This window comes from Salmo trutta, chromosome 21 (assembly GCF_901001165.1).
Source record: "Salmo trutta chromosome 21, fSalTru1.1, whole genome shotgun sequence".
NCBI classification, from domain to species: domain Eukaryota; kingdom Metazoa; phylum Chordata; class Actinopteri; order Salmoniformes; family Salmonidae; genus Salmo; species Salmo trutta.
In genome coordinates, this window is record NC_042977.1 from 22,366,388 (window position 1) to 22,438,476 (window position 72,089).

General features: G+C 40.9%; 3 gene segments (V, D, J or C); all 3 read left to right on the forward strand.

The window, feature by feature from the left end:
• The first annotated feature begins 20,160 nt into the window (after positions 1–20,160).
• On the forward strand, positions 20,161–21,354 carry LOC115156949 (T cell receptor alpha variable 21-like). The segment is given in 2 exon segments: positions 20,161–20,305; positions 20,515–21,354. Coding segments are annotated over 2 exon segments (444 nt in total).
• A 3,587-nt stretch (positions 21,355–24,941) lies between these two features.
• Positions 24,942–25,581, forward strand: LOC115157739 (T cell receptor alpha variable 12-3-like). The segment is given in 2 exon segments: positions 24,942–25,022; positions 25,202–25,581. Coding segments are annotated over 2 exon segments (420 nt in total).
• A 14,241-nt stretch (positions 25,582–39,822) lies between these two features.
• Positions 39,823–46,520, forward strand: LOC115157740 (T cell receptor alpha variable 3-like). The segment is given in 3 exon segments: positions 39,823–39,881; positions 41,140–41,284; positions 46,317–46,520. Coding segments are annotated over 3 exon segments (408 nt in total).
• The last annotated feature ends 25,569 nt before the right edge of the window (positions 46,521–72,089 follow it).

Genomic DNA, 72,089 nt, shown 5'->3' on the forward strand with positions numbered 1-72,089 from the left:
GTGACAAACTCCTTAAGGATATCTGATTGTGTTGCTTATTTATACTTTATATTCTAGATTTAAATAGAAATACCAAATAAACTGAATGAATGAATGCCTCATGTTGAATAAATGAATATCTTGCATCAAGCAACTCTGTTGTCCTAAAATCAAGAAAATACATAGAGATAAATAACAGAGTTTTATCTCATATCCAATAGAGGGAGACTAAGGTAATCATATTTCAATGCAGCCTGGCATTTTGAGGATGTGACAGTGGAATCAAGCAGCAGCAACAAGTCTGTTGTTACTTCTGCTCATCTGACAACTCTCTGTATTTTGGGGTGGGGCTTCAAAGGTTTGAGAAGAGATGGTCCATTCAGAACTAGAAGGAGGAGGATGTTTTTTTAGTATACACAAATCTTGTGCTGTGTATTATCATTTTAAATTCCATTTTCAGCCACAATGTCAATCCCCACATTTATTTAGCTTTAAGTGATTGCATGTAAGTCATCTACTTGTCACATCCTGACCAGTAAAGGGGTCTTTTATCATTGTAGTATGGTCAGGGCATGGCAGGGGGTGTTTGTTTTGTGTGTTTTGGGGTTTTTGGTCTAGGGGATTTTGGTTCTAGTTTTCATTTTCTGTGTTTGTTTTCCAGGTTTGGCCGAGTGTGGTTTCCAATCAGAGGGAGGTGTCTTTCGTTGTCTCTGATTGGAAGCCCTACTTAGGCAGCCTGTTTTCCTTTGGGTTTTGTGGGTGGTTGTTTTCCGTTTTGTGTAAGTATCTGACGGAACTGTCGGTTGTCGGTTTTGTTATTTTTTGTAAAAGTGTTATCTCATTCAAATTAAAAGAAGATGAGCACTATACCCGCTGCCCCTTGGTCTGTCCTTTACGACGCCCCATGACAGAACCACCCACCAAACAAGGACCAAGCAGCGGGGATTGGAGCCCCGAGGAGAAAGATGGATGTGGGAGGCAGAACGACGTTTCTGGGAGAGGAAATTAAGGGAGCTACATGAGGCCGAGAGGCATCCCCCTCCAAAAAATTGCGGGGGGGGGGGCACACGGGGAGTTGGGCAGAGTCAGAGTGGAGACCTGAGCCAACTCCCCGTGCTTATTATGGGGAGCGACGGATCAAGCGAGCACCTTGTTACGCAGAAATGCGCACGGTGTCGCCCATACGCACGCACAGTCCGGTGCAGCCAGTAAGGGCTCCGCAGCGTTGTCGGGCGAGAGTTGGCCGGCAGCCAGGAAGAAGTGCGCCGGCACAACGGATCTGGTCTCCAGTGCGTCTCCTCGGTCCAGTTTACCTTGCGTCTGCTCTACGCACGGCAGCCCTCATTCCCCAGCACAGCCCAGTTCGCCCTGTTCCAGCGCTCCGCCTGTGCCGGGCTACAGTGACCATCCAGCCAGGACGGGTTGTGCAGGCTGTGCTCTCCAGACCTCCAGTGCGTCTCCACGGCCCAATGTGCCCCGTGCCCGCTCTGCGCACCCAATCTCCTGTAAGTCTCCCCAGTCCAGGGAGACCGGTCCCAGCTCCCAGGAGGCATCCAGCGACGCTCCTCAGCCCTGAGCCTCCAGCGACGCTACTCAGCCCTGATCCTCCAGCGACGCCGCTCCTCAGCCTGGAGCCTCCAGAGACACTCCTCAGCCCGGAGTCTCCAGCGATGCCGCGCAGCCCAGCGTCTTCTGAACGGGAGCTACACCCAGAGCCAGAGCCACCTCCGTAGTGGGAAGATTGGGAAGGGGGGGGGGTGTAGCACAGGCCACCTTCCCTTTAAGTTTGGGGTTGTTTTTGTGGGGATTTTGTTTTTGAGGTGCATTCGGGGTCTGCACCTTTGGGGGGGGGGTACTATCACATCCTGACCAGTAAAAGGGGTTATTTGTCATTGTAGTTTCGTCAGGGCGTGGCAGGGGGTGTTTGTTTTGTGTGTTTCGGTGTTTTTGGTTTAGGTTCTATGTTTTCTATTTCTATGTTTATATCTAGTTTTCTATTTCTATGTTGGGTTTTTGGCAATGACCTCCAATTAGAGGCAGCTGGTTGTCGTTGTCTCTAATTGGAGGCCATATTTAGTTTTGTTTGTTTTACTTGTGTTTTGTGGGTGGTTATTTTCTGTATAGCCTGGGAGCCTTATGGAACTGTTTTCGTCGTTTGGTTATTTTGTTTAAGTGTTTTCTTTAAATAAATTAAGAAGATGAGCACTTTACCCGCTGCGCCTTGGTCCAATCCTTACGGCTCCTACGACAGAACCACCCACCTAAAGAAGACCAAGCAGCGGGGTAAGGAGCAGGAGAAGCGTGGAGACAGATGGACTTGGGAGGCGGAACGGCGAATCTGGGAGGAGCAGTGAAGGGAGCTACAGGACCCTAAGAGGGAGCCCCAAAACCTTTTTGGGGGGAGGCACACGGGGAGTTGGGCAGAGTCAGGGTGGAGTCCGTGCTTCCAGGGAGACCGGTCCCAGCTCCACGCAGGAGGCTTCCAGCGACGCTCCTTAGCCCGGAGCCTCCAGCGACACTCCTCAGCCCGGAGCCTACAGCGACGCTCCTCAGCCCGGAGCCTCCAGCGATGCTCCTCAGCCAGGAGCCTCCAGCGACGCTCCTCAGCCCGGGGCCTCCAGCGACGCTCCTCAGCCCGGGGCCTCCAGCAACGCTCCTCAGCCCGGGGCCTCCAGCGACGCTCCTCAGCCCGCTGCGCCTTGGTCTGTCCTTTACGACGCCCCTGACACTACTATAATCAGTACATTCTTGCAGCTGACAGTAATGGTCAGACCATTGAGCCAATCAGAGAGGGGGTGTATGCTCCAGCAGGTAGCAATATTACACTTTCATGCACCTACTCATCTGGAGTCTCTCTTCAATGGTATCTCCAGGACCCTCAATCACCTCCTCAGTATATCCTGCTTATCCTGCATGGTGCTGGATCGCTCCAGGTCTGGATCCTAGACTGTCAGTCAAACTGAATGATGAGAAGAACCGTGTGGATCTGGAGATCTCCTCTGCTAAAGAGAAAGACTCTGCTATGTACTACTGTGCACTGACGCCCAGAGAGAAAGGAAACCTACAAACGCTGTACAAAAACCTAACCTGACACATTCTATACGTACATGACATGACCTACAGGAGATGGTGCAGCTCAAGATTTTTATTTTTGACATGAAACCTGGTGGGTGTGTTTAAAAACCTACAATATGTGAAGAGGAGGAGCAACATTGTATATGCCTACTTATCATTTCAAAGTCATAGCAGTGTTTTGGATTTGCTGTTTTCTAAATAACCAGTTTATGTCTGATCTGTAACATAGACCATGATGCTACTCTGTTATATTATACTGATTTCAGCCATTGTAGGTGATACTTTAGAGGATGATATTACTCCAACCAGTCCTGAGGAGTATTATTTAGAGGGTGGCAGAGTTAAGATCTCCTGTAACTATACAGTAAAGGATAATAATCTCCAGTGGTACAGACAGTACCCTGGATCAGCACCCCAATTCCTCCTCTGCACTACAGTCACCTCAAAGTCCTCTGTAATAAGAGCTAACGCTGATGACCCTTGACTGTCTGTTAATCTGAATAAATAGAGAACCAGTGTGGATCTGGAGAACATCTGATTGAGTGGAGAAAGTTATCAACAGGCACATGAATGAATTTGTCCAAAACACTAAGGCCTAGATTCAATCAGATCAAGCACTTGCGGTGTCGGAGATGTAACTGCATTGGAGCTGTCAAATAGGTGAGCAGCTGCTGTTGATCATTGTCACAAAGCCTAACCTGGTCGGAGAGCATTTCATGCTATTCTGTATGTAAATTCAAGACACTCCATTTAGTCTGAAATGTTACGTTTCATATGGTATGTATTAATTTGTGGATGTCCATCATCCATTTTAAATTATAGGTTATGAATTACAATTCTAACCCTAACACTGTATTTGGCAGTAGGTGGAGCATCAACATTTTCTCCAATTGACAAGACTGAAACATTGCTTCAGAGAGAAATATTCAATTCTGCCTGTGTTGTTTGACTGCGCTAACGCAATTCTACCTCTGACACTGTCAAAACAACAGCTATGTGGATTTTGGCTAAAGTGGACCTGATTGAATAGAGTCCTAAACCCTTCTGTTCTAGCCAGAACCCTAGCCCTAATACTAACCTGAGCTTCATGTCCACAACCCAGATTAACCCTAACCTTAACCTTAACCCTAACCCTATCTTCATGTCCACAACCCGTAAAAACCTTAACCTTAACCCTAAAGCTAACCCTAAGCCTAGCTTCATGTCCACATCCCGGATCAACCCTAGCCATAGCCATAACTCAAGCTTCATGTTCATATTCCGGACCAACCCAAGCCATAACCCCAGCCATAGCCATAACCCGGACACCCTAACCCTAGTTTCATGTTCACAACCTGGATTAACTTCTTTGGCATACTGGTTATTGTTCGGAAGTTCGGATGACTGACGTGCCCAAAGTAAACTGCCTGTTACTCAGGCCCAGAAGCTAGGATATGCATATAATTGGTAGCATTTGATAGAAAACACCCTGAAGTTTCTGAAACTGTTAATATAATGTCTGTGAGTATAACAGAATTGATATGGCAGGCGAAAACCCGAGGAGAATCCATCCGGAATTTCTTTTTTTGAGGTCTGTGGTGGTTAATTTCCGTATTACCAAATGAGGAGAGAGAGAAACTTCACATACCAGTCAGAGTTATACTTAAACTACATCATTAATAATAAGAGCTTTGTAATAGCACTGACTTTCAATGATGCACCATTTCGAATGAACCATTGAAAGTGATAACACAAAGTACAAAGATCTGTTATAGCCAAGATACACCCCTCTCAACCTACATGACGAACAACAGATACATAGAATGCTCACAAGGTTAACCTCTCTAGGGTAGGTGGCACCAAATCGTCCCACCTACGTAACAGCCAGTGGAATCCTGTGGCGCGTTATTCAAATATCTTAGAAATGCTATTACTTCAATTTCTCAAACATATGACTATTTTACAGCATTTTAAAGACAAGACTCTCGTTAATCTAACCACACTGTCCGATTTCAAAAAGGCTTTACAACGAAAGCAAAACATTAGATTATGTCAGCAGAGTACACAGCCAGAAATAATCAGACACCCATTTTTCAAGCTAGCATATAATGTCACATAAACCCAGAAGACAGCTAAATGCAGCACTAACCTTTGATTATCTTCATCAGATGACAACCCTAGGACATTATGTTATACAATACATGCATGTTTTGTTCAATCAAGTTCATATTTATATCAAAAACCAGCTTTTTACATAGCATGTGATGTTCAGAACTAGCATACCCCCCGCAAACTTCCGGCGAATTTACTAACAATTTACTAAATTACTCACGATAAACGTTCACAAAAAGCATAACAATTATTTTAAGAATTATAGATACAGAACTCCTCTATGCACTCGCTATGTCCGATTTTAAAATAGCTTTTTGGTGAAAGCACATTTTGCAATATTCTAAGTAGATAGCCCGGCGTCACAAGGCTAGCTATTTAGACACCCAGCAAGTTTAGCCTTCACCAAACTCCGATTTACTATTAGAAAAGTTTGATTACCTTTGGTGTTCTTCGTCAGAATGCACTCCCAGGACTTCTACTTCAATAACAAATGTTGGTTTGGTCCCAAATAATCCATAGTTATGTTCCAACAGCGGCATTTTGTTCGTGCGTTCAAGACACTATCCGAATGGTAAATAAGGGTCACGCGCACGGCGCATTTCGTGACAAAAGATTTCTAAATATTTCATTACCGTACTTCGAAGCATGTCAACCGCTGTTTAAAATCAATTTTTATGCCATTTCTCTCGTAAAAAAGCGATAATATTCCGACCGGGAATCTGCAATTAGGTAAACAGACGAAAGAAAATAAAGCATGGGGTCGACTCGGGCACGCGCCTAAGCCCTTTGTCCTCTGATCGGCCACTTGTCAAAGGCGATAATGTGTTTCAGCCAGAGACTGCCTCGATATCGTTCAGCTTTTTCCCGGGCTCTGAGAGCCTATGGGAGCCGTAGGAAGTGTCACGTTATAGCAAAGATCCTCAGTCTTCAATAAACAGAGACAAGAAGAACAACACCTTGTCAGACAGGCCACTTCGTGCATGAAATCTTCTCAGGTTTTTGCCTGCCATATGAGTTCTGTTATACTCACAGACACCATTCAAACAGTTTTAGAAACTTTTGGGTGTTTTCTATCCAAAGCCAATAATTATATGCATATTCTAGTTACTGGGCAGGAGTAGTAACCAGATTAAATCGGGTACGTTTTTTATCCGGCCGTGTAAATACTGCCCCCTATCCCTAACAGGTTAAGATTTGTATGAAAGGTATCTATCATACATAACAGACAGTTACTGCTGTGTCAACAGTTTTCATTGTATAGTCCAGTGTCTGGTCCTCCTACTGCAAACTGGAACCGTCTCTCCCTGGTACGGTATAGAACAGAACCATTAGCTCATGTTCTCTGGAATGCTCTTTAGGCTTTATTACCCAAAGGCATCGTAAATCTCCTCTGTCAGTGTTATCTCATAGAGGCCCTCCTCAGTAGAACACACACAAAATAGTTAACAGAACACTATTCTGTCGAATAAAACAACCATTATAACATAATCTTGCAATTTCCATGACAGGTCACAGGCAATTTCAATGCTAGCCTATGGGATATACAAACAGAAAGGACACAGATTGCAGTTCCTATGGCTTCCACTAGATGTCAACAGTCTCTAGAAAGGGTTTCAGGCTTGTTTTTTGAAAAATGAGCAAGTAGTTGTAGTTTTTCCAAGGTGTCTCTCATTAGAAAAGTAGTCTTGTTGGCGAGTGAATGAGGTGCGCGCTCTTCGTTATTTATCTTCCCTATTGAACATACTATTCTCCGTCTTAAATATTATTGTTTATTTAGATATTAGAGTACCTGAGGATTAATTAGAAACATCGTTTGACTTGTTTGGATGAACTTTACCGGTAACTTTTTGGATTAGTTTGTATGCACGTTGAACGATTGGATTACTGAATCAAGCGCACCAACTAAACGGACATTTTTGGGATATAAAGGACTTTAATCGAACAAGACAACCATTTATTGTGTAGCTGGGACCCTTGGGATTGCAAACAGAGGAAGATCTTCAAAGGTAAGTGATTTATTTTATCGCTATTTGTGATTTTTGTGATTACAAACATCTGCTATTTTGTTAGACCACAGCGCCATCAAGTGGAGTCTCTAGTGCATAAATCATTTGTAAACTGCTATCACAATATCCGAAATCAGCACCACAGTTACTGGTTGTGGAGTATGTGGATATTACACCAGGGTTCACTCTAAATCATGACAAAAAATCCAAATGTATGGATCTGGAGATCACCTCTGCTGATGTGACAGACTCTGCTCTCTACTACTGTGCCATAGAGCCCACAGACAGTCTGACACAAAGATGTGGGATGAAGGCTTTTTGTTTGGAATGATCTTCATCCTAGTCAACAATGACACAATATTCTACTATTTTTATTGAAGGTTTATTTGCAGATGGTATATATAGTATAGCATGGTATTATCTATTGAAAAAACAAACAAACAACAACAACAGCAAAAACAATACATTTTCAGATATAAATGAAGTCTAAAATAATCTGAGGAGGAGGCCAATAGGAACTGAAAACCCTTAACCACCAACCACAGAAGAGGAGTTACATATCCAGTTATCAGAGGAGGGGCCTCATAGTCAAACACTGGTATAGGCTGGGTATACCTGCAACCATGAGGATGTCTCTGTAGAGGAACTACTCAGCTCTCTCACTGTATTATCTCTCAGTTGGTTTATCTAGTCTGTGTCAGGATGTCACTCATATTACTGTTTCTCCTCTCAGCATTTGTAGGTGAGTGCTGAATTCTCAGCTTAAACCAAATAACATTTTGAAAACAGTGACATTGCTTTTTTCAGTTAATGATTGCATTTGCATAAGTCACATTTTACTGGAAAGTTTCAATTCTTTCTCTTGTCATACTTTATGGACACCTAATCCATGTCTTTTGGATTCTCTTTAGGAATAAACATTAACACAATGACAATATTTATGTTGTTGCAGCTGATAGTATGGAGCAGGAAACAATAACTCCAGTGAAGCCTGAAGTCAATGCTCTCCAAGGAACAGACATCACTCTCTCCTGCAACTACAAGGGCAACGTTAATAATCTACAATGGTACCGTCAATACCCCGGATCCAGACCAGAATGTCTTCTTTGGATCCTACCAACCAACAAGTATGTACAGAATACATCCATTACGACTCCACGACACACTGGTAGACTGAATGAAGAGAAGACCCGTGTTGACTTGATGATCTCCTCTGTTGAATTGGAAGACTCTGCTCTGTACCACTGCGCCTTGCAGCCCACAGTGACAGGAAACCCAGACACACTGTACAAAAACTTGTCAAGACCCTTGGGGATGAACAGTGCATTGGTAGAGACATTGTGTTCTGCTCAATCAGTTATATTTAAAGTACATTAATAAATAAAAAATTATCCTACATCTCTACATCAATTGTAAATTAAGAAAGAAAACACATTTAATATAAATATTATTCAGGAAATAATCCTTTATATTGTCTGCATCTTCCTGGTGTGACACAAATAAATACAGAATCAAGAACATTTGTTGTTTTCTTTCCTTAGAGTAGTGGTTCCCAAACGTTTTCACTCGGTGTCCCCATTCTGACATTGTGGAGCCCCCACGCGTGCATCAATTTCTATGGGTACAAACACTGTTCATGACACAAACTGTTCACACCCCTTTTGTTGGGGTGCGAAGAACATTTTGCCATTTTAAATAATATTTTCTAATGTTTATTCTTGGGATATTTGAGTGACAAAAAAATTAACAATGTCTGTGGGATAAAAAAACGAAGGTATGCAATGAATAACATGACAAGAGAAAGTTTAAAGACGGACTGAGTTCCTTAAAACTCTGCGCCTCCCCTGCCGACCCCACAGTTTGGGAACCACTGCCTTAGAGGATTAAGGGCAGTAATAGTCTTATTATGCGCCATTGTTTTTGGTGAACAGCATACAGTTTGAGAGAATATCAATAGAGGGCAGTCATGAGCTGAAATGTCTCTATTCAGAACTACAGCAAACCCATGCAGACAACATTTTGCAACAATCCAACACAGAAAGAAAGCTGAACTGAAATACCCAACCACCTTTAGTGTAGAGCGGTGGAGTTACAAAGTCAATGAGTGCTTTGACATTACAGTATGTAGTCTACAATATGTTTTAGGAGAGGATAGTGATACACTCTTACCTGACAGCGCATAAAGCCAGTCATTCAGACCCCATGAAGATGTTTAATGCAATTCTTCTTTTTTCAAGGTTCATTGGTAAGTGCACAGGTTTTGCACCGCAGTTTTGGATTGCGGATATACGTCGATTTATTTATTTTTTAATGTAACTAGGCAAGTCAATAACAAATCAATTCTTATTTACAATGACAGCCTACCCGGGCCAAACCCTAACAACGCCAGGCCAATTATGCACCACCCTATGGGACTCCAAATCACAGCGAGTTGTGATACAGCCTGGAATCAAACCAGGGTCTGTAGTGACACCTCTAGCACTGAAATGCAGTGTCTTAGACCGCTGCGCCACTCGGGAGCCCCAGACAGACTCTGCTCTGTACTACTGTTCTCTGAGGCCCACAGTGACAGGAAACCCAGACACACTGTTGAAAAACTGATCCTGACAATATAAACACAGAGAACCTGAATCTGAGACCCCTAGAACCCCTAGAAACTGAGTCTGAATAGCTCTCATCTTCCATTCATTATGTTCCCTTCTTTTAATATGAAAGTTATTACCAGACTTTATATTTGGAAATAAAGTAAATATGTCATGAACATCAGAATATTTTCATATGACTAAACATTATCTCATTTAAATGTATCTGAATTGATTCCATCTTTACAGTGATTTAGTAAACCAAACCTTCATCACCTCCACCATACTTAATTAAGAGCCACCATTGAATGGGTTTTATGTTATAGGCAGGAGATACAAATGATCTTGTTCAAACTGTACATATGATTACAGGAGACATATTTTGTGAATTAGTTTGTACAGCATATACAGTAGAAGAATATTAATTGAATATGTGTACGTTTTCAAACATTTATTTTCAAATAAGTTAATCATAATCACTTCATAAATAATTTACGTCATTGTCAGTATTTACCATATTATTTGAGCTAGAGGTAGGTGTTTCACTTTGTCTCTAATGTACTGCAAAGAGTGCTAATATAATACTGACAAGGTAATATTGACCAATACATTTCCATTCAATCTTACCTCTTGCTGAACAGGCTCCTCCTTTATGTCTGTCAGTTGATGGTGATATACAGGCTGAGATGGACATGGAAGACAGAGAGAGGATCTCTACCTCTTACTGTAACTCACAGTCACTCTCAGTGTGTTCTGTATAACCATGGTACTCTGTCTGATCATTTGGCTGGTTCTTGTTGTATTCTGCTTCGGTATGATGGAACCTTTTCCCTCATTGGTTTATCTTATCTTTTACTAATTTTAACTATGGTTTTATGATTTCTAATATCTTTCAAATTATCACTCAGTCTTTCTTTTCCCCCCAGAGTGCACAGGAGACAATGTGAAACAGCAACCAGGAGGTGTGATTGTTACAGAAGGAGGACTGGTAACACTGAGTTGTCAATATAACACCAGTGCTAATAATGCATATCTATATTGGTACAAACAAGAAGCAAATGACTTCCCTAAACATATGCTGAGCCGTTATTCATTTGGATCTGGAGACAACGCTGCAGGGTTCAAGGAGAGATTTGATGCCCGTCTCGATGCAGACTCAAAATCAGTCCCCTTGACGATCCAGAGGTTGCAGGTGTCTGACTCTGCTGTGTACTACTGTGCCCTGCAGCCCACAGTGAGAGGAAACCTGTGCACACTGTACAAAAACCTGGAGAAAAAAACTGACATCCCCTAGACATCCCCTCATTTTTTATTTCATCATTACTTTGTGTAGACAAAAAACACACACTGAAAATGAACAATGAACGATTTTCAATGAACAATAAAAAACAAATGTTGAAAATGTTGAATGGAAGAGTGACAAAATGCAATCTATCTGAATGTGTTGCTTATTTATACTTTAGATTGTAGATTTAAATAGGACATCAAAAAACTGTGAATGAATGAATGCCTCATGTTGAATAAATGAAGATCTTGAAGATCTTGCCTAAAGCAACTCTCTTACCCTAAAATCAAGAAAATAAATGGAAATAAATAAGACAGTTTTATCCAATATCCAATAGAGGGCGACTAAGGTAATCATATTTCAGTTCAGCCCTGCATTTTGAGCATGTGACAGAGGTATCAAGCAGCAGCAAGAAGTCTGCTGTTACTTCTGCTCATCTGACAACTCTGTATTTTGGGGTTGACAACTCTGTATTTTGGGGTGGGGCTTCAAAGGTTTGAGAAGAGACGGTCCATTCAAAACTAGAAAAAAGAGGGGTTGGGGGGGAGGAGTGGCGGGACACAATGAAAATAGTCCAGGTAGCCATTTGATTACCTGTTAAGGGGTCTTATGGCTTGGGGGTAAAAGCTGTTGAGAAGCCTTTTGGTTCTAGACTTGGCGCTCTGGTACCGCTTGCCATGCGGTAGCAGAGAGAACAGGCAATGACTGGGGTGGCTGGGGTCTGACAATTTTTAAGGACCTCTTCTGACACCGTCTGGTGTAGAGGTCCTGGATGGCAGGCAGCTTAGCCCCAGTGATGGGCCATACGCACTACCCTCTGTAGTGCCTTGCGGTCGGAGGACAAGCAGTTGCCGTACCAGGCAGTGACGCAACCAGTCAGGATGCTCTCAATGTTGTCCAACAGGAACAAGGTAACCAGATACTAAACCCTGATTACTCCCTTAAGGGGAACTGACCTCACCCCTCATTTGCTGACCTCAACCCCTCCTTCACCTAATCCACAGATATCCATCTGTCTCCCCTATATCAACACGTCGCTCTCCTCTCCTCCAACAAACACATTCCAAAGCCTTCTGGCTTTCTACAGAGAACCTTTAATTTTCTCATTTGATTCTATGCTTCTTCTCTATCGTTTATTTAATATCTCCATGTTCAAAATGTTGAACCCAACAATAGTTTGTCGGGGATGTGGACACCAAGGAACTTGAAGCTCTCAACCTGATCCACTACAGCCCCGTTGATGAGAATGGGGTCGTGCTCGGTCCTCCTTTTCCTGTAGTCCACAATCATCTCTTTTGTCTTGATTACGTTGAGATAGGTTGTTGTTCTTGCACCACCGGACCAGATCTCTGACCTCCTCCCTATAGGCTGTCTCATCGTTGTTGGTGATCAGGCCTACCACTGTTGTGTCGTCTGCAAACTTGATGGTGTTGGAGTCTTGTCTGGCCATGCTGTCGTGGGTGAACAGGGAGTACAGGAGGGGACTGAGCACACACCCCTAAGGAGCCCCCGTGTTGAGGATCAGTGTGGCGGATGTGTTGTTACCTACCCTTACCACCTGGTGGCGGCCCGTCAGGAAGTCCAGGATCCAGTTGCAGAGGGAGGTGTTTAGTCCCAGAGTCCTTAGCTTAGTGATGAGCTTTGAGGGCACTATGGTGTTGAACGCTGAGCTTTAGTCAATGAATAACATTCTCACAAAGGTGTACCTTTTGTCCAGGTGTGAAAGGGCAGTGTGGAGTGCAATAGAGATTGCATGATCTGTGGATCTGTTGGTGCGGTATGCAAACTGGAGTGGGTCTAGGGGTTCTGGGATAATGGTGTTGATGTGAGCCATTACCAGCCTTTCAAAGCATTTCATGGCTACAGACATGAGTGCTAAGGGTCAGTAGTCATTTAGGCAGAAGGGAGCAATAGTGATTAGTTCAAGAAAAGGTTTGATTCCAGGCTGAATTTCACATCTAGCTCTGTCCACTTGATGATCCAGAGGTTGCAGCTGCCTGACTCTGCTTTTTGCTACTGTGCTCTGAATCCCACTGTATAATCCCACATACACAGAAAGAGACAAGGATTTCATAGTGTCATCATGGCCTTGTTACATCAGAGTGGCTGAGGAATTTACTGATTCTTGTTGCATGTTGTTATGGTATGATAATATTACATTCCTAATTTGTTTTCTGCCTATGCTCCAAGCACTTCATTTTTTCAAACATTTACATTACATTTTAGTCATTTAGCAGACGCTCTTATCAAGAGCAACTTACAGTAGTGAATGCATACATTTCATAATTATTTAAATTTTTTTCAATACTGGTCCCCCGTGGGAATCGAACCCACAACCCTGGCGTTGCAAACACCATGCTCTACCAACCGAGCCACACGGGACATATGTTTAAGTTTTCTACAACTACTACTAATTTTATACATTTTAATTCCCTATATCATGTTGCTTAACTCCCCTCTCCCCTAATACTAATGTATGTCCTTTTCCAGAATGCAGGCGAAGACACAGTCACTCAGCCACCAGGAGACCCAGTCACTCAGTCACTCAGCCAACAGGAGCTGTGACCATTACTGAGGGAGGACAGGTCACACTGGACTGTCAATTTCAGACTTCAGTTACTGCAAATGTGTCCTGTTCTGGCACAAGTATGAAGCAAATGACTTCCTAAAGTTTAAGTTGGGACATTTTTCTTTAGGAAGTATAAATGCCAGTGGATTTGAGGAGAGAATTGATGCCTATCTAGATAAAGACTCAACATCTGTCCGCTTGACGATACAACAGTTGCAACCATCTGACTCAGCTGTGTACTACTGTGCTCTTAGGCCCACTGTGACAACCGGATATACAGCCCCCTTACAAAAACTATTTGATAGTGTGATTAACAGTTAGACTCTTAGAGAGCCTGGTGTAAGCTCCTTCTCAATGATTCCTATGGTAGAGTTAAAGAAGTTGTTTCACGAACCTATGACACAAGTTTGCTCTCTCCTTGCCTACCTATCTCACAGTAGGCATGGACTCTTTGCTGAGAAATGTACTGAATCTTTCTGCATGTTGTCAAGGTACGACAATATTATTTTCCGTATTCATTTAATGCCTTTGCTCCAATCCTTTCTTTTATCAAACATATATTTATCAGTACAATACTACCAGTATGAATTTCATACTTTTTTATTTCCTCAATCATGTTGCTGGATTATTTTCTCCCTAATACAAATGTGTATTACATTATTTTCCAGAATGCAGAGGAGAAGCCTCAGTCACCAGGAGATGTGATCACTACTGAGGGAGAACAGGTCACACTGGACTGTCAATTTGAGACTCAGATGGATACGAATCTAAATCTGTTCTGGTACAAACAGGGAGCTAAAACCTTCCCAAAGTACATGCGACTTTTGGATCAAATAATGCCATTGAATTCCATGAGAGATTCGATTCCCATCTCAATTTGACTACATTTAAATCCGTCCCCTTGATGATCCAGAGGTTACAGCTGTCTGACTCTGCCGTGTACTACTGTGCTGTGACAACAGAATATACAGCCCCCTTACAAAAACTATTTGATAGTATGATATAACTCTCTTAGAGAGCCTAGTGGAAGCTCCTCCTCAATGCTTCCTAAGGCAGAGTTAAAGAAGTGGTGACACATACTTGTGTGTTTGGTCTCTCCTTACCTACCCATCTCACAGCAGACATGGAATCTTGGCTGAAGAATATTTTGATCCTTGCTGCATTTTGTTGTGGTATGATAAAAAAATATATATATATTTGCTTACTAGCCATTGGTTAAATGATACCTTTCTATTATCATGTAAAATAGAGAAAGTTGCTCACTCTATATGCTTCTAATGATTTAATGGGTATAAATCATCAAACAGCCTTTCTTTTTCAACGTATATAATTTCTCTCCAGAATGCAGAGGAGACAGAGTGTTACAGACAAAAGGAGTTGAGACGGCTACTGAAGGAGGACAAATAACACTTGCCTGTCATTACGAAACAGACGATCCAAGTCCATATCTATTCTGGTACAAACAGGGAGCAAACGACTACCCCAAGTATATGCTTATGCAGCAAAAATTTGGAACTGGGTACAATGCTGCTGACTTCAAGGAGAGATTTCACGCTGATCTAGATGCCAACTCCAAATCAGTCCCCTTGACGATCCAGAGGGTGCAGCTGTCTGACTCTGCTGTGTACTACTGTGCTCTGAAGCCCACTGTGACAACAGGAGATACAACCCCTTTACAAAAACATACTGAGCTACATAATTACAGTACACCTGTCTGTACAGTATACAGCACCACTTTAAAATGTACACTTTAACCTTCTCACTACCTCCCTGATACTACCAAGACTAGTGGTAGCAGATGATGATAATCATAGTGATGATGATGATGATGATTGTAGAGTAAGTAATTTTTTTAATAAAGCCAATAAAGCTACCTCTTCCAATTCAGCTCTAAATGTCAGCCTAGTCTCATAGACTAGACGTATAATAGTACATTTGAATCTGGGACACTGAAATTATCATGACATTTTGTGTTTGTTATGGTTACATAAGACAGAAAGTTACTTAAGGCATATCCTTAACCCTTTTAACTAACCCTTCCCCTAATCCTAACCTTAACCCTTTAACCTAACTCCTAATGCTAACGTTAATGTTAGCCACCTAGTCAAATAGTTAACTTCAGCCACAACAAATTGGAATTCATAACTTATCATACATTTCGCAAATTCGTAACGTATTGTACGTTCAGCAAATTCGTAGCATATTATACAAATTGTAATTCTTAACATATCTTCAAAATGGATGATAGACATCCACAAATTAGTACATAATATTAGTACACAATATATACGAAATGTAACAAATCATAGTAAATGGGGTGGTTGGATTTACTTACAGGATAATACGAAATGCTCTGAGACCAGGTTGTAAATGTAGATGTAAGAGACATTAAAATTCCATTACAATATCGTATAGATTAGAAAATAGACCATTGCTTTATTTTTACAGTTGGCCTACTTAGATGAATTTAGAAAAAGCAATATTCAGTATTGTGAATAGAGTAAGCATCAACCAGCATCAACCACAAGAGGGCCACATTATCAAGTAAGTGTTGCTTTCTACTCTAAAATGACTTGTTTACAGTATTTGGACATCCGCTCTATGCTGTGCTGCATGGTCTAGGTCTGTGCTGCTACAAAGACAGGAATCAAGAGAGCACATCAATTTCTATATTGTAACATCAGTGTGTCTTGCTCTGTGTATCCTATGATAATTATGGGACATTGGCTGTGGACCTCTGTTGTTCTTGCTGCACTTATCTTTGGTAGGATACGGCTCTCACTATCTTTTTCTCATACCCTGATGTCACTGGAATCCTGACATGTTGTGACCATGGGACTTTAAGACTCTATCTGCGCAAAGCAAAATAAATGAGCATCAAAGTTTTCACATTCGAGAACTCAGAACTGTTTTGCAATTAATTGTTCTTTCATAACCCATTAATATTATCACCTTAAATGTGCCTAAAGTGCAGAGTATCAAAATCCTGAGACATTTATAAGTCAGTTTGTCAATCTTGGTCTTCTGAATTAGACATGTTCAGTTTTTAAGAAAACTGTACCTATTTGAATACATAAATAATAGAATAACACAATTTTACCAAGATAGAGTAGTAACACCTCATCAAATACATTAGGAAAGACAAATGACTATCATTACTGAACACCGATGTGACAACATCATTTACTTTAAGACTTCTGACAGTGTTGTTATTTTTGCTTGCATGCCATTATTGCTGGCTAGATCAGCTTAGACCATACTTAGAGAGGGACGTGTTCTGATTGGTCTGTCTGTATTTGCTCAGGCTTGTGATTGGATTGCAGGTAGAATCTTATAGAACCAAGTTGAAATGTGTTTATGCAGATAGAACTTCCTAAAAAAAAAAAATCACTTAAAATTCACTTTTTCAAAGATCTGACTACACAGACCATGAAGAACCATCCAAAGATCAATTAGATATGATGTGACTAACACATTTTCCACAAAAATGTCATATAGAACCCATGCCATTCTTCTTTGTTTCCAGAGTGCAGCAGAGCAGACAGAGTTAGTTACGCAGTCGAAGAGAGAAGTGGCTTCTTATGAAGGAGAAGATGTGTCTCTAAGATATAAATATAACACCAGTTAATCAGCTCCATCTTCTGGTACATTAAATGCACAAATGATTACCCTGAATATGTTTTGCAGAAGGATGTAATTGGACCAGGGGGTATTGATGATAGATTCAAGTGGAGATTTAACCTCTACGGGATCGTTGAGCTAATGTGATTAGCAAGAGGTTGTATGTAACAAGAAAATTTCCCGCCCTGGACCTAGCTATCTTCCTCCTCCTATGGTGCCTTTCATTAAACACTTGCTGCGCTCTGCGCTTGAAACCAGCTCTCTGTCTCCCTTGTGTTCATTACAAAATTATTATTAGTCTAACTGCACTGTACAATTCACAGGAGCTATTACAGTGAAAAAATACAATGCTATTGGTTGAGGAGAGTGCACAGTTATGTACATCAAAATGTATATATTAACCAATTAGGCACATTTGGGCAGACTTCATACAACATTTTGAACATAAATACAATGGTTCATTGGATCAGTCTAAAACTTGCACATACACTGCTGACATCTAGTGCCAAAACCTAAATTGTGCCAAAATCTAAATTGCGCCTAAACTGGAATAATACACTGTGGCCTTTCTCTTGCATTTCAAAGATGATGGATATATACAGTTGAAGTCGTAAATTTACATACACCTTAGCCAAGTACTTTTCATTTCATTTTTTCACAATTCCTGATATTTAATCCTAGTAAAAATGCCCTGTCTTAGGTCAGTTAGGATCACCACTTTATTCTAAGAATGTGAAATGTTAGAATAATAGTAGAGAGAATTATTTATTTCAACTTTTACTTCTTTCATCACATTCCCAGTGGGTCAGAAGTTTACATACACTCAATTAGTATTTGGTAGCATTGCCTTTAAATTGTTTAACTTGGGTCAAACGTTTCGGGTAGCCTTCCACAAGGTTTCCACAATAATTTGTGTGAATTTTGTCCCATTCCTCCTGACAGAGCTGGTGTAACTGAGTCAGGTTTGTAGGCCTCCTTGCTCGCACATGCCTTTTCAGTTCTGCCCATTCTCTATAGGATTGAGGTCAGGGCTTTGTGATGGCCACTCCAATACCTTGACTTTGTTGTCCTTAAGCCATTTTGCCACAACTTTGGAAGTATGCTTGGTGTCATTGTCCATTTGGAATACCCATTTGCGACTAAGCTTTAACCTTCTAACTGATGTCTTGAGATGTTGCTTCAATATATCCACATCATTTTCCTCCCTCATGATGCCATCTATTTTGTGAAGTGCACCAGTCCCTCCTGCAGCAAAGCACCCCCACAACATGATGCAGCCACCCCCGTGCTTCACGGTTGGGATGGTGTTCTTTGGCTTGCAAGCCTCCCCCTTTTCCCTCCAAACATAACGATGGTCATTATGGCCAAACAGTTCTATTTTTGTTTCATCAGACCAGAGGACATTTCTCCATGTGCAGTTGCAATCCGTAGTCTGGCTTTTTTTATGGCAGTTTTGGAGAAGCGGCTTCTTCCTTGCTGAACGACCTTTCAGGTTATGTCGATATAGGACTCGTATTACTGTGGATATAGATACTTTTGTACCTGTTTCCTCCAGCATCTTCACAAGGTTCTTTGCTGTTGTTCCTGGATTGATTTGCACTTTTCGCACCAAATTACGTTCATCTCTAGAATACAGAACGTGTCTCCTTCCTGAGCGGTATGACGGCTGCATGGTCCCATGATGTTTATACTTGCGTAATAGTGTTTCTACTGATGAACGTGGTACCTTCAGGCGTTTCATCCCAAGGATGAACCAGGCTTGTGGAGGTCTACAATTTATTTCTGAGGTCTTGGCTGATTTATTTTGATTTTCCCATGATGTCAAGCAAAGAGGCACTGAGTTTGAGGGTAGGCCTTGAAATACATCCACAGGTACACCTCCAATTGACTCAAATGATGTCAATTAGCCTATCAGAAGCTTCTAAAGCCATGGCATCATTTTCTGGAATTTTCCAAGCTGTTTAAAGGCACAGTCAACTTAGTGTATATAAACTTCTGACCCACTGGAATTGTGATACAGTGAATTATAAGTGAAATAATCTGTCTGTAAACAATTGTTGGAAAAATGAATTGTGTCATGCACAAAGTAGATGTCCTTACCGACTTGCCAAAACTATAGTTTGTTAACAAGAAATTTGTGGAGTGGTTGAAAACGAGTTTTATTGAATCCAACCTAAGTGTATGTAACAGTCCGACTTCAACTGTAGAATTGTGAAAAAGAAAAAGAATAAAGAAAGCATTTCCAAGCCATATTATGAATCATATCATAAGGTTTATTTGCAGGTAATACATACGGTATTGCATTGTTGAGCCATTGAAAAAACAAACCGTATCATTCTCTATCCATTTCCAGATTGAAATTACATCTAAAATGAGCTAATGAGGAGGAACTGACAGTTTGTGGTTTTACAAACATCTGTTATTTTGTTCGACCACAACGCCATGAAATGGAGTCTCTATTGCATGAATCATTTGTAAACTGCTATCACAATATCCGAAATCAGCACCACAGTTACTGGTTATGGAGTATGTGGATAATACACCAGGGTTCACTCTAAATCATGACAAAGAATCCAAACATGTGGATCTGGAGATCTCCTCTGCTGAAGTGACAGACTCTGCTCTGTACTACTGTGCCATAGAGCCCACAGACATTCTGGTACAAAGATGTGGGATGAAGGCTTTTTGTTTGGAATGATCTTCATTCTCATCAACAGTGACACAATATTCTACTATTCTTAGTGAAGGTTTATTTGCAGATGGTATATAGTATAGCATGGTATGGTATTATCTATTGAAAAAACAAACAAACAACAACAACAGCAAAAACAATACATTTTCAAATAAAGTCTGAAATAAACTGAGGAGGAGGCCAATAGGAACTGAAAACCCTTAAACAGAAGAAGAGTTACATATCCAGTTATCAGAGGAGGGGCCTCATAGTCAAACACTGGTATAGACTGGGTATACCTGCAACCATGAGGATGTCTCTGTAGAGGAACTACTCAGCTCTCTCACTATCTTATCTCTCAGTTGGTTTATCTAGTCTGTGTCAGGATGTCACTCAAATTACTGTTTCTCCTCTCAGCATTTGTAGGTAAGTGCAGAATTCTCAGCTTAAACCAAATAACATTTTGAATATAGTGACATTGCTTTTTTCAGTTAATGATTGCATTAAACACTAAGTTGCATTTTACTGGAAAGTTTAAATTCTTTCTCTTGTCATATTTTATGAGCACCTAATCCAAGCCTTTTTTATCATGAGGAATAAACATTAACACAATGACAATACTTATATTATTGCAGCTGATAGTATGGAGCAGGAAACAATAACTCCAGTGAAACCTGAAGTCAATGCTCTCCAAGGAACAGACATCACTCTCTCCTGCAACTACAAGGGCAACGTTTATAATCTACAATGGTACCGTCAATACCCCGGATCCAGACCAGAATGTCTTCTTTGGATCCTACAAAGCAGCATGTCTGTACAGAAACAATCCATTGCGACTCCACGGCACACTGGTAAACTGAATGAAGAGAAGACCCGTGTTGACTTGATGATCTCCTCTGTTGAATTGGAGGACTCTGCTCTGTACCACTGCGCCTTGCAGCCCACAGTGACAGGAAACCCAGACACACTGTACAAAAACCTGTCAAGACCCTTGGGGATGAACAGTGCATTGTACTCTGATCAATTAGTTATTATTTAGAGTACATGAATACATATTTTTTCCTGCATCTCCACATCAATTGAAAAAGAAGAAAGAAAACACATTTAATATTAATATTATTCAGGATTTAATACTTTATACTGTCTGCATCTTCCTGCTCTGATATAACATGATCAAAGATACTAGTCAGAATAAATACAGAATGAAGAAAATGTATGGTGTAGTTTTGCTTCCTTAGAGCAACTTTTTCACTATGTGCCCCCATTGCAGCATTGTGGAACATCCCGCGACCTCAACCCACCTATTTTTGTAAAGGGTACAATCACTGTTCATGACACAAACTGTACACACCCTCCCTGTTTGTGGAGAGAATTTAGCAGTTTTTAAACTTATTTCCTGAAATGCTATACATTTAGTTATGGGGTGCAAAGAAAAATGTTCTGTTTTAAATAACATTTTCTAATGTTTTTCATGTGATATTTGAGTGACAATTTTTTTTACAACATCTATGGGCTAAAAGAACGTTATAAAAAACTTTAGCTGACATGGGCTAGTTGATCTGGACATTGCTTACAAGTTATAAATAGCTCTCTAAGGTCTTCAATGAATAACATGACAACTGATGATGCACTACCCAATTTCGAAATTGCAACTTGTGCATTCTACTATTACAAATTTCAAGAATAAGTATAAAGCCAAACTGAGTTCCTTAAAAAAAAAATGTGGGGTTGGGAAGACTCCTGCTCCGACCCCTCGCACGCCCACTAGGGTGCACGCCCCACAGTTTGGGAACCACTGCCTTAGAGGATTATGGGCAGTACTAGTCTTATTCTTCTCCATTGTTTTTTGTGAAGAGCATACATTTTGAGACAATACCAATAGAGGGCAGTCATGAGCTGAAATGTCTCTATTCAGAACTACAGCAAAATCATGAAGATGACATTCAGCAGCAATCCAACCCAGAAAGACAGTTGAACTCAAATACCCAACCACCTTTAGTGTAGCGAGGTGGAGCTACAAAGTCAATGAGTGCTTTGACATTACACTATGTAGTCAACAATATGTTTTAGGAGAAAATAGTGATACACTCTTACTTGACAGCGCATGAAGCCAGCCATTCAGACCCAATGAAGATGTTTTATACAATTCTGCTTTTTTCAATGTTCATTGGTAAGTGCATAGGTTTTGCAATGCATTTTTGGATTGCAGACATATGTCGATAAAGCATTTATGGTTCATGAATTGCAATATGATTTATTCAAAACATGTTTACCATTATTTATTTCAGTTTTTTTTTTATTTTTTTTTATTTCACCTTTATTTAACCAGGTAGGCAAGTTGAGAACAAGTTCTCATTTACAATTGCGACCTTGCCAAGATAAAGTAAAGCAGTTCGACAACATACAACAACACAGAGTTACACATGGAGTAAACAACATACAGTCAATAATACAGTAGAAAAAAATAAGACTATATACAATGTGAGCAAATGATGTGAGATAAGGGAGGTAAAAGCAAAAAAATGCCATGGTGGCAAAGTAAATAAAGTATAGCAAGAAAAACACTGGAATGGTAGATTTGTAGTTTGAAGAAAGTTCAAAGTTCAAATATAAATAATATGGTGCAAAGGAGCAAAATAAATAAAATAAATAAATACAGTAGGGGAAGAGGTAGTAGTTTGGGCTAAATTATAGATGGGCTATGTACAGGTGCAGTGATCTGTGAGCTGCTCTGACAGCTGGTGCTTAAAGCTAGTGAGGGAGATAAGTGTTTCCAATTTCAGAGATTTTTGTAGTTCGTTCCAGTCGTTGGCAGCAGAGAACTGGAAGGAGAGACGACCAAAGGAGGAGTTGGCTTTAGGGGTGACCAGAGAGATATACCTGCTGGAGCGCGTGCTACAGGTGGGTGCTGCTATGGTGACCAGTGAGCGGAGATAAGGGGGGACTTTACCTAGCAGGGTCTTGTAGATGACCTGGAGCCAATGTGTTTGGCGACGATTATGAAGTGAAGGCCAGCCAACGAGAGCATACAGATCGCAGTGGTGGGTTGTATATGGGGCTTTGGTGACAAAACGGATGGCACTGTGATAGACTGCATCCAGCTTGTTGAGTAGGGTATTGGAGGCTATTTTGTAAATGACATCGCCGAAGTCGAGGATTGGTAGGATGGTCAGTTTTACGAGGGTATGTTTGGCAGCATGAGTGAAGGATGCTTCGTTGCGAAATAGGAAGCCAATTCTAGATTTCACTTTGGATTGGAGATGATTGATGTGAGTCTGGAAGGAGAGTTTACAGTCTAACCAGACACCTAGGTATTTGTAGTTGTCCACAAATTCTAAGTTAGAACCGTCCAGAGAAGTTATGCTGGATGGGCGGGCAGGTGCAGGCAGCGATCGGTTGAAGAGCATGCATTTAGTTTTACTTGTGTTTAGGAGCAGTTGGAGGCCACGGAAGGAGAGTTGAATGGCATTGAAGCTCGTCTGGAGGGTTGTTAACACAGTGTCCAAAGAAGGGCCAGAAGTATACAGAATGGTGTCGTCTGCGTAGAGGTGGATCAGAGATTCACCAGCAGCAAGAGCGACATCATTTATGTATACAGAGAAAAGAGTTGGCCCAAGAATTGAACCCTGTGGTACCCCCATAGAGACTGCCAGAGGTCCAGACAGTAGGCCCTCCGATTTGACACACTGAACTCTGTCAGAGAAGTAGTTGGTGAACCAGGCGACGCAATCGTTTGAGAAACCAAGGCTACTAAGTCTGCCGATGAGGATGTGGTGATTAACAGAGTCAAAAGCTTTGGCCAGGTCAATGAATACGGCAGCACAGTATTGTTTCTTATCGATGGCGGTTACGATGTCGTTTAGGACCTTGAGCGTGGCTGAGGTGCACCCATGACCAGCTCTGAAACCAGATTGCATAGCGGAGAGGGTGCGGTGGGATTCGAAATAGTCGGTAATCTGTTTGTTGACTTGGCTTTCGAAGACCTTAGAAAGGCAGGGTAGGATGGATATAGGTCTGTAGCAATTTGGGTCAAGAGTGTCACCTCCTTTGAAGAGGGGGATGACAGCAGCTGCTTTCCAATCTATGGGAATCTCAGACGACACGAAAGAGAGGTTGAACAGGCTAGTAATAGGGGTTGCAATAATTTCGGCAGATAATTTTAGAAAGAAAGGGTCCAGATTGTCAAGCCCAGCTGATTTGTAGGGGTCCAGCTTTTGCAGCTCTTTCAGAACATCAGCTGAATGGATTTGGGAGAAGAAGAAATGGGGGAGGTTTGGGCGAGTAGCTGTGGGGGGTGCAGTGCTGTTGAATGCAGTAGGGGTAGTTAGGTGGAAAGCATGGCCAGCCGTAGAAAAATGCTTATTGAAATTGTCAATTATAGTGGGCTTATCGGTGGTGACAGAGTTTCCTATCCTCAGTGCAGTGGGCAGTTGGGAGGAGGTGTTCTTATTCTCCATGGACTTTACAATGTCCCAGAACTTTTTAGAGTTGGAGTTGCACGAAGCAAATTTTTGTTTGAAAAAGCTAGCCTTGGCGTTTCTAACTGCCTGTGTGTATTGGTTTCTAACTTCCCTAAAAAGTTGCATATCGCGGGGGCAGTTCGATGCAGGTTGCAGTAATGAGGAGGAAATAATATCAGCCAGAACTGAAGAGTGTGTATTTGAGGGTGAAGGTGTTACTTTATCCTGCAACTACACTGGCTCCTACACTACTGATACTTTACTGTGGTACCAACAATACCCCAGATCAGAAACATAATTCCTGCTCCTCATCACTGAAGGAGGGTTAAAGACACATAATCAATTGACCCATCCTCGACTGTCTGTTAAACTGAATGAAGATAAGATCCATGTGGATCTGGAGATCTCCTCCACTGAAGTGACTGACTCTGCTCTGTACTACTGTGCTCTGAGGCCCATAGTGACAGGAAATCAAAAAACACTGTACAAAAACCTGACAACATACAGTATACTGTAGAAAGAAAGCCATAACATAAAACATTTCATGTTGGTGTCAAGAGGAGGGGCTGTAGTTTTGTTCAGGAAGTAGCTAGTTAGTCAGGTCTCTCAGTGCTGCCTGTCGGTTTCTCAAAGGTCTAGCAAGATGTTTTTCTTCTCATTTGTTCTCTTTTCAGGTTTTTTAGGTGAGTTATGGATTATATGGATTAAATGGATTGAAATTATATGGATTGAAATATTTTAATTTAATCTTACAGTGAATGAACAGCACAAAAACATTTGAATTGCACTTTAATAATTTGTAAATATCAGTTACAACTGCACAGTTGTACAGTTACAGAAGTTATTTGTCCAAATATTTTAGCAGGAAACAGTTTTGGGGATTCAATAAACCCTGCGACTACAGAAGAACTTGTTCCGGAGGGAAGGAATGTCCATCTCTTCTGCAAATATGAAGGCACTGTCTACAATCTGCTGTGGTACCGCCAATATCCCAGATCCAAACCAGAATTCCTCTTGTACATCACACCAGAGGGGTCTATATTTAAAGCTACTCCCCCACCTCCTCGTCTGACAGTTTCCATTGACAAAGTGGACAAACGTGTGGATCTGAAGATCTCTTCTGCTGAAGTGACAGACTCTTCTCTGTACTACTGTGCCATGAAAACCACAGTGACAGAAAACTCTGACACACTGTACAAAAACCTGTCAAGAACCATGGGAAGAAACAGACATCCTGTATGACATACATAACATACCTACTGAATGTTAAGGAGAGGAACTTATGGTAGAGGATGATCTGAACAACACTATAGAAACAGTATAGTATAAAAACAGGAGGAAACTTTCAGAGACTGCTTAGATCTTTCTGTCAGTTTTTCTCTGTTCATTTTTGACCATATTTAGTTAATACAATAAAATACAATACAATACGGATATATGCGTATTGCCATTTGAATTCAATTCCATTTCAAATACATTTTCATGAACAATTGAATGTATCTATATTAAAACCATTCTCTATGCATGTGTCAGTTGTGAGGACCTCATGCTGTTACGCTGTCTTACAACTATTGCAGAACAGCTACTGCTGGAGAATAATTATATTGGTATCAGCAAGACTCAGCACAAAGACCAGAATTCTTCCTCTACATCTCAGGTTCAGAGTTTATAAAGAAAGCAGATCCTCTGAACACTCTAACATCTGTAAAACTGAATGAAGAGAAAAAACATTTGGATCTGGAGATCTCTGCTGTCGTGACAGATTCTGCTCTGTACTAATGTTCTGTGAAGCCAAGTGACAAGAAACCTACACACACTGTACAAAAACCTCAGCAGAGACCACATCAGCAGGGATGTATCCAGTTTTTCCAACTGGTGTCTAACCCTTACTTTTAGCCATCAAAACACTAGTAAATGCTGTTAATGTCTCCTGTAAATAAAGTTTATGACTCAACTCTTTCACCTGTCCTTAAATTGAATTGAGCATTTACAGATTGTGTCAATTTGATGTGTATTCCTATTCTGCTAGTCAGACCTTTTAACCACATCATACATCAGTGGAGGTTGCTGAGGGGAGGACGGCTCATAATAATGGCTGGAATGGAGTGAATAGAAAGGTATCAGATGTGGTTTCCATGTGGTTAATACCTTTCCATTGACTCCATTCCAGCCATTACTGTGAGCCGTCCTCCCCTCAGCAGCCTCCACTGATATAAATACAATATGCATGGTTTACATGACATCATTGCTCTCAACATGGACCTACTCTGTGGTTTGGTCCTCTGGATGTAAATCCATTTACTGCTCTCATTAGAGGAGCATACCTGAAGCCAACTGACTGGTAATGGACAAGACAAACATCTAAGGATCTTACACTGTTTTGGTCTGGGTCACGAGATACAAAAAATAATTCAATTTCACATATCGTCATGTCCTAATATTTAATTGCTCGTGTGATGATTTAGTGTCCAATAAATGTGCACAACATACAATACAATTGACAATTAGTTATTTATGCTAAAATAGACAATAAAAATATAACTGACCTTGTCATTCTTAGAACTTCCTCAACATTTAAATATGGTAAGCAAGTGTAAGTAGCAAGTTAAAAAAAATGTTTATCCATAAATAGCCTTTTCTGCAGCTTCTGGCTGATCTTCAGGTGAGGTACCTTCTTATCCTGCATGTGCTGCCCACTACATCTCCTGAAGGACGAGTTGATTAGGCCCAAGTTAGCCAGGTGGCTCGTCCACTGACTCTCACTCTTCAGCCACTACCACTGAGATGTTCTCTCTGCCTCCTGATCAGTTATATGACAGATCTTCTTTGTCTGTCCTCCTCCTATAGATTGTCCTCCACAGTTATGAAGTCCTGTGACAAGGTTGTGACAAGGTTTTTCTATGTATAATAATGATACAATAGTTCCATCTAGTGTTCAAAATTCTGCCCAACAAGGTGAAACCTTGACATTGCTAGTATTTTCAAGGGTAAGTTACTAGTGAGAGTCAATAGGTGTCAGTGGAGTCTCATAGTTTGCTTCTATTCCTTTCAGCTAGAGATATCCGTATTTTCATGGGCTGCGTCTCAATCCACCGCATCAGCCTATGGTGGTCTTCTGCATCTGCAGTGGATGGTGGCCGAGCTGCAGCGGTGTTTGTCAGACCATGAGACATCCCGAGAATCGATCTTCTCACTAATATGTCTATAGCGTCTATAGCGTTTGGCTTAAAAAATGTATATGACCCCTCTATGGAAAGATAAGACTCTCGCTGTCGATGTGCCAACTTGTAGCGTACCGTTTGGGCTACAAACTAATGTGACCCCTCTGTGGAAAGGGTATATTCTGACGAACACGATGGAGAATTTAACGGTTTAAATATTTGTTTAAAATAATATATATATATATAAATATATATATATTTCCTGAGCTTTCTTTTTGCCGTTATTCAATGCATTTCTACAGGATTTGATAGTAAAGGCCGAATTTTATCAAGTCATTTTGTTTAAAAAGAAATACACCTAAAGGGGTCATATAATTCCAAATCAACTAGCTTCATTATCCATGGTATTACACTTTGCAGGTTTCGGTGTGGTATCATTTCCCCCAACAATTCAACTGAACAATTGAATATACATTTAGCTCCTCCCCTACTACAGAGCCCCAGAATTATGAGACTTCTCAGCTAAAGTGGATGGAACATGTCTATAACAGTCTATAACAGTCTATTCTTCCTCGATACATGAATCATAATGGCACATTGGTTTAGGAATACTTTACTTATCCTGGGTGCATGCTATTTTGGTACAGTATAGTGTTTTTCCTTCCTATTCTCTTTATCTGAATCTTAGCTAATTTTTTATTATGCAATTATTGATTATTAAAAAAACTATTATTACTACTTTTTCAGATTGCAGAGGTGAAAAGGCTGTTGACCAGCAGAGTGGACATATTACTGCCCTTGAAGGAGGACTGGTAACACTAAGCTGTAACTACACTACCAGTAGTACATCTCCTGATCTCTTCTGGTACATCCAGTTAACCAGGGACACTCAGTATGTCCTGAGAAGAGATCGTTATTCAGAAGGGAGCAATAGTGATGAGTTCAAGAAGAGGTTTGATTCCAGGCTGAATTTCACATCTAGCTCTGTCCCCTTGACGATCCAGAGGTTGCAGCTGTCTGACTCTGCTGTGTACTACTGTGCTCTGAAGCCCACTGTGACAACAGGATATACAGCCCCCTTACAAAAACTATTTGATAGTCTTATATAAGACTCTTAGAGAGCCTAGTGTAAGCTCTTCCTTAATGCTTCCAAAGGCAGAGTTAAGGAAGTGGTTTCACAAGCCTATGAGACAAGTTTTCTCTCTCCTTATACCCATCTCTCAGAATGCATGGAACCCTGGCTGAGGAACTTACTTATTCTTGCTGCATTTTGTTATGGTATGATAATATTATTTTCCTAATTCATTTACTGCTTTTGCTCCCAATCCTTTATTTTGTTAAACATATTTCTCAGTATAATATTATCAGAATTAACGTCATGTTTGTATTCCCTCAATCATATTACTCGATTATTTTCAGTAATTTTTCATGCCAATAAAGCTCTCTTCCAATTCAGGTGAAAATGTAGAAGTAAGAAACATTAAAATTCCATTACAATATCTCATGGATTAGAAAATAGGCCATTGTTTAATTTTTAGAATTGGCCTAGTTGTGTTACTTGGAAGCATTTCGAAAAAGCAAAAATCAGTATTGTGTACAGAATAATGGAAAATCCAGCATCAACCACAAGGAGGCCACATTACCAAGTAAGTGTTGCTTTCTTCTCTAAAAATGACTTGTTTATTTGAACATCCCCCTCTGTGCTGTGCTGCATGGTCTAGGCCTGTGCTGCCACTAAAACAGGAATCAAGCTAGCACACCAGTTTCTATATTGTAACATCAGTTTGTCATGCTCTTTGTATCCTATGATAATTATGGGACATTGCCTTTGGACCTCTGTTGTTCTTGCTGCACTTATCTGTGGTAGGATCTGGCTCTTATGATATTTTTCTCAATACTCTGATGTTACTGGAACCCTGACATTTTGTAACCATGGGACTTTAGGATTCTATCAATTAGATGTGATGTGACTAACAAATGTTACACAAAAATGTCAGATAGAAAAAGTCCCAAGTTATTATAATGTTATTTTCATTATTTGTTTAGTCTTTGCTCCCAATCCTTTCTTTTATCAAACATATTTCTCAGTTCAACACTACAAGTATTAATTGCATGTGTTTTAATTCCCTCAATCATGTTGCTTCATTCGTTTCTCCCCTAATACACATGTGTATTACATTACTTTCCAGAATGCAGAGGAGAGGACTCAGTCCCTCAGTCACCAGGAGACGTGATCACTACTGTAGAGGACAGGTCACACTGGACTGTCAAGTCACCAGGAGATGTGATCACTACTGTGGAGGACAGGTCACACTGGACTGTCAAGTCACCAGGAGACGTGATCACTACTGTGGAGGACAGGTCACACTGGACTGTCAAGTCACCAGGAGACGTGATCACTACTGTGGAGGACAGGTCACACTGGACTGTCAAGTCACCAGGAGATGTGATCACTACTGTGGAGGACAGGTCACACTGGACTGTCAAGTCACCAGGAGACGTGATCACTACTGTGGAGGACAGGTCACACTGGACTGTCAAGTCACCAGGAGACGTGATCACTACTGTGGAGGACAGGTCACACTGGACTGTCAAGTCACCAGGAGATGTGATCACTACTGTGGAGGACAGGTCACACTGGACTGTCAATGTGATACTACGGATACAAATCCATAACTGTTGTGGAACAAACACGGAGCAAACGAGTACTCCAAGTATATGCTGTGTACTACTGTGCTCGGTGGACCACTGTGACAACAGGCTATACAACCCCCCTTACAAAACATACTGAGCTACACAATGGCAATACACCTGTCTGGACAGTCTAAAACAGCGTTTCTTAAAGTATGGGTCGCAACGTAAATGTATAATTATTTCATTAATTACTGGAATTGATTTGGCCAAGTGCAACTGCGCTCTCGGTTCAGTGTGCTCCCTGCTTAGCAGCGGTCTCTGCTCTGTTTGGCAGCTGTGCACAGTGTTGCCAACTCCTCAGTAAGGAGGAAAGTAGCTATTGGCTGTCCTAAAAGTCGCTAGAAGTTGCTAAATGACGTCATCACCTAATTTGCATAATTGGCCATGTGCATGTAATTGTGATGGACGCTGTAGGAGAGAGGAATAAAGTCGTGGGAGAGACAAAAAGTGAGTGAAAAACACCCTAAATATAACTAGAAATTAACTTTCTTCTGTCGATTCTTGTTTTTTTAATGTCACAATTCCAACCCTCCTCATTTATCCGGGCTTGGGACCGGCAAAAGTGACCCAAAAGAGACACTCTGGCGGAGTTACTTGGTTTTTATTATATTCTTTTAGTTTAATTTTCTAAATTAGTTTGGTGTTTAACCTTATGGTCCACTTAGGAGCCTACAAAGTAAAACATGAACATTTTTTTTTTTTAATTATAATTTTTTTTGTATACAATCTGAGGGAGCTGACTTAAATTAGTAAGCTGCTGATGTGCCAAAAAGCTGCAAAACATTATCAGGCAGCTGGTGCTCATAGCAAGCCTCACCAGACAGCTTCAGTCCATATCGAATGTACAGGATGGAGTTAAGGGTCTGCAAGGACATCCAATTTCTAAGTTTGCTTTTTACCACACTCATCTGGCTGAATACTCTCTCGACTTCAGCATTCGAATGTGGCAAGGACAACACAGACACAGCAGCCATGGCAAGTTCTTGAAACGGGTTGATATCAGCTGCATCCCTGAACTTCCAAATCTCACTCCAGAAGCCCGGTGTGTTTTTTGTCTCATTCCATTTACTAAGATGGATGACACGCCATTGCTGGACAATCGTGTCTATCTCTGCAGGGGAGTAGCCAAGGAGCTTGGCTATTTTTTCTATTTCTCCAGGGCTCTTATTATGCTTTAGAGTTTCCTCCACATTGAAAACTGACATGTACTGCAATGCTTCGATGTTGTCCGGCAGTCTCACCCTCAACTCATTAGTGAGGGAGATGGTGAAGGCTACACACTGCTTTCGGACATTGTTTTCATCCTCAGGTGCAAGGTGGAGCTCAGCTGCCTTTGACTCAAAAAGATAACCAAGGTACGGTTTGGGACTGATGTATCCATCTGTTGGCCCTTTGAGTACATCAACATTTGCCAGTGGATTCAGCACCCTGCTGCTCACAGACTTGATCAGGCTAAACAAGCTGTCATGTAGCTTAAGAGGATCTACTTGCTCTCCCTCAAAGCCTTGATGTACCTCACCCAGCACTGACTTCAAAAAAGTCAGATACAATATGTTTTGAGGATCACTGTACATGGAGTATAAAACCTCAGCCATGTAGCAGTGTTCCCTAGACTTGGTGAATACGAAATGTAGCCTAAGCTCCTCCCACTGGTCCAAAATGCGTGAAACCACGGGTTTAATGGAGAGCCAACATGTGGCACACACCTTGGTTATCTGTAAAGGTTTCTCCCCACAGGTGAGGGTCTCATATATGGCCTTGTAGGCCTCCCTGCGCTTTGGAAACACTGAAAACCAGTTATAAGTCTATTGAACCAAGTACTCCACACTACGGGGGATGGTGTCATTGGAAGCATGACTTACAGCAAGCTGCAGAGAGTGGCACACAGTGAATAAGAACCAGATATTTGAGGCCATACTCCTCCTTCAGCACTTTATGGACCCCATCTTTAATCCCCATCATAACAGAGGCATTGTCAGTCCCTATCCCCAGGAGGTGGAACTGTTATAAGGCTTTGCCTTTTGAGTATGTTTTTGAGTTGTCATGTGTTTTTTTACATCACTAAGTTTGGCGTAGAAATCAGACTTACAATAAATACAGGCAGTATGCCCGTGTATCATCTCCAATAAACGGCTTCAACCAGCCTTTGAATTCAGGGTTTGATACCCACTCCTTTCTGTATTTTTGAGTGTACAGTTTAGACTGAGACATGATGAGCTAGCCAGCTAGATGTTTAGCTTATGTCACAGAGAGGCACACACACAGTGGACAATGTGAGTAAGTGACTGAGGCTGTGTGAGTCAAATGCAGTGATTTATTTTTGTGCAGTGATTTATTTTAGACAAAGAACATTTTACATTTACATCCCGCCCTGAATGTAAGCCAGGGCGGGATCAGCCAGCGGTAGGCTTCCCGCATGCGTGATTCATTTGCAGTCTGGACGAGGAGGGGTGAACATCTCCTGCTCTGACTGCAGCTGGGAGGGACTGCTACGTGAGGACTGGGCTGTCTGTGAGTGATCTGGGACGGGGGTGAGGCCCACGGCAGCACCCGCTGCTCGTTGAGAAGAGTAAGAACTATACGTGCTTTCACGTCAGAGTCTCCAAAAATCACCAATCAGACCAGAAAAAGTCGCTAGATTTGTTGCTAGTCGATTTTTTAAAAATGTTTCGCTAGAGTGGTCTGAATACTCGCTAAATATAGCGACAAAGTCGCTAAGTTGGCAACACTGAGCCTGTGCAAGTAGGAGAGGTAGTGGGAGATGCCTGTGTGCTTCGCGGTTTAACAGATCTTTTTTCTGCAGTTTTCTTGAAGATCACTCCGCGACCCACACACTGCAGCACTGTCGTTCAAGCCACTGACTTGTTATTCCCACTCGCCATCACTCAACGCTGTCATGAAATGGACTCATGCTAGCCAAAAGTTCTGACTGAGCTCAAATGTCATGAAACGCAAATACAGTGATGACTTTTTGTCACTTTCATACAAACCTTGAGAAATAACTAGGAGCGCCCACAATGTGTTTTGTGTGGGGAAGTGCTTAGTAATGAGTCTATCAAAATGAACAAATTAATAAAACGACACGTCCTGACCAAACATCCAGGCAAAACACGACAGTAAACCCAGGAAGTTCTTTCAGAACTGGGCAGAATGCTTCAGGAAACAGTGCTTCGAATGTGGAAAAGTAAGTCAACTAGCAAAGCGTTGTTGTCATTTTATAACAGGTGATGATAAGCAGAAATAAGGGAGTACTATCTCTCATAGTAGTAGATGTGAGTTTCTCTTTCAAACAATCCCCTGGCCTTGTAACGTTACTTAACTAATAGCTAACGTTAGCCAAAGAAAGCTAACTAGCTACTGACAGTGCAACCCTAAGGAACAGTACAGATGAAGATGAAAAATTATCAGGCCTACTGTACATTTTACTGTATAAATTATTGTTGAAAACAAGTCTAGGTTGGAACTGTTGCTGTTAAAATACAAGTAATAATTTGTATTCTAAACTGGAATAAACTGATTGAAGCAAGATGCTATTTGAGGCAAACACTCACAGTTCTGGGTTGCTCATCTGCAGCAGGAAGTGGTCTCCTGCCTGACTGAGAAAGCAGTAGATGTTCTGATCCAGTTTGGCAGCACATACCTATGCAAGTCAGGGTTCTCAAGTACAGAAACAGTGTCGATGCTGAGCATAACATCAGTGTTGCACCGTCAAGAACTGAGCCCAGAATAGACATGCTTGTTGAAAACTTAAACCAGCCACACACCTCTCATTAGGACTGTGTGTATGTGTGTGTTTTCTGGTCTACATCTGTGGGATGTGATCAATCAGTTTATTCCAGTTCAGAATAAAAAGTATGTATTTTAACAGCAACAGTTCCAACCTAGACTTTCTGTCAACAATAATTTATACAGTAAGATGTACAGAAGGCCTGCTAATGTTTAACCTATACTGTTACTTAGGGTTGCACGATCAAAAAGCCTGTGTGTATGTGTTGTTAAACATCTGTGTGATGTGATCAATCCATTTATTCCAGTTCAGATTGAATTTATTTATTGTATTTTAACAGCAACAGTTCCAACCTAGACAGGTATGTAAGAGTATTTTTAAAACATGAAAATATATTTATGGGTATTACATTGTTATTTGTTTTTGTCTATATTGCATTTTTTTAGGCATAAGGGCAATGAAATGTACCGATATTTACGTAAAGTTGCATTGGGTCCCAGGAAAACACAGAATTCTAATTTGGGTTCCAGGCTGAAAAGGTTTAAGAACCCCTGGTCTACAACGCCACTTTGAAATGACACAGTAACATTCTCACTACGTCCCTGATACCACCATGACTAGTGGTAGAAAATGATGATAATCACAGTGATGAGGATGAAAATGAGGATGAAAATGATGATGATGTTGATGATTATGCAATAAGTCATTTTTGATGCCAATAAAGCTATCTCTTCCAATTCAGCTCTAATTGTAGATGTAAGAGACATTAAAATTTCATTACAATATCTCATGGATTAGAACGCATATAGCTGGTAGAGTCTAACTAAATTAATTCAGGAGAAATGTTTACTCAGTATTGTGTACAGAGTAATGGCAAAGCCAACATACACCAAAAGGGGGCCACATTACCAAGTAAATGTTGCTTTCTACTCTGAAATTCCTTGTTTATTTGAACATCCCCTCTGTGCTGTGCTACATGGTCTAGGTCTGTGCTGCTTCAAAGACAGGACTCAAGAGAGCACACCAGTTTCTATATTGTAACATCAGTTTGTCTTGCTCTGTGTATCCTATGATAAGTATGGGACATTGGCTGTGGACCTCTGTTGTTCTTGCTGCACTTGTCTTTGGTAGGAAATGGCTCACATTACCTTTTTCTCAACACCCTGATGTTACTGGAATCCTGACATTTTTCACAAAGTTATTCTTCTTTGTTTCCAGAGTGCAGAGGTGCAGACGGTGTAACTCAGTCAAAGAGAGAAGTGACTGATTATGAAGGAGAAGACGTGTCTCTCAACTGTGAATATAACACCAGTTTATCAGCTCCATCTCTCTTCTGGTACATTCAATCCACAAATGATTACCCTGAATATGTTTTGCGGAAGGATGTCATTGGACCAGGGGATATTGATGATAGATTCAAGGGGAGATGTGATGCCATCTCAATTCCATCACTAAATCAGTCCCCTTGACGATCCAGAGGGTGCAGCTGTCTGACTCTGCTGTGTACTACTGTGCTCTGAGGCCCACTGTGACAACAAGATATACAGCCCCCTTACAAAAACACTGTGTCTGCACTTGGGTGTGTACAGTACTTTGTGTTTTTTTTAAGTCAATGGGAGGTGTTATATAATTGAGGCAGAGGAAAGGAAATTCAGGGGAGTCATTCTGTCATAACTACAGTATACTTGTGTTCACTCTTTTCACTGTATTAAATAATACCAGTGACCAAATTTTATATTTGGAAATAAAATGAAAGTCATGTATATGACTAAACATTCTAAACATTCTCTCATAGAAATATCATTGATTCTATCTTTACAGTGATTTAGTAAACCAAACCTTCGTCACCACCACCGCACTTCGTTAAGAGAAAGCATTGAATGGTTTTATGTCAAAGTGAAGAGCTACAAAGGATCCTGTTCAAACTGTACATATGATGACAGGAGACATATTTCAGTTAACTAGGTGGACCAACATACAGTAGATGAATGATGTAACTTGGTTTGATCTGGATGTTCTCTACATTTTGTACAGGTGAACCTTACAACATTTTGTAAGTGAGCCTGTATTGTTGATGCTAATTACTTTTTTAAATTCCTGTCAATTGTTTTAGTTTCTATATTCTCTTTACGGGACAGATTGCTGGGGATCACATTAGTCCTGTAAAGCATGAAGTCATAGGTACAGAGGGAAAACCTGTGACTCTGAGCTGCTCATAAGATATAGGCTGGAAATGTATTGACCTTTAATGGTACAGGCATTACCATAACCAGGATCTTCAGTTTCTACTGTATAATGGTGCCAGATCAGAAAGTGGTAGTGAACATAATTCTGATAAGAGATATACATCCACAACGTCTCAGACATCAACTGAACTGGTGATAACAAGTCTAACCCTGGCAGACAGCACTCTACTACTGTTCTCTCAGAGAATATACCCAGTGATACAATGTGTAAAAAAACGCTGTTCTAAAACCTGCAGACCAAAAATTATTTGATGAAGCGGGGATCAAATTTGAACATCAAACCACAATTTCATAACATAATGGCAGAGGTTGAGATCAGAGAATTATGATGTGCTGTGTTCAATCACCAGGTGATCTAGTGTTTCTCTGTCTTCATATTCAATGAACTGTGAGAAATATGTGTTCTTTACTCTTCAATCAGTTCTCTTCAAATCCATCATTTTTTTAAGTGGTTGGAAAAGCACTTGGGAATATGACGAAGTGCAAAAATATTGTTATTTGTAGTTACTCCTCACAATTCACACTGTCTGGTGGTGTAGTAGAAAAGTCCACCTGAAGGTGTTAACCTAACAAAGCACACACACCCCTGAATCAGAGGATGCCATACAGACAGACACCTCCCCATGGTCTACTACTGCATGTAATACAGAACAATATGAAGCATCAACAGTAGGACAGAGGGTGTCAAAGCTCTGTGATAGATAGATCAGCATTGTTCTGCTTCTTACCTTTTCCACTTCAAACTGACTGACTAGTCATGAGAAATTGGCTGATCCTGCATGTTCTGTCTGCATGCTGCTTTGGTATAACATCACTCTGTTCATCTGTCTCTTTCTGTGCACTTGTTCATTTTATTTATATACATTATTATTATATGTTGTGAAGATATATTTATCTTTCTTTTCAGGGTGCAGAGCAGAAGAGAATGTAATACAGCCAACAGAAGATGTAATGGTCGTAGAAGGACAACCAACAACACTCGCTTGTATATTTGATACAACTGATCTGTCACCATATCTCTTCTGGTACAAACAACAAACAAATAGCAACCCTATGTTTATGCTGAGAAGGGATACGTTTGGAGCTGGGGAAACCTCTACTGAGTTCAAGGAGAGATTTCATGCCCGTCTGAATGTCACAGCAAAGTCAGTCCCCTTGACAATCCAGAAGGTGCAGCTGTCTGACTCTGCTGTGTACTACTGTGCTCTGAGGCCCACTGTGACAACAGTATATTCAGCCCCCTTACAAAAACTATATGTTTCATGTGTCCATACAAACATACACTGAAAAGTTGGGACAAAAGCACAATATACATTTCAATATATTTTATGTACAGAAGTAGACCTGAATGATTTACTCTGTAGGCTACACAAGTGTTTGTACATTCATTTTAAAAGAATCTGTGTATGTTTTCACAACATATCAAAAAATAAGTTTATCATACTCACTTCATGGAACATATATGTAATTGAAAATTTCTTTAGGCTACTTTTCATTTTATGTGAGCTAGACTTAAGCTTTTCACTTTGGCTAATGTACTGCAAAGAGTGCTTATATCAAATACCAATGAGGTAATTTTGACCAATACATTTCTTTACAATCTTTCCTGTCTCTGAACAGACTCCTCCTTCATGTCTGTCAGTTGATGGTGATATACAGGCTGAGTGTCACGGTTGTGTGGAGAGACGGACCAAGGCGCAGCATGCTCTGAGTTCCACATATTTTATTTAGTGAAACTTACAAAACAAAAGGAAACAAACAACTAACCGTAACATCAGCGGTGCAACATGCACTAACTCAAAACAAGATCCCACAAAATACAGTGGGGAAATGGCTGCCTAAATATGATCCCCAATCAGAGACCATGATAAACAGCTGCCTCTGATTGGGAACCATACCAGGCCAACATAGAAATAAAACACATAGATAGAAACACCCCCCCAGTCACACTCCGAACTAACCAAAATAGAGAATTAAAAGGCTCTCTATGGTCAGGGCGTGACACTGAGATGGACATGGAAGAGAGAGAGAGGATCTCTACCTCTTACTGTAACTCACAGTCACTCTCAGTGTGTTCTGTATAACCATGGTACTCTGTCTGATCAATCATAAAATGTAACAAATGAAAAAGTGACAGAAACTCATTCGGTTATCTGAATATGTTGCAGATTTATACTGTAGATTCTGGATATAAATAGGAAAACAAAATACACTATGACTGAAAGAATAAGCAACACACACACACTGAAAATGAACAATGAAACATTAAAACAAATTGGAATGGAAAAGTGACAAACTCCTTAAGGATATCTGATTGTGTTGCTTATTTATACTTTATATTCTAGATTTAAATAGAAATACCAAATAAACTGAATGAATGAATGCCTCATGTTGAATAAATGAATATCTTGCATCAAGCAACTCTGTTGTCCTAAAATCAAGAAAATACATAGAGATAAATAACAGAGTTTTATCTCATATCCAATAGAGGGAGACTAAGGTAATCATATTTCAATGCAGCCTGGCATTTTGAGGATGTGACAGTGGAATCAAGCAGCAGCAAGAAGTCTGTTGTTACTTCTGCTCATCTGACAACTCTCTGTATTTTGGGGTGGGGCTTCAAAGGTTTGAGAAGAGATGGTCCATTCAGAACTAGAAGGAGGAGGATGTTTTTTTTTAGTATACACAAATCTTGTGCTGTGTATTATCATTTTAAATTCCATTTTCAGCCACAATGTCAATCCCCACATTTATTTAGCTTTAAGTGATTGCATGTAAGTCATCTACTTGTCACATCCTGACCAGTAAAGGGGTCTTTTATCATTGTAGTATGGTCAGGGCATGGCAGGGGGTGTTTGTTTTGGGGTTTTTGGTCTAGGGGATTTTGGTTCTAGTTTTCATTTTCTATGTTTGTTTTCCAGGTTTGGCCGAGTGTGGTTTCCAATCAGAGGGAGGTGTCTTTCGTTGTCTCTGATTGGAAGCCCTACTTAGGCAGCCTGTTTTCCTTTGGGTTTTGTGGGTGGTTGTTTTCCGTTTTGTCTAAGTATCTGACGGAACTGTCGGTTGTCGATTTTGTTATTTTTTGTAAAAGTCTTATCTCATTCAAATTAAAAGAAGATGAGCACTATACCCGCTGCCCCTTGGTCTGTCCTTTACGACGCCCCATGACAGAACCACCCACCAAACAAGGACCAAGCAGCGGGGATTGGAGCCCCGAGGAGAAAGATGGATGTGGGAGGCAGAACGACGTTTCTGGGAGAGGAAATTAAGGGAGCTACATGAGGCCGAGAGGCATCCCCCTCCAAAAAATTGCGGGGGGGGGGCACACGGGGAGTTGGGCAGAGTCAGAGTGGAGACCTGAGCCAACTCCCCGTGCTTATTATGGGGAGCGACGGATCAAGCGAGCACCTTGTTACGCAGAAATGCGCACGGTGTCGCCCATACGCACGCACAGTCCGGTGCAGCCAGTAAGGGCTCCGCAGCGTTGTCGGGCGAGAGTTGGCCGGCAGCCAGGAAGAAGTGCGCCGGCACAACGGATCTGGTCTCCAGTGCGTCTCCTCGGTCCAGTTTACCTTGCGTCTGCTCTGATCCTCCAGCGACGCCGCTCCTCAGCCTGGAGCCTCCAGCGACACTCCTCAGCCCGGAGTCTCCAGCGATGCCGCGCAGCCCAGCGTCTTCTGAACGGGAGCTACACCCAGAGCCAGAGCCACCTCCGTAATGGGAAGATTGGGAAGGGGGGGGGGGGTGTAGCACAGGCCACCTTCCCTTTAAGTTTGGGGTTGTTTTTGTGGGGATTTTGTTTTTGAGGTGCATTCGGGGTCTGCACCTTTGGGGGGGGGAGGTACTATCACATCCTGACCAGTAAAAGGGGTTATTTGTCATTGTAGTTTCGTCAGGGCGTGGCAGGGGGTGTTTGTTTTGTGTGTTTTGGTGTTTTTGGTTTAGGTTCTATGTTTTCTATTTCTATGTTTATATCTAGTTTTCTATTTCTATGTTGGGTTTTTGGCAATGACCTCCAATTAGAGGCAGCTGGTTGTCGTTGTCTCTAATTGGAGGCCATATTTAGTTTTGTTTGTTTTACTTGTGTTTTGTGGGTGGTTATTTTCTGTATAGCCTGGGAGCCTTATGGAACTGTTTTCGTCGTTTGGTTATTTTGTTTAAGTGTTTTCTTTAAATAAATTAAGAAGATGAGCACTTTACCCGCTGCGCCTTGGTCCAATCCTTACGGCTCCTACGACAGAACCACCCACCTAAAGAAGACCAAGCAGCGGGGTAAGGAGCAGGAGAAGCGTGGAGACAGATGGACTTGGGAGGCGGAACGGCGAATCTGGGAGGAGCAGTGAAGGGAGCTACAGGACCCTAAGAGGGAGCCCCAAAACCTTTTTGGGGGGAGGCACACGGCGAGTTGGGCAGAGTCAGGGTGGAGTCCGTGCTTCCAGGGAGACCGGTCCCAGCTCCACGCAGGAGGCTTCCAGCGACGCTCCTTAGCCCGGAGCCTCCAGCGACACTCCTCAGCCCGGAGCCTACAGCGACGCTCCTCAGTCAAACTGAATGATGAGAAGAACCGTGTGGATCTGGAGATCTCCTCTGCTAAAGAGAAAGACTCTGCTATGTACTACTGTGCACTGACGCCCAGAGAGAAAGGAAACCTACAAACGCTGTACAAAAACCTAACCTGACACATTCTATACGTACATGACATGACCTACAGGAGATGGTGCAGCTCAAGATTTTTATTTTTGACATGAAACCTGGTGGGTGTGTTTAAAAACCTACAATATGTGAAGAGGAGGAGCAACATTGTATATGCCTACTTATCATTTCAAAGTCATAGCAGTGTTTTGGATTTGCTGTTTTCTAAATAACCAGTTTATGTCTGATCTGTAACATAGACCATGATGCTACTCTGTTATATTATACTGATTTCAGCCATTGTAGGTGATACTTTAGAGGATGATATTACTCCAACCAGTCCTGAGGAGTATTATTTAGAGGGTGGCAGAGTTAAGATCTCCTGTAACTATACAGTAAAGGATAATAATCTCCAGTGGTACAGACAGTACCCTGGATCAGCACCCCAATTCCTCCTCTGCACTACAGTCACCTCAAAGCCCTCTGTAATAAGAGCTAACGCTGATGACCCTTGACTGTCTGTTAATCTGAATAAATAGAGAACCAGTGTGGATCTGGAGAACATCTGATTGAGTGGAGAAAGTTATCAACAGGCACATGAATGAATTTGTCCAAAACACTAAGGCCTAGATTCAATCAGATCAAGCACTTGCGGTGTCGGAGATGTAACTGCATTGGAGCTGTCAAATAGGTGAGCAGCTGCTGTTGATCATTGTCACAAAGCCTAACCTGGTCGGAGAGCATTTCATGCTATTCTGTATGTAAATTCAAGACACTCCATTTAGTCTGAAATGTTACGTTTCATATGGTATGTATTAATTTGTGGATGTCCATCATCCATTTTAAATTATAGGTTATGAATTACAATTCTAACCCTAACACTGTATTTGGCAGTAGGTGGAGCATCAACATTTTCTCCAATTGACAAGACTGAAACATTGCTTCAGAGAGAAATATTCAATTCTGCCTGTGTTGTTTGACTGCGCTAACGCAATTCTACCTCTGACACTGTCAAAACAACAGCTATGTGGATTTTGGCTATAGTGGACCTGATTGAATAGAGTCCTAAACCCTTCTGTTCTAGCCAGAACCCTAGCCCTAATACTAACCTGAGCTTCATGTCCACAACCCAGATTAACCCTAACCTTAACCTTAACCCTAACCCTATCTTCATGTCCACAACCCGTAAAAACCTTAACCTTAACCCTAAAGCTAACCCTAAGCCTAGCTTCATGTCCACATCCCGGATCAACCCTAGCCATAGCCATAACTCAAGCTTCATGTTCATATTCCGGATCAACCCAAGCCATAACCCCAGCCATAGCCATAACCCGGACACCCTAACCCTAGTTTCATGTTCACAACCTGGATTAACTTCTTTGGCATACTGGTTATTGTTCGGAAGTTCGGATGACTGACGTGCCCAAAGTAAACTGCCTGTTACTCAGGCCCAGAAGCTAGGATATGCATATAATTGGTAGCATTTGATAGAAAACACCCTGAAGTTTCTGAAACTGTTAATATAATGTCTGTTAGTATAACATAATTGATATGGCAGGCGAAAACCCGAGGAGAATCCATCCGGAATTTCTTTTTTTGAGGTCTGTGGTGGTTAATTTCCGTATTACCAAATGAGGAGAGAGAGAAACTTCACATACCAGTCAGAGTTATACTTAAACTACATCATTAATAATAAGAGCTTTGTAATAGCACTGACTTTCAATGATGCACCATTTCGAATGAACCATTGAAAGTGATAACACAAAGTACAAAGATCTGTTATAGCCAAGATACACCCCTCTCAACCTACATGACGAACAACAGATACATAGAATGCTCACAAGGTTAAGATTTGTATGAAAGGTATCTATCATACATAACAGACAGTTACTGCTGTGTCAACAGTTTTCATTGTATAGTCCAGTGTCTGGTCCTCCTACTGCAAACTGGAACCGTCTCTCCCTGGTACGGTATAGAACAGAACCATTAGCTCATGTTCTCTGGAATGCTCTTTAGGCTTTATTACCCAAAGGCATCGTAAATCTCCTCTGTCAGTGTTATCTCATAGAGGCCCTCCTCAGTAGAACACACACAAAATAGTTAACAGAACACTATTCTGTCGAATAAAACAACCATTATAACATAATCTTGCAATTTCCATGACAGGTCACAGGCAATTTCAATGCTAGCCTATGGGATATACAAACAGAAAGGACACAGATTGCAGTTCCTATGGCTTCCACTAGATGTCAACAGTCTCTAGAAAGGGTTTCAGGCTTGTTTTTTGAAAAATGAGCAAGTAGTTGTAGTTTTTCCAAGGTGTCTCTCATTAGAAAAGTAGTCTTGTTGGCGAGTGAATGAGGTGCGCGCTCTTCGTTATTTATCTTCCCTATTGAACATACTATTCTCCGTCTTAAATATTATTGTTTATTTAGATATTAGAGTACCTGAGGATTAATTAGAAACATCGTTTGACTTGTTTCCCCTGACCCATCTGTCTATCTCCTCATTTGAATTCCATGCTGTCACAGTTACCAGCCCTTTCAAGCTTAACATCCTCATCATTTATCACCCTCCAGGTTCCCTTGGAGAGTTCATCAATGAGCTTGACGCCTTGATAAGTTCCTTCCCTGAGGATGGCTCACCTCTCACAGTTCTGGGTGACTTTAACCTCCCCACGTCTACCTTCGACTCATTCCTCTCTGCCTCCTTCTTTCCACTCCTCTCCTCTTTTGACCTCACTCTCTCACCTTCCCCCCCTACTCACAAGGCAGGCAATACGCTTGACCTCATCTTTACTAGATGCTGTTCTTCCACTAATCTCATTGCAACTCCTCTCCAAGTCTCCGACCACTACCTTGTATCCTTTTCCCTCTCGCTCTCATCAAAAACTTCTCACTCTGCCCCTACTCGTATGGTATTGCGCCGTCCCAACCTTCGCTCTCTCTCTCCTGCTACTCTCTCCTCTTCCATCCTATCATCTCTTCCCTCTGCTCAAACCTTCTCCAACCTATCTCCTGATTTTGCCTCCTCAACCCTCCTCTCCTCCCTCTCTGCATCCTTTGATTTTCTCTGTCCCCTATCCTCCAGGCCGGCTCGGTCCTCCCCTCCTGCTCCGTGGCTCGACGACTCACTGCGAGCTCACAGAACAGGGCTCCGGGCAGCCGAGCGGAAATGGAGGAAAACTCGCCTCCCTGCGGACCTTGCATCCTTTCACTCCCTCCTCTCTACATTTTCCTCTTCTGTCTCTGCTGCTAAAGCCACTTTCTACCACTCTAAATTCCAAGCATCTGCCTCTAACCCTAGGAAGCTTTTTGCTACCTTCTCCTCCCTCCTGAATCCTCCTCCCCCTCCCCCCCCCTCCTCCCTCACTGCGGATGACTTCGTCAACCATTTTGAAAAGAAGGTTGACGACATCCGATCCTAGTTTGCTAAGTCAAGCGACACCGCTGGTCCTGCTCACACTGCCCTACCCTGTGCTTTGACCTCTTTCTCCCCTCTCTCTCCAGATGAAATCTCGCGTCTTGTGACGGCCGGCCGCCCAACAACCTGCCCACTTGACCCTATCCCCTCCTCTCTTCTCCAGACCATTTCCGGAGACCTTCTCCCCTACCTCACCTCGCTCATCAACTCATCCTTGACCGCTGGCTACGTCCCTTCCGTCTTCAAGAGAGCGAGAGTTGCACCCCTTCTGAAAAAACCTACACTCGATCCCTCCGATGTCAACAACTACAGACCAGTATCCCTTCTTTCTTTTCTCTCCAAAACTCTTGAACGTGCCGTCCTTGGCCAGCTCTCCTGCTATCTCTCTCAGAACGACCTTCTTGATCCTAATCAGTCAGGTTTCAAGACTGGGCATTCAACTGAGACTGCTCTTCTCTGTGTCACGGAGGCTCTCCGCACTGCTAAAGCTAACTCTCTCTCCTCTGCTCTCATCCTTCTAGACCTATCTGCTGCCTTTGATACTGTGAACCATCAGATCCTCCTCTCCACCCTCTCCGAGCTGGGCATCTCCGGCGCGGCCCACGCTTGGATTGCGTCCTACCTGACAGGTCGCTCCTACCAGGTGGCGTGGCGAGAAGCTGTCTCCGCACCACGTGCTCTCACCACTGGTGTCCCCCAGGGCTCTGTTCTAGGCCCTCTCCTATTCTCGCTATACACCAAGTCACTTGGCTCTGTCATATCCTCACACGGTCTCTCCTATCATTGCTATGCAGACGACACACAATTAATCTTCTCCTTTCCCCCTTCTGACAACCAGGTGGCGAATCGCATCTCTGCATGTCTGGCAGACATATCAGTGTGGATGACGGATCACCACCTCAAGCTGAACCTCGGCAAGACGGAGCTGCTCTTCCTCCCGGGGAAGGACTGCCCGTTCCATGATCTCGCCATCACGGTTGACTACTCCCTTGTGTCCTCCTCCCAGAGTGCTAAGAACCTTGGCGTGATCCTGGACAACACCCTGTCGTTCTCCACTAACATCAAGGCGGTGACCCGATCCTGTAGGTTCATGCTCTACAACATTCGCAGAGTACGACCCTGCCTGACACAGGAAGCGGTGCAGGTCCTAATCCAGGCACTTGTCATCTCCCGTCTGGATTACTGCAACTCGCTGTTGGCTGGGCTCCCTGCCTGTGCCATCAAACCCCTACAACTCATCCAGAACGCCGCAGCCCGTCTGGTGTTCAACCTTCCCAAGTTCTCTCACGTCACCCCGCTCCTCCGCTCTCTCCACTGGCTTCCAGTTGAAGCTCGCATCCGCTACAAGACCATGGTGCTTGCCTACGGAGCTGTGAGGGGAACGGCACCTCCGTACCTTCAGGCTCTGATCAGGCCCTACACCCAAACAAGGGCACTGCGTTCATCCACCTCTGGCCTGCTCGCCTCCCTACCTCTGAGGAAGCACAGTTCCCGCTCAGCCCAGTCAAAACTGTTCGCCGCTCTGGCACCCCAATGGTGGAACAATCTCCCTCACGATGCCAGGACAGCGGAGTCAATCACCACCTTCCGGAGACACCTGAAACCCCACCTCTTTAAGGAATACCTGGGATAGGATAAAGTAATCCTTCTAACCCCCCCCCCTTTAAAGGATTTAGATGCACTATTGTAAAGTGTTTGTTCTACTGGATATTATAGGTGAATGCACCAATTTGTAAGTCGCTCTGGATAAGAGCGTCTGCTAAATGACTTAAATGTAAAATGTTTGGACGAACTTTACCGGTAACTTTTTGGATTAGTTTGTATGCACGTTGAACGATTGGATTACTGAATCAAGCGTACCAACTAAACGGACATTTTTGGGATATAAAGGACTTTAATCGAACAAGACAACCATTTATTGTGTAGCTGGGACCCTTGGGATTGCAAACAGAGGAAGATCTTCAAAGGTAAGTGATTTATTTTATCGCTATTTGTGATTTTTGTGATTACAAACATCTGCTATTTTGTTAGACCACAGCGCCATCAAGTGGAGTCTCTAGTGCATAAATCATTTGTAAACTGCTATCACAATATCCGAAATCAGCACCACAGTTACTGGTTGTGGAGTATGTGGATATTACACCAGGGTTCACTCTAAATCATGACAAAAAATCCAAATGTATGGATCTGGAGATCACCTCTGCTGATGTGACAGACTCTGCTCTCTACTACTGTGCCATAGAGCCCACAGACAGTCTGACACAAAGATGTGGGATGAAGGCTTTTTGTTTGGAATGATCTTCATCCTAGTCAACAATGACACAATATTCTACTATTTTTATTGAAGGTTTATTTGCAGATGGTATATATAGTATAGCATGGTATTATCTATTGAAAAAACAAACAAACAACAACAACAGCAAAAACAATACATTTTCAGATATAAATGAAGTCTAAAATAATCTGAGGAGGAGGCCAATAGGAACTGAAAACCCTTAACCACCAACCACAGAAGAGGAGTTACATATCCAGTTATCAGAGGAGGGGCCTCATAGTCAAACACTGGTATAGGCTGGGTATACCTGCAACCATGAGGATGTCTCTGTAGAGGAACTACTCAGCTCTCTCACTGTCTTATCTCTCAGTCGGTTTATCTAGTCTGTGTCAGGATGTCACTCATATTACTGTTTCTCCTCTCTGCATTTGTAGGTGAGTGCTGAATTCTCAGCTTAAACCAAATAACATTTTGAAAACAGTGACATTGCTTTTTTCAGTTAATGATTGCATTTGCATAAGTCACATTTTACTGGAAAGTTTCAATTCTTTCTCTTGTCATACTTTATGGACACCTAATCCATGTCTTTTGGATTCTCTTTAGGAATAAACATTAACACAATGACAATATTTATGTTGTTGCAGCTGATAGTATGGAGCAGGAAACAATAACTCCAGTGAAGCCTGAAGTCAATGCTCTCCAAGGAACAGACATCACTCTCTCCTGCAACTACAAGGGCAACGTTAATAATCTACAATGGTACCGTCAATACCCCGGATCCAGACCAGAATGTCTTCTTTGGATCCTACCAACCAACAAGTATGTACAGAATACATCCATTACGACTCCACGACACACTGGTAGACTGAATGAAGAGAAGACCCGTGTTGACTTGATGATCTCCTCTGTTGAATTGGAAGACTCTGCTCTGTACCACTGCGCCTTGCAGACCACAGTGACAGGAAACCCAGACACACTGTACAAAAACCTGTCAAGACCCTTGGGGATGAACAGTGCATTGGTAGAGACATTGTGTTCTGCTCAATCAGTTATATTTAAAGTACATAAATAAATAAAAAATTATCCTACATCTCTACATCAATTGTAAATTAAGAAAGAAAACACATTTAATATAAATATTATTCAGGAAATAATCCTTTATATTGTCTGCATCTTCCTGGTGTGACACAAATAAATACAGAATCAAGAACATTTGTTGTTTTCTTTCCTTAGAGTAGTGGTTCCCAAACGTTTTCACTCGGTGTCCCCATTCTGACATTGTGGAGCCCCCACGCGTGCATCAATTTCTATGGGTACAAACACTGTTCATGACACAAACTGTTCACACCCCTTTTGTTGGGGTGCGAAGAACATTTTGCCATTTTAAATAATATTTTCAAATGTTTATTCTTGGGATAGTTGAGTGACAAAAAAATTAACAATGTCTGTGGGATAAAAAAACGAAGGTATGCAATGAATAACATGACAAGAGAAAGTTTAAAGACGGACTGAGTTCCTTAAAACTCTGCGCCTCCCCTGCCGACCCCACAGTTTGGGAACCACTGCCTTAGAGGATTAAGGGCAGTAATAGTCTTATTATGCGCCATTGTTTTTGGTGAACAGCATACAGTTTGAGAGAATATCAATAGAGGGCAGTCATGAGCTGAAATGTCTCTATTCAGAACTACAGCAACCCCATGCAGACAACATTTTGCAACAATCCAACACAGAAAGAAAGCTGAACTCAAATACCCAACCACCTTTAGTGTAGAGCAGTGGAGTTACAAAGTCAATGAGTGCTTTGACATTACAGTATGTAGTCTACAATATGTTTTAGGAGAGGATAGTGATACACTCTTACCTGACAGCGCATAAAGCCAGTCATTCAGACCCCATGAAGATGTTTAATGCAATTCTTCTTTTTTCAAGGTTCATTGGTAAGTGCACAGGTTTTGCACCTCAGTTTTGGATTGCGGACATACGTCGATTTATTTATTTTTTAATGTAACTAGGCAAGTCAATTACAAATCAATTCTTATTTACAATGACAGCCTACCCGGGCCAAACCCTAACAACGCCAGGCCAATTATGCACCACCCTATGGGACTCCAAATCACAGCGAGTTGTGATACAGCCTGGAATCAAACCAGGGTCTGTAGTGACACCTCTAGCACTGAAATGCAGTGTCTTAGACCGCTGCACCACTCGGGAGCCCCAGACAGACTCTGCTCTGTACTACTGTTCTCTGAGGCCCACAGTGACAGGAAACCCAGACACACTGTTGAAAAACTGATCCTGACAATATAAACACAGAGAACCTGAATCTGAGACCCCTAGAACCCCTAGAAACTGAGTCTGAATAGATCTCATCTTCCATTCATTATGTTCCCTTCTTTTAATATGAAAGTTATTACCAGACTTTATATTTGGAAATAAAGTAAATATGTCATGAACATCAGAATATTTTCATATGACTAAACATTATCTCATTTAAATGTATCTGAATTGATTCCATCTTTACAGTGATTTAGTAAACCAAACCTTCATCACCTCCACCATACTTAATTAAGAGCCACCATTGAATGGGTTTTATGTTATAGTGAGGAGATACAAATGATCCTGTTCAAACTGTACATATGATTACAGGAGACATATTTTGTGAATTAGTTTGTACAGCATATACAGTAGAAGAATATTAATTGAATATGTGTACGTTTTCAAACATTTATTTTCAAATAAGGTAATCATACTCACTTCATAAATAATTTACGTCATTGTCAGTATTTACCATATTATTTGAGCTAGAGGTAGGTGTTTCACTTTGTCTCTAATGTACTGCAAAGAGTGAGAATATAATACTGACAAGGTAATATTGACCAATACATTTCTTTACACTCTTTCCTCTCTCTGAACAGGCTCCTCCTTCCTGTCTGTCAGTTGATGGTGATATACAGGCTGAGATGGACATGGAAGAGAGAGAGAGGATCTCTACCTCTTACTGTAACTCACAGTCACTCTCAGTGTGTTCTGTATAACCATGGTACTCTGTCTGATCATCTGGCTGGTTCTCGATGTATTCTGCTTCGGTATGATGGAACCTTTTCCCTCATTGGTTTATCTTATCTTTTACTAATTTTAACTATGGTTTTATGATTTCTAATATCTTTCAAATTATCACTCAGTCTTTCTTTTTCCCCCAGAGTGTACAGGAGACAATGTGAAACAGCAACCAGGAGCTGTGATTGTTACAGAAGGAGGACTGGTAACACTGAGTTGTCAATATAACACCAGTGCTAATAATGCATATCTATATTGGTACAAACAAGAAGCAAATGACGTCCCTAAACATATGCTGAGCCGTTATTCATTTGGATCTGGAGACAACGCTGCAGGGTTCAAGGAGAGATTTGATGCCCGTCTCGATGCAGACTCAAAATCAGTCCCCTTGACGATCCAGAGGTTGCAGCTGTCTGACTCTGCTGTGTACTACTGTGCCCTGCAGCCCACAGTGAGAGGAAACCTGTGCACAGTGTACAAAAACCTGGAGAAAAAAACTGACATCCCCTAGACATCCCCTCATTTTTTATTTCATCATTACTTTGTGTAGACAAAAAACACACACTGAAAATGAACAATGAACGATTTTCAATGAACAATAAAAAACAAATGTTAAAAATGTTGAATGGAAGAGTGACAAAATGCAATCTATCTGAATGTGTTGCTTATTTATACTTTAGATTGTAGATTTAAATAGGACATCAAAAAACTGTGAATGAATGAATGCCTCATGTTGAATAAATGAAGATCTTGAAGATCTTGCCTAAAGCAACTCTCTTACCCTAAAATCAAGAAAATAAATGGAAATAAATAAGACAGTTCTATCCAATATCCAATAGAGGGCGACTAAGGTAATCATATTTCAGTTCAGCCCTGCATTTTGAGCATGTGACAGAGGTATCAAGCAGCAGCAAGAAGTCTGCTGTTACTTCTGCTCATCTGACAACTCTGTATTTTGGGGTGGGGCTTCAAAGGTTTGAGAAGAGACGGTCCATTCAAAACTAGAAAAAAGAGGGGTCGGGGGGGAGGAGTGGCGGGACACAATGAAAATAGTCCAGGTAGCCATTTGATTACCTGTTAAGGGGTCTTATGGCTTGGGGGTAAAAGCTGTTGAGAAGCCTTTTGGTTCTAGACTTGGCGCTCTGGTACCGCTTGCCATGCGGTAGCAGAGAGAACAGGCAATGACTGGGGTGGCTGGGGTCTGACAATTTTATCCAGAGCAACTTACAGTAGTGAATGCATACATTTCATACGTTATTATATATATTTTTTCAATACTGGTCCCACAACCCTGGCGTTTCAGACACCATGCTCTACCAACTGAGCCACACGGGACATATGTTTAAGTTTTCTACAACTACTACTAATTTTATACATTTTAATTCCCTATATGATGTTGCTTAACTCCCCTCTCCCCTAATTCTAATGTGTGTCCTTTTCCAGAATGCAGGCGAAGACACAGTCACTCAGCCACCAGGAGATGTGACCATTACTGAGGGAGGACAGGTCACACTGGACTGTCAATTTCAGACTTCAGTTACTGCAAATGTGTCCTGTTCTGGTACAAGTATGAAGCAAATGACTTCCCAAAGTTTATGTTGGGACGTTTTTCTTCAGGAAGTATAAATGCCACTGGATTTGAGGAGAGATTTGATGCCCTTCTAGATAAAGACTCAACATCTGTCCCCTTGACGATCCAACGGTTGCAACCATCTTACTCAGCTGTGTACTACTGTGCTCTTAGAGACAAGGATTGTGACAACAGTGTGACAACAGGATATACAGCCCCCTTACAAAAACTATTTGATAGTGTGATTAACAGTTAGACTCTTAGAGAGCCTGGTGTAAGCTCCTTCTCAATGATTCCTAAGGTAGAGTTAAAGAAGATGTTTCACGAACCTATGACACAAGTTTGCTCTCTCCTTGCCTACCTATCTCACAGTAGGCATGGACTCTTTGCTGAGAAATGTACTGAATCTTTCTGCATGTTGTCAAGGTACGACAATATTATTTTCCGTATTCATTTAATGCCTTTGCTCCAATCCTTTCTTTTATCAAACATATATTTATCAGTACAATACTACCAGTATGAAATTCATACTTTTTTATTTCCTCAATCATGTTGCTGGATTATTTTCTCCCTAATACAAATGTGTATTACATTATTTTCCAGAATGCAGAGGAGAAGCCTCAGTCACCAGGAGATGTGATCGCTACTGAGGGAGAACAGGTCACACTGGACTTTCAATTTGAGACTCAGATGGATATGAATCTAAATCTTTTCTGGTACAAACAGGGAGCTAACACCTTCCCAAAGTATATGCGACTTTTGGATCAAATAATGCCATTGAATTCCATGAGAGATTCGATGCCCATCTCAATATAACTACATTTAAATCCGTCCCCTTGATGATCCAGAGGTTACAGCTGTCTGACTCTGCCGTGTACTACTGTGCTGTGACAACAGAATATACAGCCCCCTTACAAAAACTATTTGATAGTATGATATAACTCTCTTAGAGAGCCTAGTGGAAGCTCCTCCTCAATGCTTCCTAAGGCAGAGTTAAAGAAGTGGTGACACATGCGAGTCGAGTGTGTTTGCTCTCTCCTTACCTACCCATCTCACAGCAGACATGGAATCATGGCTGAAGAATATTTTGATCCTTGCTGCATTTTGTTGTGGTATGATAAAAAAAAATATATATATATTTGCTTACTAGCCATTGGTTAAATGATACCTTTCTATTATCATGTAAAATAGAGAAAGTTGCTCACTCTATATGCTTCTAATGATTTAATGGGTATAAATCATCAAACAGCCTTTCTTTTTCAACGTATATAATTTCTCTCCAGAATGCAGAGGAGACAGAGTGTTACAGACAAAAGGAGTTGAGACGGCTACTGAAGGAGGACAAATAACACTTGCCTGTCATTACGAAACAGACAATCCAAGTCCATATCTATTCTGGTACAAACAGGGAGCAAACGACTACCCCAAGTATATGCTTATGCAGCAAAAATTTGGAACTGGGGACAATGCTGCTGACTTCAAGGAGAGATTTCACGCTGATCTAGATGCCAACTCCAAATCAGTCCCCTTGACGATCCAGAGGGTGCAGCTGTCTGACTCTGCTGTGTACTACTGTGCTCTGAAGCCCACTGTGACAACAGGATATACAACCCCTTAACAAAAACATACTGAGCTACACAATGACAGTACATCTGTCTGTACAGTATACAGCACCACTTTAAAATGTACACAGTAACCTTCTCACTACCTCCCTGATACTACCAAGACTAGTGGTAGCAGATGATGATAATCATAGTGATGCTGATGATTGTAGAGTAAGTCATTTTTTAAATAAAGCCAATAAAGCTACCTCTTCCAATTCAGCTCTAAATGTCAGCCTAGTCTCATAGACTAGACGTATAATAGTACATTTGAATCTGGGACACTGAAATTAGCATGACATTTTATGTTTGTTATGGTTACATAAGACAGAAAGTTACTTAAGGCAAATCCTTAACCCTTTTAACTAACCCTTCTCCTAATCCTAACCTTAACCCTTTAACCTAACTCCTAATGCTAATGTTAGCCACCTAGTCACATAGTTAACTTCAGCCACAACAAATTAGAATTCATAACATATCATACATATTGCAAATTCGTAACGTATTGTACGTTTAGCAAATTCGTAGCATATTATACAAATTGTAATTCTTAACATATCTTCAAAATGGCTGATAGACATCCACAAATTAGTACATAATATTAGTACACAATATATACGAAATGTAACAAATCATACTAAATGGAGTGGTTGGATTTACTTACAGGATAATACGAAATGCTCTGAGACCAGGTTGTAAATGTAGATGTAAGAGACATTAAAATTCCATTACAATATCGCATAGATTAGAAAATAGACCATTGCTTTATTTTACAGTTGGCCTACTTAGATGAATTTAGAAAAAGCAATATTCAGTATTGTGAATAGAGTAAGCATCAACCAGCATCAACCACAAGAGGGCCACATTATCAAGTCAGTGTTGCTTTCTACTCTAAAATGACTTGTTTACAGTATTTGAATATTCCCTCTGTACTGTGCTGCATGGTCTAGGTCTGTGCTGCTACAAAGACAGGAACCAAGATAGCACACCCGTTTCTGTATTGTAACATCAGGGTGTCTTGCTCTGTGTATCCTATTATAATTATGGGACATTGGCTGTGGACCTCTGTTGTTCTTGCTGCACTTATCTTTGGTAGGATACGGCTCTCACTATCTTTTTCTCATACCCTGATGTCACTGGAATCCTAACATGTTGTGACCGTGGGACTTTAAGACTCTATCTGCGCAAAGCAAAATAAATGAGCATCAAAGTTTTCACATTCGAGAACTCAGAACTGTTTTGCAATTAATTGTTCTTTCATAACCCATTAATATTATCACCTTAAATGTACCTAAAGTGCAGAGTATCAAAATCCTGAGACATTTATAAGTCAGTTTGTCAATCTTGGTCTTCTGAATTAGACATGTTCAGTTTTTAAGAAAACTGTACCTATTTGAATACATAAATAATAGAATAACACAATTTTACCAAGATAGAGTAGTAACACGTCATCAAATACATTAGGAAAGACAAATGACTATCATTACTGAACACCGATGTGACAACATCATTTACTTTAAGACTTCTGACAGTGTTGTTATTTTTGCTTGCATGCCATTATTGCTGGCTAGATCAGCTTAGACCATACTTAGAGAGAGATGGCAAAGACGTGTTCTGATTGGTCTGTCTGTATTTGCTCAGGCTTGTGATTGGATTGCAGATAGAACCTTATAGAACCAAGTTGAAATGTGTTTATGCAGATAGAAAAATGTTCACTTAAAATTAACTTTTTCAAAGATCTGACTACAGAGACCATAAAGAACCATCCAAAGATCAATTAGATATGATGTGACTAACACATTTTCCACAAAAATGTCATATAGAACCCATGGCATTCTTCTTTGTTTCCAGAGTGCAGCAGAGCAGACAGAGTTAGTTACGCAGTCGAAGAGAGAAGTGGTTTCTTATGAAGGAGAAGATGTGTCTCTAAGATATAAATATAACACCAGTTAATCAGCTCCATCTTCTGGTACATTAAATCCACAAATGATTACCCTGAATATGTTTTGCAGAAGGATGTAATTGGACCAGGGGGTATTGATGATAGATTCAAGCGGAGATTTAACCTCTACGGGATAGTTGAGCTAACGTGCGATAATGTGATTAGCAAGAGGTTGTATGTAACAAGAAAATTTCCCAGGACATAGACATATCTGATATGGGCAGAAAGCTTAAATTTGTAACATCTGCGTCAAACTCACACTCATCTCACTTTCCAGCTCACTCTCCAGATTCCAATCACCGGAATTATTATCACCTGTTCACACACCTGCATGTCATCATCCCACACGATTTAGTTCAGTTCCTTGCACCCCATCACTGTGAGATATTGTTTGTTTTGAGACACATTTTTTCGGAGCTTTTACCTGCCTCACTCACGACGCCATTCCCCTATTCCCTGCCTGTACTGTTGCCATTTTTGGACCTACCGTATATGACCTTCGGCCCGGCCCTGGACCTACCTATCTTCCTCCTAAATTATTATTAGTCTAACTGCACTGTCCAATTCACAGGAGCTATTACAGTGAAAAAATACAATGCTATTGTTTGAGGAGAGTGCACAGTTATGTACATCAAAATGTATATATTAACCAATTAGGCACAATTGGGCAGACTTCATACAACATTTTGAACAGAAATACAATGGTTCATTGGATCAGTCTAAAACTTGCACATACACTGCTGACATCTAGTGCCAAAACCTAAATTGTGCCAAAATCTAAATTGCGCCTAAACTGGAATAATACACTGTGGCCTTTCTCTTGCATTTCAAAGATGATGGATATATACAGTTGAAGTCGTAAATTTACATACACCTTAGCCAAGTACTTTTCATTTCATTTTTTCACAATTCCTGATATTTAATCCTAGTAAAAATTCCCTGTCTTAGGTCAGTTAGGATCACCACTTTATTCTAAGAATGTGAAATGTTAGAATAATAGTAGAGAGAATTATTTATTTCAGCTTATACTTCTTTCATCACATTCCCAGTGGGTCAGAAGTTAACATACACTCAATTAGTATTTGGTAGCATTGCCTTTAAATTGTTTAACTTGAGTCAAACGTTTCGGGTAGCCTTCCACAAGCTTTCCACAATCATTTGTGTGAATTTTGGCCCATTCCTCCTGACAGAGCTGATGTAACTGAGTCAGGTTTGTAGGCATCCTTGCTCGCACATGCCTTTTCAGTTCTGCCCACAAATTCTCTATAGGATTGAGGTCAGGGCTTTGTGATGGCCACTCCAATACCTTGACTTTGTTGTCCTTAAGCCATTTTGCCACAACTTTGGAAGTATGCTTGGTGTCATTGTCCATTTGGAATACCCATTTGCGACTAAGCTTTAACCTTGAGATGTTGCTTCAATATATCCACATCATTTTCCTCCCTCATGATCTATTTTGTGAAGTGCACTAGTCCCTCCTGCAGCAAAGCACCCCCACAACATGATGCTGCCACCCACGTGCTTCACGGTTGGGATGGTGTTCTTCGGCTTACAAGCATCCCCCTTTTTCCTCCAAACATAATGATGGTCATTATGGCCAAACAGTTCTATTTTTGTTTCATCAGACCAGAGGACATTTCTCCATGTGCAGTTGCAAACTGTAGTCTGGCTTTTTTATGGCAGTTTTGGAGCAGTGGCTTCTTCCTTGCTGAGCGGCCTTTCAGGTTATGTTGATATAGGACCTGTTTTACTGTGGATATAGATAGTTTTTTACCTGTTTCCTCCAGCATCTTCACAAGGTCCTTTGCTGTTGTTCTGGGATTGATTCTCACCAAAGTACGTTCATCTCTAGGAGACAGAACGCGTCTCCTTCCTGAGCGGTATGATGGCTGCATGGTCCCATGGTGTTTAAACATGCATACTATTGTCTGTACAGATGAACGTGGTACCTTCAGGCATTTGGAAATTGCTCCCAAGGATGAGCCAGACTACAATTATTTTCTGAGGTCTTTGCTGATTTCCTTTGATTTTCCCATGATGTCAAGCAAAGAGGCACTGAGTTTGAAGGTAGGCCTTGAAATATATCCACAGGTACACCTCCAATTGACTCAAAGGATGTCAATTAGCCTATCAGAAGCTTTTAAAGCCATGACATCATTTTCTGGAATTTTCCAAGCTGTTTAAAGGCACAGTCAATTTTCTGACCCACTGGAATTGTGATACAGTGAATTTATAAGTGAAATAATATGTCTGTAAACAGTTGTTGGAAAAATTACTTGCGTCATGCACAAAGTAGATGTCCTAACCGATTTGCCAAAACTATAGTTTGTTAACAAGAAATGTGTGGAGTGGTTGAAAATGAGTTTTAATGACTCCGACCTAAGTGTATGTAAACTTCTGACTTCAACTGTATATATTTTTTTATAAATAAAAACGCATGTTTTATTCATTGTGTTATCTTTTACCAGATCTAATGTGTTATATTCTCCTACATTAATTTCACATTTCCACACATTTCAGTGTTTCCTTTCAAATGGTATCAATAATATGCATATCCTTGCTTCAGGTCCTGAGCTACAGGCAGTTAGATTTGGGTATGTAATTTTAAGTGAAAATTGAAAAAAAGTGTCCGATCCCTTAATGCCCATCTCAATTCCTTCACCAAATCAGTTCCCTTGATGATCCAGAGGGTACAGCTACTACTGTGCTCTGATGTCCACTGTGACAACAGGATATACAGCCCCCTTGCAAAAACGATTTGATTGTGTGATATAAGACTCTTAGAGAGCCTAGTGGAAGCTCCTCCTCAATGCTTCATAAGGCAGAGTTAAAGAAGTGGTTTCAAAATCTCTTGACATGTACTGTACGAGTGTGTTTGCTCTCTCCTTACCAATCCATCTCACAGTTGACATGGAATCTTGGCAGAAGATACTTCTAATCCTTGCTGCATTTTGTTGTGGTATGATAGCTATCATTTACCATGATAACTATTCATTTATTTATTTGCTTACTGCTTTTTCTCCAACCCTTTTATTTGTAAATATACATTTCAGTACAATACTATCAGTATTAATTTAATGCGTTTTTATTCCCTCAATCATGTTGCTTGATTATTTTCTCCCCTAATACAAATGTGTATTACATTATTTTCCAGAATGCAGAGGAGAAGAAACAGTCATTCAGCCACCAGGAGATGTGATACCTACTGAGGGAGAACAGGTCACACTGGGCTGTCAATTTGATACTGTAGATAGAAATCCATACCTGTTCTGGTATAAGCAGAGAGCTAATCACTTCCAAAGTGTATGCTGAAACGGGTGACTTTTGGATCAGATAATGCCATTGAATTCCAGAGGAGATTCGATGTCCATCTCAATTTAACTACATTTAAATCAGAATCAAAATCAGTCCCCTTGACGATCCAGAGGTTGCAGTTGTCTGACTCTACTGTGTACTACTGTGCTCTGAGGCCCACTGTGACAACAGGATATACAGGCCCCCTACAAAAATGAATGTATCCTAATCATTAGTGTTGAAAAATGCTAGCCTTCCTTCTGTGGTGGGTGCAACATTTGCAGGGCTGTACACCTCACACAGTGGCACACAGAAGACCATTTCAAGGAGAGTGAATGCATGCAAACATCAGTCTGAAGATGGAGAAATCAATCAGTGTATTGATCATTCTGATTATGACTACAGGTAAACAATACCTAAACATTTGAACTCCTTGCATCCTTATAATCAGATTATTCAATTATGGTATTGGTTGTAAAACCTCTTTTGATTAGGGGAAAGTCATTTAAATGTGAAAAATAAGCATGTGTTCTAACTTCTATGGGCTACGTGGGACGCTATTTCACACAGCCAGTGAAATATCAGGGCGGCAAATTCAAAACAACAAAATGTCATAATTCAAATTTCTCAAACATACAACTATTTTATACCATTTTAAAGATACACCTCTCCTTAATCCAACCACATTGTCCGATTTCAAAAAGGCTTTACAGCGAAAGCAAAACATTAGATTATGTTAGGAGAGTACATAGACAAAAATAACCACACAGACATTTTCCAAGCAAGGATATATGTCACAAAAACCCAAAACACAGCTAAATGAAGCACTAACCTTTGACGATCTTCATCAGATGACACTCTTAGGACATTATGTTACACAATACATACATGTATGTTTTGTTCGATAAAGTTCATATTTATATCCAAAAACAGCATTTTACATTGGCGCGTGATGTTCAGAAAATGTATTCCCACCAAAACGTCCGGTGAAAGTGCACATCAATTTACAAAAATACTCATCATAAACGTTGACAAAATATATAACAATTATTTAAAGAATTATAGATAGACTACTCCTGGATGCAACCGCTGTGTCAGATTTTAAAATAGCTTTACGGAGAAAGCACATTTTTAAATATTCTGACAGCAAGAATCACAGCAAGCTATACAGACACCCGCCAAGTTCGGGGTCACCTAAACTCAGAATTAGTATTATAAATATTCTCTTACCTTTGCTGATCTTCGTCAGAATGCACTCCCAGGACTGCTACTTCCACAAGAAATGTTGTTTTTGTTCCAAATAATCCATAGTTATGTCAAAATACCTCAGTTTGTTTGTGCGTTCAGGTCACTATCCAAAGGGTAATGCGCGAGCGCATATCGAGACAAAAAAATTCTAAATGTTCCATTACCATACTTAGAAGCATGTCAAACGCTGTTTAACCTCTTATGGCTAGGGGGCAGTATTTTCACGGCTGGATAAAAAACGTACCCGATTTAATCTGATTATTAGTCCTGCCCAGAAACTAGAATATGCATATAATTATTAGCTTTGGAGAGAAAACACTCCAAAGTTTCTAAAACTGTTTGAATGGTGTCTGTGAGTATAACAGAACTCCTATGGCAGGCAAAAACCTGAGAAGGTTCTGTTCAGGAAGTACCCTGTCTGACCATTTATTTGCTTTCTTTGACATCTCTTCCAAAAACTAAGGATCTCTGCTGTTACGTGACAATACCCACGTCTCCAATGGGCTCTCAGAGCCCGGGAAAAACAGGAATGACGTAATTCAAAGCCCTGGCTGAAACAAAGGAGAGCAAAAGCTAAGTGGTCAATCAGTGGAGTAAGCCTTACGCTCGCGACCTGCCCCGCCCCCGGCTTTCGTTTTTTTCCTCAGTTTACAGACAGGCAGATTCCCGGTCGGAATATTATCGCTTTTCTACGAGATAAATTGCATAAAAATTGGTTTTAAACAGCGGTTGACATGCTTCGAAGTACGGTAATGGAATATTTAGACATTTTTTGTCACTTTCTGCGCCATGCTCGTGACCGTGATATACCATAGGGATAGTGTCTAGAACGCACGAACAAAACGTCGTTGTTGGAACATAACGATGGATTATTTGGGACCAAACCAACATTTGTTATTGAAGTAGAAGTCCTGGGAGTGCATTCCGACGAAGAACAGGAAAGGTAATAACATTTTTCTTATAGGAAATGTGATTTTGGTGAAGGCTAAACTGGTTGGGTGTCTAAATAGCTAGCCCTGTGATGCCGGGCTATGTACTTAGAATATTGCAAAATGTGCTTCATCCGAAAAGCTATTTTAAAATCGGACATATCGAGTGCATAGAGGAGTTCTGTATCTATAATTCTTAAAATAATTGTTATGCTTTTTGTGAACGTTTATCGTGAGTAATTTAGTAAATTCACCGGAAGTGTTCGGTGGGAATGCTAGTTCCTAACGTCACATGCTAATGTAAAAAGCTGGTTTTTGATATAAATATGAACTTGATTGAACAGACATGCATGTATTGTATAACATAATGTCCTAGGTGTGTCATCTGATGAAGATCATAAAAGGTTAGTGCTGCATTTAGCTGTGGTTTTGTTGTTTGTGACATTATATGCTAGCTTGAAAAATGGGTGTCTGATTATTTCTGGCTGGGTACTCTGCTGACATAATCTAATGTTTTGCTTTCGCTGTAAAGCCTTTTTGAAATCGGACAGTGTGGTTAGATTAACGAGAGTCTTGTCTTTAAATAGCTGTAAAATAGTCATATGTTTGAAAAGTGGAAGTTTTCGGATTTTAGAGGAGTTTGTATTTTGCGCCCCGCCCATCATTGGATATTGGAGCAGATGTTCCGCTAGCGGAACATCTAGATGTAAGAGGTTAAAATCAATTTTCATGGTATTTGTCTCGTAAAATACTGATAATATTCCAACCAGACAATACTGTATTCATTCAAAGAGGAAAATAAAAAATGGCGTGGTCTCGTGAACGCGCATTTCCAATCTCTTAGTCACCAGACAGACCACTGACAAACTGAGCTACCATACTCTGCCCAGAGACAGTAGACGCCTCAATCCGGTTTCTGAAGGCTTTAGAGAGCCAATGGAAGCCTTAGAAAGTGTCACGTAACCCCACAGATCCTGTAGTTTCGATAGAGAAGCAAAAGGAGAACTACAAATTTTCACACAGGCCTCTTGCTGCTTGGAATTTGCTCAGGTTTTTGCCTGCCATATGAGTTCTGTTATACTCACAGACACCATTCAAACAGGTTTAGAAACTTCAGAGTGTTTTCTATCCAAATCTAATATGCATATTCTCGTTTCTGGGCAAGAGTAGTAACCAGTTTAAATCGGGTAAGTTTTATATCCGGCTGTGAAAACACTGCCCCCTAGCCCAGACAGGTTAATATCAATCTTTATGGTATTTTTAACGTAGAAATGTGATAATATTCCAACCAGACAATACCGTATTCATTCAAGGAGAAGAAGAAGGAACAGCACGCTCGTGGGACCGCGCATGTCCAATCCCTTTGTCCATAGGCAGTCCACTCAGTGACTGAGCTCCTATTATCTGCCCAGTGACAGGAGAATGCTGAAAGAACTTTCTGAAGGCTTTTAACAGCCAATGGAAGCCTTAGGAAGTGCAACGTGACCCCACAGATACTGTAGTTTCGAATGGGATTAGAAAGAAGAACTACAATTCTCAGATCCTCCACTTCCTGGTTGAATCTTTCTCAGGTTCTTGCCTGCCATATGAGTTCTGTTATACTCACAGACACCATTCAAACAGTTTTAGAAACTTCAGAGTGTTTTCTATCCAGATCTATACTAATAATATGCATTTTCTCGTTTCTGGGCCAGAGTAGTAACCAGATTAATTTGGGTACGTTTTTCATCCGGCCGTGAAAATACTGCCCCCTATACCTTAAGAAGTTCAGGTTTATTACCTATTTTTCCTCTGCAGGAATGGTATGTGGAGATAGTGTGACTCCTGACAAGGAGGAGTACACCCCCACTGAGGGATCATCAGTGTCTCTGAGCTGGACATATGAAACAAGCAGCAGTATCAGCTACCTTTACTGGTACCAACAATACCCTAACCATGCACCTGAGTACCTACTGTTTAATCTAACTGCACTGTAAACATTTACAGTAGCTGTTACAGTGAACAAATACCATGCTATTGTTTGAGGAGAGTGCACACCAACAAAAAACTTTCATAACGGCTTCTGGTTTGATACATTCACCTCTGAAGGTAAATCATCTCTTTCATTCGGTAATCTTGCTCTGATTTGGCATCCTGAGGATACCCAGAGATAAAATGTAGCATAGTTTTATTTGATAAAATACATTTTTATATTCAAATGTAGGAACCGGGTTCTACAATTTGAACCCCTGCTGTCTCTGGCTCCACACCCACCCCACACGGCCATCTAGATGTGTGAAAGTTAGTGTATAAGCTAATGATCCATCAAGTAAGACATTACTGGGAGTGTGTAAACTTACAATTTATATTACCATATCATTTTTGTATGTTCTCTATAGTACTAATTTGGCACACAAGTTAATTGTGAGAGAGATGTCATCTTCACTCTTCAATCAGTAGTCTTCAATTGTTTTTATATCGGTCGGAAAAGCACTTGGTAATTTGACAAAGCACAACAATATTGTTGTTTGTAGTTACTCCTCCTCACAATTTTCACTGCCTAGTGGTCTAGTATGAAAGTCAACCTGAAGGGGGCAACCTAACAAAGCACTCACACCCCTGAATCAGAGGATGCCATACAGACACACACCCCTGAATCAGAGGATGCCATACAGACAGACACCTCCCCATGGTCTACTACTGCATGTAATACAGAACAACATGAAGCATCAACAGTAGGACAGAGGGTGTCAAAGCTCTGTGATAGATAGATCAGCATTGTTCTGCTCCTTACCTTTTCCACTTCAAACTGACTGACTAGTCATGAGAAATTGGCTGATCCTGCATGTTCTGGCTGCATGCTGCTTTGGTATAACATCACTCTGTTCATCTGTCTCTGTGCAATTGTTCATTTTATTTATATACATTATTATTATATGTTGTCAAGATATATGTATCTTTATTTTCAGCCTGCAGAGCAGAAGAGAATGTAATACAGCCAACAGAAGATGTAATGGTCGTAGAAGGACAACCAATAAAACTCACTTGTCTATTTGATACAACTTCTCAATCACAATATCTCTTCTGGTACAAACAACAAACAAATAGCAACCCCATGTTTATGCTGAGAAGGGATAAGTTTGGAGCTGGGGAAACCGCTACTGAGTTCAAGGAGAGATTTCATGCCCGTCTGAACGTCACAGCAAAGTCAGTCCCCTTGACGATCCAGAGGGTGCAGCTGTCTGACTCTGCTGTGTACTACTGTGCTCTGAGGCCCACTGTGACAACAGGATATACTGCCACCTTACAAAAACTATATGTTTCATGTGTCCATAGAAACATTCAGTAACACTGAAAAGTTGGGACGAAAGCACAATATGCATTTCAATATACTTTATGTACAGAAGTAGATCTGAATTATTTATTCTATGGCTACACAATTGTTTGTACATTAACTGTAAAAGAATACCTGTACGTGTTCACAACATACCAAAAAAATATGTTTATCATACTCACTTCATGGTACATTTATGTAATTAAAAATTGCTTTAGGCTACTTTCCATTTTATGTGAGCTAGACGTAAGCTTCTCACTATACTGACAAGGTAATATTGACCCATACATTTCTTTACAATCTTCCCTCTCTCTGAACAGGCTCCTCCGTGATTTATGTCAGTTGATGGTGATATACAGGCTGAGATGGACATGGAAGAGAGAGAGAGGATCTCTACCTCTTACTGTAACTCACAGTCACTCTCAGTGTGTTCTGTATAACCATGGCACTCTGTCTGATCATCTGGCTGGTTCTTGTTGTATTCTGCTTTGGTATGATGGAACCTTTTCTCTCATTGGTTTATATAATCATCATCTATCTCAATTTAATTTTTAATATTTCATTATCACTCACTTTATCTTTGTTTGTCTTCCAGAGTGTACAGGAGACCATGTTCAACAGCAACCAGGAGGTGTGATTGCTACAGAAGGAGGACTGGTAACACTGAGTTGTCAATATAACACCAGTGCTACTAATGCATATCTATATTGGTACAAACAAGAAGCAAATTCCTTCCAAAATATACTGAGATGTTATTCTTGTGGATCTGGAGACGATGTTGCAGGGTTCAAGGAGAGATTCAATGCAAGTCTAAATACCAAGACACAATCCGTCCCCATGACTATCCAGTGTCGTGTCTTTGGCTATGCCGGATTAAGTGATATGACATGCTATTCTATAAAATAATTTCTCTGTAATTAATATTACCTGATTAAGCTAATCAGGTAAATGTAATTAACTAGAAAGTTGGGGCACCACGAAATAATGTTTATAGAGCTGTTATCTTCCAAATAAACTCTTAAAGACCTAGTAATCTTTTACATCAGTAGCAGTCAATATTTAATCATCACTTTATTCAGTCTCATCTGAAAGTTGTAAATTCTTGGTTATCTTCACGAACCCTGGCTAACAAGTTGAATCAGCAATACAAAATGTGGTTTAATTATTTATTTACTAAATACGTAAATAATCATACAGAATTACATCTACACAGAATGGATCATACATTGATTACAAATTATGTCATAAAGGAAAACGTCCCTAGCGGACGGAACAGATATGACGGCTGGTTACACAAAGAAAGGGGGTTGGATTTTGAATGAAAGAGCGGGAAGACTGAGTAACAAAGGGAGAAGCTATGCTATCGTAAATACAGAATCTTATGCATTCTAAATAACCGCCCATTTGAAAAAGGAAAACGCAATAAATATTTACTCTGAGCTGCGCTTCGGTAGATTGGTTGTAGATAGACGGCCGGTTTGTCCAGCATGGATCTCTTGTCCTCTGAAGGATGTCTAGTGGTGAACTGGAGCGTGGTAGAATGGATACTCTGTCCGTCCGCTCCTAGCCCACGTTTACAGCGGCTGCTGATAACTCACCGGCTAGGAGGTATCACTTCTGGAGTGAATAAGAGTTCAAAGTTCATACCAAGTTGCCATACTTTTAAGCTCGTGCTATATTCTGGCTGGTATAGTCGAAATTCATCCTTTCGGCGTGTCAATCGTCACCTTCACATTGAACACGATGCTAATTTCGTTAGGTTATTATCTGAGCCCTTTTAACGTAGGACCATCGTCCTCACGTCCTCAGAACAGAAAATTGAATTTTCATCAACGGGTTTATATAGTAGTGAAAGAAGGGCGTGTTTCATAGTTTACAACCAAAGTCTGTTCACTTGGGCGTGGCCTCTGAGTGAGCAGAGTTTCTCTATGACAAACCGGTCTCTCATTTAAGAAGCTAAAATTACATTTAATCTTTTCACAAATAGTTTCATATTTAAACATTTAAATTGCACAACAATTCCATGTGAATCTGATAACTAGAATGTGTCGACTTTCCAAGATACAGTTTATGTCATCCTGTCATTAGTAGTCATGTCTCAGACAACAACTGATCTGAGATCATATTCATATTCAAAGAGGTTAAGTACCAACGCATATGTTCAACTGGTTGGATTACCAAAATAGGGTTCCGTTTCCCACCTTTTGATGTTCCCAGACTCTCTATGTTATTAAAGGGATTTTCAATAGTCACATCGGTAGAGTAGAGAGAGGAAAAAGGGGAAAGGCGTTTATGGGGGTCATAAACCTCCCCAACAGGCCAACATCATGACACCAGGTTGCAGCTGTCTGACTATGCTGTGTACTACTGTGTTCTGAGGCCCACTGTGACAACAGGACATACAGCCCCTTTACAAAGACATTTTTTAAGTGAAGGGGAGGTGTTATATAATTGAGGCAGAGGAAAGGAAATGCCTTTTATAGCTGACAGTGAGAAACCAGGGGAGTCATTCTGTCATAACTCTACTTGTTTTCACTCTTTTCACTGTGTTATATAATACTTACCAGCATGTTACTATGATCATTTTTAATATTAGCACTAGTGGCTGAGTTTGATGCTACTCTTCATTTCCAATCACTGTGAATGTACAGTAGTTACTGAAGACTGGAGTCATAGTACTGTGAAGGATATTTTGTCAATTTTGAATACACTTGACTGAATAGTGATTTGAATTGTATGAACATTTCCTGATAATAATTCCTGTTTCCATAACTGTTTTCCAGGTGTCAGTCATGGGAATGACATTACTCCAACATCATATAAGGTGTTTGGGTTGGAGGGTGATGTCATAAATCTGTCCTGTAACTACTCCTCTGCTAGTACTCTCCAGTGGTATCATCAGTACCCTGGATCACCTCCCATCTTCCTCCTCCTCACTGGAGTGTCCTCAAACCCCTCTGTAGTGCATGCTACTCCTCCATACCCACGACTGTCTGTTAAACTGAATGATGAGAGAACCCATGTGGACCTGGAGATCTCCTCTGCTGAAGTGACAGATTCTGCTCTGTACTACTGTGCCCTGTAGACCACAGTGACAAGAAACCCAGACACACTGTACAAAAACCGGAACTGAAAAAAAACAGACATTCCCTAAGAGAACGCTCATTTAGAATTATTTTGGCCATTATTTTGAATACCATCACTATGCCCCCATCCACAAGGCTCGAGTGGTCACTGAATGGTTTGATGAGCATGAAAACTATGTAAACCATATGCCATGGCCATCTTTATCTACAGATCTCAACCCATTTGAACACCTACAGGAGTTTCTGGATCTGCGTCTGAGACAGCGTTTTCCACCCCCATCAACAAAACACCAAATTATGGAATTTTTGTGGAAGAATGGAGTCGCATCCCTCCAGTAGAGTTCCAGACACTTGTAGAATCTATGCCAGCAGTTCTGGTGGCTCGTGGTGGCCCAACACCCAATTAAGACACTTTATGTTGGTGTTTCCTGTTTTGGGGCCGATACCTGTACATGTAGGGTGGAAATGAACAATTCGCTATTTTCAATGAAAACTAATAAAATGTTCATACAAATGTTGGATGTAAAAGTTACAGAAACTCATTAGGTTTATCTGAATGTGTTGCAGATGTCCAGTATACTGTAGATTACAGATATAAATAGGACAACAAAATAAACTGTCAATGAATGAACTATGTTGAAGAGATGAACTATCTTACAGATCTTCCTTTCTAGCAATGTTTTCACCTATGATTTCACTGTAGACAGCTCAGGTCCAACTCTGTTGCCCTAAAATCAAGAAAATAAATGGGGATAAATTACATCGTTTTATACAACATCCAATAGAGGGAGACTAGGGGAATCTTATTTCAAAATCAAATCAAATCGAATGTTATTGGTCACATACACATGGTTAGCAGATGTTATTGAGAGTGTAGCGAAATACTTGTGCTTCTAGTTCCGACAGTGCAGCAATATCTAACAAGTAATATCTAACAATTTCACAGCAACTATACACACAAATCTAAGTAAAGGAATGGAATAAGAATATATACATATAAATATATGGATGAGCAATGACAGAGCGGCATAGGTAAGATGCAATAGATGGTATAAAATAAAGTATATACATATGATATGAATTATCAAAGATATGTAAACATTATTAAAGTGGCATTATTAAAGTGACTAGTGATCCATTTATTAAAGTGGCCAATGATTTCAAGTCTGTATGTAGGCAGCAGCCTCTCTTTGTTAGTGATGGCTGTTTAGCAGTCTCATGGCCTTGAGATAGAAGCTATTTTTCAGTCTCTCTTTGATGCACCTGAACTGACCTCGCCTTCTGGATGGTAGCGGGGTGAACAGGCAGTGGCTCGGGTGGCTGTTGTCCTTTTGATCTTTTTGGCCTTCCTGTGACATCGGGTGCTGTAGGTGTCCTGGAGGACAGGTAGTTTGCCCCCGGTGATGCGTTGTGCAGACAGCACCACCCTCTGGAGAGCCCTGCAGTTGTGGGCGGTGCAGTTGCCATACCAGGCGGTGATACAGCCCGACAGGACGCTCTCAATTGTGCATCTGTAAAAGTTTGTGAGGGTTTTAGGTGACGAGCCAAATTTCTTCAGCCTCCTGAGGTTGGTTGAACAGGCGCTGTTGCACCTTCTTCACCACACTGTCTGTGTGGGTGCACCATTTCAGTGCAGCCCTGTGTTTTGAAGATGTGACCTTGGCATCAAGCAGCAGCAAAACGTCTGCTGTTACTTCTGCTGATCTGACAACACTCTGTATTTTGGGGAGGGGCTTCAAAGGTTTGAGAAGAGATGTTCCATTCTGAACCAGATGGAGAAGGATGTTTTTTTTTGTATATGCAAATCTTGTTGTGCTGTGTGTTGTAATTTTAACTTCCAGTTTCAGCCCCAATGTAAATCGCTACATTTATTTAGCTTTTAGTACTTGCATGTAAGTCATCTATTATAATCAGTACATTTTTGTTGTATCTAAACTTAGTTTTGATGCATTGGAAATAGATTTATAACAGAGTAATAATAGAAGAGTAACATATTTAGTATTTCTTGCAGGTGACAGTAATGGTCAGACCATTGAGCCAATCAGAGAGGAGGTGTATGCTCCAGCAGGTAGCGATATTACACTTTCATGCACCTACTCATCTGCAGTCTCTCTTCAATGGTATCTCCAGGACCCTGGATCACCTCCTCAGTATATGCTGCTTATCCTGCATGGTGTTGGGTCTCCGTCACGGGCTCCAGGTCTGGATCCTCGACTGTCAGTCAAACTAAATGATGAGAAGAACCGTGTGGATCTGGATATCTCCTCTGCTAAAGAGAAAGACTCTGCTATGTACTACTGCGCACTGACTCCCACGTTGAAAGGAAACTTACAAACGCTGTACAAAAACCTAACCTGACACATTCTATACGAACATGACATGACCTACAGGAGATTGTACATCTCAAGGTTTTTCTTTTTGACAGGAAACCTGGTGGGTGTGTTTAAAACCTACAATATGTGAAGAGGAGGAGCAACATTGTATATGCCTACTTATCATTTCAAAGTCATAGTAGTGTTTTGGCTTTGCTGTTTTCAAAAACAAATAATTTATGGCTGATCTTTACCATAGATCATGATGCTACTCTGTTATATTTGACTGATTTCAGCCCTTGTAGGTGATACTTTAGAATAGAGGATGATATTACTCCAACCAGTCCTGAGGAGTATTATTTAGAGGGTAGCAGAGTTAAGATCTCCTGTAACTATACAGTAAAATCAGATATTCTGCTGCGATACAGACAGTACCCTGGATCAGCACCCCAATTCCTCCTCTACACTACAGTCACCTCAAAGCCCTCTGTAATAAGAGCTAAGCCTGAAGACCCTCGACTGTCTGTTAATCTGAATAAAGAGAGAACCTGTGTGGATCTGGAGATCTCATCTGATGAAGTGACAGACTTTGCTACCGTGACATGGAGCCCACAGTGACAGGAAACACTTCCTCATACAAAAAGCTGACAGTCTGGCACAAAGATGTGGGATGTAGGAATTTTGTTTAGAATTCACTTCATCCTTATCAACATACAATATTATACAATTCTTACTATTAGGGTTAATTTGCAGATTATACATATGGTATAGCTAGGTATATATACAGTTGAAGTCTGAGGTTTACATACTCCTTAGCCAAATACATTTAAACGCAGTTTTTCACAATTCCTGACATTTAATCCTAGTAAAAATTCCCTGTCTTTGGTCAGTCAGGATCACCACTTTATTTTAAGAATGTGAAATGTCAAAATAATTGTAGAGAGAATGATTTATTTCAGCTTTCATTTCTTTCATCACATTCCCAGTTGGTCAGAAGTTTACATACACTCAATTAGTATTTGGTAGCATTGCCTTTAATTTGTTTAACTTGGGTCAAACGTTTTGGGTAGCCTTACACACGCTTCCCACAATAAGTTGGGTGAATTTTGGCTCATCCCTCCTCACAGAGCTGGTGTAACTGAGTCAGGTTTGTAGGCCTCCTTGCTCGCACATGCTTTTTCAGTTCTGCCCACAAATTTTCTATAGGATTGAGATCAGGGCTTTGTGATGGCCACTCCAATACCTTGACTTTGTTGTCCTTAAGCCATTTTGCCACAACTTTGGAAGTATGCTTGGTGTCATTGTCCATTTGGAAGACCCATTTGTGACCTTAACATCCTGACCGATGTCTTGAAATGTTGCTTCAATTTATCCATATCATTTTCCTCCCTCATGATGCCATCTATTTTGTGAAGTGCACCAGTCCCTCCTGCAGCAAAGCACCCCCACAAAATGATGCTGCCACCCCCGTGCTTCACGGTTGGGATGGTGTTCTTCGGCTTGCAAGCCTCCCCCTTTTCCCTCCAAACATAACGATTGTCATTATGGCCAAACAGTTCTATTTTTGTTTCATCAGACCAGAGGACATTTCTCCATGTGCAGTTGCAATCCGTAGTCTGGCTTTTTTATGGCAGTTTTGGAGAAGCGGCTTCTTCCTTGCTGAACGGCCTTTCAGGTTATGTCGATAAAGGACTCGTATTACTGTGGATATAGATACTTTTGTACCTGTTTCCTCCAGCATCTTCACAAGGTTCTTTGCTGTTGTTCCTGGATTGATTTGCACTTTTCGCACCAAATTACGTTCATCTCTAGAATACAGAACGTGTCTCCTTCCTGAGCGGTATGACGGCTGCATGGTCCCATGATGTTTATACTTGCGTAATAGTGTTTGTACTGATGAATGTGGTACCTTCAGGCATTTCATCCCAAGGATGAACCAGGCTTGTGGAGGTCTTGGTTGATTTCTTTTGATTTTCCCATGATGTCAAGCAAAGAGGCACTGAGTTTGAGGGTAGGCCTTGAAATACATCCACAGGTACACCTCCAATTGACTCAAATGATGTCAATTAGCCTATCAAAAGCTTCTAAAGCCATGGCATCATTTTCTGGAATTTTCCAAGCTATTTAAAGGCACAGTCAACTTAGTGTATATAAACTTCTGACCCACTGGAATTGTGATACAGTGAATTATAAGTGAAATAATCTGTCTGTAAACAATTGTTGGAAAAATGAATTGTGTCATGCACAAAGTAGATGTCCTTAACGACTTGCCAAAACTATAGTTTGTTAACAAGAAATTTGTGGAGTGGTTGAAAACAAGTTTTATTGACTCCAACCTAAGTGTATGTAATCTGCCGACTTCAACTGTAGAATTGTGAAAAAGAAAAAGAATAAAGAAAGCATTTCCAAGCCATATTATGAATCATATCATAAGGTTTATTTGCAGGTAATACATACGGTATTGCATTGTTGAAAAAACAAACCGTATCATTCTCTATCCATTTCCAGATAGAAATTAAATCTAAAATGAGCTAATGAGGAGGAACTGACAGTTTGTGGTTTTACAAACATCTGTTATTTTGTTTGACCACATCGCCATCAAGTGGAGTCTCTATTGCACAAATCATTTGTGAACATGTTATCACAATATCCCAAATCAGCACCACAGTTACTGGTTGTGGAGTATGTGGATATTACACCAGGGTTCACTCTAAATCATTGCAAAAAAGCCAAACGTGTGGATCTGGAGATCTCCTCTGCTGAAATGACAGACTCTGCTCTGTACTACTGTGCCATGGAGCCCACAGACAGTATGACTCAAAGATACATTTTGTTTGGAATGTTCTTCATCCTCGTCAACAGTGACACAATATTCTACTATTCTTATTGAAGGTTTATTTGCAGATGGTATAGCATGGTATAGCTGTCACGGTTGTCATTGGAAAAGGAGGACCAAAATGCATCAGGTATGTGTATGCTCATCTTGACGTTTAATAAATTCAAAATGAACACCAAAATAACAAAAGAACGAACGATCAACAAAACAGTCTGGCAAGGCACAAGGCTAAACACAGAACAATCTCCCACAAATGACAAACACCCTAATATATGGGACTCTCAATCAAAGGCAAATAGACAACACCTGCCTTCAACTGAGAGTCCCAACCCCAATTAACCAAACATAGAAACAGACTCACTAGACTAAACATAGAATACATGAATATCAGACAGTGCCCAACA